This window comes from Cheilinus undulatus, linkage group 11 (assembly GCF_018320785.1).
Source record: "Cheilinus undulatus linkage group 11, ASM1832078v1, whole genome shotgun sequence".
NCBI lineage: Eukaryota > Metazoa > Chordata > Actinopteri > Labriformes > Labridae > Cheilinus > Cheilinus undulatus.
In genome coordinates this window covers 291035-362090 of record NC_054875.1, presented here as the reverse complement: position 1 = coordinate 362090, position 71056 = coordinate 291035, and the positions used below count along the sequence as shown (strand labels likewise).

The window sequence follows — 71056 nt, the reverse complement described above, 5'->3', positions numbered from 1 at the left end:
GCCCCTCAGACCTTTAGGCCCCATCAGACCTTTATGGCCCCTCAGACCTTTAGGCCCCTCAGAGCTTTAGGCCCCTCAGAGCTTTAGGCCCCTCGGACCGTTAAGCCACTCAGACCTTTAGGCCCCTCAGACCTTTAGGCCCCATCAGACCTTTAAGCCCCTCAGACTTTTAGGCCCCTCAGACCTTTTAGCCCCTCAGACCTTTAAGCCCCTCAACTTTTAGGCCCCTCAGACCTTTAGGCCCCTCATACTTTTAGGCCCCTCAGACCTTTTAGCCCTTCAGACCTTTAAGCCCCTCAACTTTTAGGCCCCTCAGACCTTTAGGCCCCTCAGACCTTTAGGCCCCTCAGAGCTTTAAGCCCCTCAGACTTTTAGGCCCCTCAGCCCTTTTAGCCCCTCAGACCTTTAAGACCCTCAGACCTTAGGGCCCCTCAGACCTTTAGGCCCCTCAGAGCTTTAGGCCCCTCGGACCGTTAAGCCCCTCAGACCTTTAGGCCCCTCAGACCTTTAGGCCCCATCAGACCTTTAGGCCACCCAGATCTTTCAGCCCTTCAGACCTTTAGGCCCCTCAGATCTTTCAGCCCCTCAGACTTTTAGGCCCCTCAGACCTTTTAGCCACTCAGACTTTTAAGCCCCTCAGACTTTTAGGCCCCTCAGACCTTAAGGCCCCTCAGACCTTTCAGCCCCTCAGACTTTTTGGCCCCTCAGACATTTAGGCCCTTCAGACCTTTAGGCCCCTCAGACCTTTAGGCCCCATCAGACCTTTAAGCCCCTCAGACTTTAGGGCCCCTCAGACCTTTTAGCCCCTCAGACCTTTAAGCCCCTCAACTTTTAGGCCCCTCAGACCTTTAGGCCCCTCATACTTTTAGGCCCCTCAGACCTTTTAGCCCTTCAGACCTTTAAGCCCCTCAACTTTTAGGCCCCTCAGACCTTTAGGCCCCTAAGAGCTTTAAGCCCCTCAGACTTTTAGGCCCCTCAGCCCTTTTAGCCCCTCAGACCTTTAAGCCCCTCAGACTTTAGGGCCCCTCAGAACTTTAGGCCCCTCAGAGCTTTAGGCCCCTCGGACCGTTAAGCCCCTCAGACCTTTAGGCCCCTCAGAGCGTTAGGCCCCATCAGACCTTTAAGCCCCTCAGACTTTTTGGCCCCTCAGACCTTTAGGCCCTTCAGACCTTTAGGCCCCTCAGACCTTTAGGCCCCATCAGACCTTTAAGCTCCTCAGACTTTTAGGCCCCTCAGACCTTTAAGCCCCTCAACTTTTAGGCCCCTCAGACCTTTAGGCCCCTCATACTTTTAGGCCCCTCAGACCTTTTAGCCCTTCAGACCTTTAAGCCCCTCAACTTTTAGGCCCCTCAGACCTTTAAGACCTTTAGGCCCCTCAGACCTTTAGGCCCCATCAGACCTTTATGGCCCCTCAGACCTTTAGGCCCCTCAGAGCTTTAGGCCCCTCAGAGCTTTAGGCCCCTCGGACCGTTAAGCCCCTCAGACCTTTAGGCCCCTCAGAGCGTTAGGCCCCATCAGACCTTTAAGCCCCTCAGACTTTTTGGCCCCTCAGACCTTTAGGCCCTTCAGACCTTTAGGCCCCTCAGACCTTTAGGCCCCATCAGACCTTTAAGCCCCTCAGACTTTTAGGCCCCTCAGACCTTTTAGCCCCTCAGACCTTTAAGCCCCTCAACTTTTAGGCCCCTCAGACCTTTAGGCCCCTCATACTTTTAGGCCCCTCAGACCTTTTAGCCCTTCAGACCTTTAAGCCCCTCAACTTTTAGGCCCCTCAGACCTTTAGGCCCCTCAGACCTTTAGGCCCCTCAGAGCTTTAAGCCCCTCAGACTTTTAGGCCCCTCAGCCCTTTTAGCCCCTCAGACCTTTAAGACCCTCAGACCTTAGGGCCCCTCAGACCTTTAGGCCCCTCAGAGCTTTAGGCCCCTCGGACCGTTAAGCCCCTCAGACCTTTAGGCCCCTCAGACCTTTAGGCCCCATCAGACCTTTAGGCCACCCAGATCTTTCAGCCCTTCAGACCTTTAGGCCCCTCAGATCTTTCAGCCCCTCAGACTTTTAGGCCCCTCAGACCTTTTAGCCACTCAGACTTTTAAGCCCCTCAGACTTTTAGGCCCCTCAGACCTTAAGGCCCCTCAGACCTTTCAGCCCCTCAGACCTTTAGGCCCTTCAGACCTTTAGGCCCCTCAGAGCTTTAGGCCCCTCAGACCTTTCAGCCCTTTAGACCTTTAGGCCCCTCAGACCTTTAAGCCCCTTCAGATTTTTAAGCCCCTCAGACTTCTAAGCCCCGTCAGACCTTTAGGCCCTCAGATTTTAGGCCCTGTCAGACCTTTAGGCCCCTCGGACCTTTAAGCCCCTCAGACCTTTAGGCCCTGTCAGACCTTTAGGCCCCTCAGACCTTTAAGCCCCTCAGACTTTTAGGCCCCTCAGACCTTTTAGCCCCTCAGACCTTTAGGCCCTGTCAGACCTTTAGGCCCCTCAGACCTTTAAGCCCCTCAGACTTTTAGGCCCCTCAGACCTTTTAGCCCCTCAGACCTTTAGGCCCTGTCAGACCTTTAGGCCCCTCAGACCTTTAAGCCCCTCAGACTTTTAGGCCCCTCAGACCTTTTAGCCCCTCAGACCTTTAAGCCCCTCAGACTTTTAGGCCCCTTTAGAGCTTTAAGCTCCTCCCCCATGCCTGATGGTTAAACCACCTCTGGTGATAAAATTTCATGTTCGTTCCACGAGAGAAGCACTTTTTTAAAACTTTTTTTTACCTTTTTTTTTTACCTTTTTTTTTTTTTTTTTTTGAAGCAGAAGGCCGTTGACCTCCAGGAACCTCAGTGGGATCTTCTGGTCTCCTTCCTCTCCTGGAGACCGGGCCTTCCTCCTCACAGATCTTTGTAGAGAATCTAAGCTGCAGCTGACGACCACACCTCCGTGCAGTCTTTGAGAAAGACGCCTCCTCCTGGTCAAACCCTGACATATGTGAATGGACAGACGTGTTCAGAATGTTCTTGCAGTGTACGAAGATTTGATGATGAATGCTTTCTCCTTAGATAGGAACCCTCTTTCTCATGTCAGGTTTACATTTGTGCGTTTTTGATGAAGTATTAGCTTTTTCCCTTCGGCTCTGCGTCGACCTTTGACCTTTACTTGAGCTAGCGTATTTCAGAGCTGTGGGCGGAGCTCCTCTTAGTGATTAATGAGCAGATTGACTGATTAGGTAGACCGTGTCGTAGCCGCGCTGACCTTCTCTAACGTTTCACCAGCAGCCCAAAGTGACCCTCCAATCACACGAGAGCTCCTCACCTAACACGCCGTCTGTTCATCCTTCGTGGTGCTTCAGACGCCGCCGTCGCCACGGGAAAAACAAAGCCCATAAAAACAGGAAATTGCTGCACATAAAGAGGAAAATCAACCACACCTTGCTGCTCTTAGCTGCGCCGCCACGTCGAGCGTAGACCACTAGAACATTTCAACCGCCGGCCAGATGGCGAGCTGACGTCCATTGCCCCGCCTCCTCTCAGCTGCTTTTGGAGTCAAAGGAAAAGGGTCTGAAAGTTTCCAGTTGATTCCCCGCTCTGACATTCAAAGCTGGGGCGGACTTGTGGACTGACTCGGACTCTGTGTCGCTCCTAGTCGTTTAGTTGTTTGTTTGTTTGTTTGTTTATATGAATTTATTTTCTGTTTGTTGAAAACAGGACCTCGAAAAACAACACAACACATCACCTCATTTGTTTATCTCTTAGCAAAACCTGGGGAGAAGAAACTCGAGACATGAGCTGTCATTGATCGTCTCTGATCGATTGGTGGTTATTGATCACCTCTGATCATCACTGATTATGGATCTTCTCTGATCGATCACCGATTATGGATCGTCTCTGATCGATCACCGATTATCGATCGTCTCTGATCGATCACTGATTATGGATCGTCTCTGATCGATCACCGATTATCGATCGTCTCTGATCGATCACTGATTATGGATCGTCTCTGATCGATCACCGATTATCGATCGTCTCTGATCGATCACTGGTTATCGATCGTCTCTGATCGATCACTGATTATGGATCGTCTGTTATTGATCAGTGATTAGTGATGGATTTAAGGTGAACCTTCAGAACCTCCCAGCAGTCTGACTGCTCAGTTTGCTGTTTTCTAAACTCAGTTCTGAGTGAATCAGAATTGTCGGCTGCTTTCACGCCCAGGTCGTTAGGAGAAGATGTTCTGACACTGGGGGGGCGTGTCCTCTTTTGTCTGTTGGGACAGATGGAGACACGACAATCGAGCAAGCAGAGATCACCTGGGACCGTCAGACAGGTGGTCTCTGCTCACCATCAGTCCAACCTCAGAGCGGTTTAGTGCCAGAACCAATCAGAGTTGACTTATCAGACTGTAGTAGCATTAAAACCTGCAGTAATAATAATAATAATAATAATAATAATAATAATAATAATAATTGCACTGATATCACAACACAAATTTGAAACTGGAAAGCTACCAGCCTCAGTGGGTCAACATGTATTTAATAATCAACAGAATTTTAATGTGACCTAAAAATTTGGAATCAAGGTCCAAGCCACTTACAGTCAATATGAAACTGAGAATAAAAAAATAACCAAAAAAGAATGTTACATCCATAGTTTTTCATTCTTTGATCTGCCTTTTTTGATCAGAATGCAAAAAAAAAAAAAAAAAAAAAAAAAAAGCAATAGGATGAAAAATGAACAGTTTCTCCTTCATACTAAATTAGCACAACTCAAAGTGTTGGAACTGGAAAGAGTGAATTTTACACACTGTCAAGGGTTAAATTCACATTTTAAACAGTGTTAATTCAACACTATAAGAAGTGTTACAGTGCCACCTCCTGGCAGCTCTGAGTCAAACTCTTTCCATCGGTCTAACCTAAACTTCCATGAATCATTCATGGTCTGAATCAGAACAAACGACCTGCAGGTGTGAAAGTATTCTGATTTAAACCTTTTAGCTCCGCCCCCACAAAGGTCATTATAGGATGATGACCTGTAAAAAAAGATCAGAGTTTGATCCTAAATAAATTTGCTCTCAGCACCTTTTCTAAAACTATATATAAAAAAAAAAAAAATCAAAATTCAAATTTGATCTTTATAAACCTTCAAAAAAGGTTGTTTTATAGAAAACTGTTGGCTGAAGCCAAATTTGTAGCAATAAGATTAAGAGTTTGTATTTTTATAGCTGATATTCCTGAATATAGTCCTAAAATTAAAAAAGCTTTTGGCCTGTATGAAGTTTGTCCTCCCTGGGTTTCTGTGAGCTAATCTGAATTCTAGCACTTTCAACCTTTAAAGAGTATTTTTTCTTTTTAATTTCAGCTTCTATATTTGATTTTTGTATTGATCCTGTATCTGTCTGTGCCATTAGATCTACATGTAGACGTTCGCAGAGTTTTTCTCTTCTCCAAAAGAATAACAACAGTATTTTTGATAGATTTCCACTAATATCCCTATGTACCAGCCCCTCCCTTTAAAGACTTTTATTTTGGTAACCCTATGTACCAGCCCCTCCCTTTAAAGACTTTTATTTTGGTAACCCTATGTACCAGCCCCTCCCTTTAAAGACTTTTATTTTGGTAACCCTATGTACCAGCCCCTCCCTTTAAAGACTTTTATTTTGGCAACCCTATGTACCAGCCCCTCCCTTCAAGACTTTTATTTTGGTAACCCTATGTACCAGCCCCTCCCTTTAAAGACTTTTATTTTGGTAACCCTATGTACCAGCCCCTCCCTTTAAAGACTTTTATTTTGGTAACCCTATGTACCAGCCCCTCCCTTTAAAGACTTTTATTTTGGTAACCCTGTGTACCAGCCCCTCCCTTTAAAGACTTTTATTTTGGTAACTCTACGTACCAGCCCCTCCCTTCAAGACTTTTATTTTGGTAACCCCTACGTACCAGCCCCTCCCTTCAAGACTTTTATTTTGGTAACCCTATGTACCAGCCCCTCCCTTTAAAGACTTTTATTTTGGAAACCCCTACGTACCAGCCCCTCCCTTCAAGACTTTTATTTTGGTAACCCTATGTACCAGCCCCTCCCTTTAAAGACTTTTATTTTGGTAACCCTACGTACCAGCCCCTCCCTTTAAAGACTTTTATTTTGGTAACCCCCACGTACCAGCCCCTCCCTTCAAGACTTTTATTTTGGTAACTCTACGTACCAGCCCCTCCCTTCAAGACTTTTATTTTGGTAACTCTACGTACCAGCCCCTCCCTTTAAAGACTTTTATTTTGGTAACCCCTATGTACCAGCCCCTCCCTTTGAAGACTTTTATTTTGGTAACCCTTACGTACCAGCCCCTCCCTTCAAGACTTTTATTTTGGTAACCCTATGTACAGCCCCTCCCTTTAAAGACTTTTATTTTGGTAACCCTTACGTACCAGCCCCTCCCTTTAAAGACTTTTATTTTGGTAACCCTTACGTACCAGCCCCTCCCTTTAAAGACTTTTATTTTGGTAACCCCTACATACAAGCCCCTCCCTTTAAAGACTTTTATTTTGGTAACCCTTACATACCAGCCCCTCCCTTCAAGACTTTTATTTTGTTAACTCTACATACCAGCCCCTCCCATTAAAGTCTTTTATTTTGGTAACCCCTACGTACCAGCCCCTCCCTTTAAAGACTTTTATTTTGGAAACCCCTACGTACCAGCCCCTCCCTTTAAAGACTTTTATTTTGGTAACCCCTATGTACCAGCCCCTCCCTTTAAAGACTTTTATTTTGGTAACCAGCTTTGCTCCTCTCTTTGATTTATCCGATAAAACTGCAGCCGAGCTCAACGCAACGACGACGGCAACAATGGCATCGACAGCAACAACTGCAAATGCAACTACAGCAATGACAGCAAAAGCTGCAACTATGGCAATAAAAGCAACAACTGAAACTACAGCAATAACAGCAACAACTGCAACTACAGCTATGACATCAACTGCAACAACAGCAATGACAGCAACTACTGCAACTAAGGCGATAAAAGCAACTGCAACTACAGCAATGACAGTAACTACTGCAACAACAGCAATGACTGCAACTACTGCAACTACATCAATGACAGCAACAACTGCACCTACACCAATAAAAGCAACAACTTCAACTACAGCAATGATAGCAACTGCAGCTACAGAAATGATAACAACAACTGCAATTACAGCAATAACATCAACTGCAACTACAGCAATGGCAGCAACAACTGCAACTAAGGCAATAAAAGCAACTGCAACTACAGCAATGACAGCAACAACTGCAACTACAGCAATGACAACAACTACAGCAATGAAATCAACAACTGCAGCTACAGCAATGACAGCAACACCTGCAACTACAGCAATGACAACAACTACAGCAATGAAATCAACAACTGCAAGTACAGCAATGACAACAAAAACTGCAACTACAGCAGTGACAGCAACTACAGCTACAGAAATGACAACAACAACTGCAATTACAGCAATGACATGAACTGCAACTACAGCAATGACAGGCACAACTGCAACTACAGCAATGGCAACAACAACTGCAACTACAGCAATGACAGCAACTGCAACAATAGCAAAGACAGCAACTGCAATTACAGCGATGACATCAACTGCAACTACAGCAATGACAGCAAAACTGCAACTACAGCAATGACATTAAAAGCTGCAACTAAGGCAATAAAAGCAACTACTGCAACTACAGCTATGACATCAACTGCAACAATAGCAATGACAGCAACTACTGCAGCTACAGCAATGACAACAACAACTGCAATTACATCAATAAAAGCAACAACTGAAACTACAGCAATGACAGCAACTGCAGCTAAAGAAATGACAACAACTGCAACTATAGCAATGACAGCAACTACTGCAACTAAGGCAATAAAAGCAACTGCAACAACAGCAATGACAGCAACTACTGCAACAACAGCAATGACAGCAACTACTGCAGCTACAGCAATGACAACAACAACTGCAACTACATCAATAAAAGCAACAACTGCAACTACAGCAATGACAGCAACTGCAGCTACAGAAATGACAACAACTGCAACTATAGCAATGACAGTAACTACAGCAACTAAGGCAATAAAAGCAACTACTGCAACTACAGCAATGACAACAACAACTGCAACTACATCAATGACAGCAACAACTGCACCTACACCAATGAAAGCAACAACTTCAACTACAGCAATGATAGCAACTGCAGCTACAGAAATGATAACAACAACTGCAATTACAGCAAAAACATCAACTGCAACTACAGCAATGACAGCAACAACTGCAACTAAGGCAATAAAAGCAACTGCAACTACAGCAATGACAGCAACAACTGCAACTACAGCAATGACAACAACTACAGCAATGAAATCAACAACTGCAGCTACAGCAATGACAGCAATGACAACAACTACAGCAATGAAATCAACAACTGCAAGTACAGCAATGACAACAAAAACTGCAACTACAGCAGTGACAGCAACTACAGCAATGACAGCAACAACTGCAACTACAGCAATGACAGCAACTGCAGCTACAGAAATGACAACAACAACTGCAATTACAGCAATGACATGAACTGCAACTACAGCAATGACAGGCACAACTGCAACTACAGCAATGGCAACAACAACTGCAACTACAGCAATGACAGCAACAACTGCATCTACATCAATAAAAGCAACAACTGCAACTACAGCAATGACAGCAACTGCAACAACAGCAATGACAGCAACTGCAATTACAGCGATGACATCAACTGCAACTACAGCAATGACAGCAAAACTGCAACAACAGCAATGACATTAAAAGCTGCAACTAAGGCAATAAAAGCAACAACTGCAACTACAGCTATGACATCAACTGCAACAATAGCAATGACAGCAACTACTGCAGCTACAGCAATGACAACAACAACTGCAATTACATCAATAAAAGCAACAACTGAAACTACAGCAATGACAGCAACTGCAGCTAAAGAAATGACAACAACTGCAACTATAGCAATGACAGCAACTACTGCAACTAAGGCAATAAAAGCAACTGCAACTACAGCAATGACAGCAACCACTGCAACAACAGCAATGACAACAATACCTGCAACTACATCCATGACAACAATACCTGCAACTACATCCATGACAGCAACAACTGCAACAACAGCAATGACAGTAACTACTGCAACTACAGCAATGACAACAACTGCAACTACATCAATGATAGCAACTGCAGCTACAGAAATGATAACAATAACTGCAATTAGAGCAATAACATCAAATGCAGCTACAGCAATGACAGCAACAACTGCAACTAAGGCAATAAAAGCAACTGCAACTACAGCAACCACAGCAACAACTGCAACTACAGCAATGACAACAACTACAGCAATGAAATCAACAACTGCAGCTACAGCAATGACAGCAACACCTGCAACTACAGCAATGACAACAACTACAGCAATGAAATCAACAACTGCAAGTACAGCAATGACAACAAAAACTGCAACTACAGCAGTGACAGCAACTACAGCAATGACAGCAACAACTGCAACTACAGCAAACAACCACAAAAACAACCTAATATTGAACAACCACATCAACAACCAGAAACTGAACAACCACATCAACAACTTGATACTGAACAACCACATCAACAACCACAATAACAAACTAACATTGAACAACCAATTCAACAACCAGCAACTAAACAACCACATAAACAACCTGATACTGAACAACCACATCAACAACCAGCAACTAAACAACCACATCAACAACCTGATACTGAACAACCACATCAACAACCTAATATTGAACAACCACATCAACAACCAGAAACTGAACAACCACATCAACAACCAGCAACTAAACAGCCAAATCAACAACCAGCAACTGAACAACCACATCAACAACCAGCAACTACACAACCACAAAAACAACCTAATATTGAACAATCACATCAACAACCAGCAACTGAACAACCACATCAACAACTTAATACTGAACGACCACAACAACAACCAGCAACTGAACAACAACATCAACAACCAGCAACTGAACAACCACAACAACAACTAAATATTGAACAACCACATCAACAACCAGCAACTGAACAACCACAACAACAACTAAATATTGAACAACCACATCAACAACCAGCAACTGAACAACCACATCAACAACCAGAAACTGAACAACCACATCAACAACCAGCAAATGAACAACTATATCAACAACTGCAACATGATGTTCAACAGCCAAACTAAAGAGGAATTTCCCATCAGTCTCTGCCTGACGTAGTATTGAGCTCTCTGATTGGACGGTTATGTGTGCTAAATCTCAACATTACATTGAAGACTAACTGGCTGGTAAAGTCTCCTGACATCAGTTCATGCTACGACGTAAGAACGCGTCTGTTTAAGGGTCGATCCTGATCCCAAGAATCGGTGCATCCCTAGGACAAACTCTTCATCCCAACCCTAACGCACTGACGGACAACCTAAACTGGTCTAAACCCAGGTTTCTCAGAACCGGGATCCGTTAATATCCCGGTTACTAGAGACGTTTTCATGCACAAAGAGAAACTGGGATCATCAGGTCCATGTAAACACAGTCGATGACTCGCCAACGTCTCCTCTGAGCAGCAGGATTTAGCCTCAGACAGAGGACCAGGTACGCTATACTGGCCTATGTGGAGGAGAAATGACAATGGTAGAAATGAAGAACCTGGTACCAAACAGGGTCCAGTCGAGCTGATACCGCTGATAGAGGCGCACCGATAGACGTTGAGACAACCCCAAAGGTTAAAGCACTTAAAGGTCCCGGCCTCTAACAGGTAGCCACTGATTTATGCTCAGAAATGTGGCTTTAAAATAATCTCAGCAAACAAGCCAGAAAAAGAAAAACTCTTAGAAGTGAGTCAAAGTAGGGATGCCCTGATCACATTTTTATACAGCAGATGTGAGAGCAGTCAATCACAGCCATGAAACTGATCAGAGTGATAGTTTCTGATTTATCTGCTGGTTTACTTAGCTCTGTAGTGTCCTTAGACCTCCTACAGGGGGCAGTATCACCTGATAAAAGGAGCCCACAGTCACCAACATGCTAAAAATCCAAACAACCTCCCAGTGCAGAGCTGTGGAAGAACACAAGAACGTCCTGTAGGGGAACAGAAACGGGCAATTTGGCTGATAGAAGATCAGTGCTAAAGGTTTCAGTAAAAATACTAGCACTGACGACAAAACATACCTCAGCTCTGTCATGGCTTTATGAACCACTGAAAATCACAAACGTCCATTTTTTCATTCCGGTCATTATTTAAGACTTTTTTTTCCTGTGATGGTACGGGCGACCGTTCAGAGGGGACTGTCCTGATTGTGTGGCTGCTGCCTTCATTGTTGTTGAGTCATCATTGCTGTCGATGTTGCCATCTTTGTTGCTGTCATTGTTGCTGCAATCGCCGTTGCCATGGTCACTGCCATCATAGTTGCTGTGGTTGTTGCTCGCGGCTCGGCTGCAGCTCCGTTACCTCGACCTGCACCCCCTCAGGATGCACCTCTCCTCACCTCCTCATCTCCCGCTGTGGGTGCAGAGCTCTAACTTTGAAGGGAATTGTAGTTTTTTTTTTTGGGATGAATAGTGTCGTTTTAAAGATGCTCTCTCTCTTTTTAGTGAACTTGGGTTCCGTCGTTTGCAGACGACATCCTAGTGTAGTTTGGTATATTTCTAGCTTATTGTAAGTCTTGCATTCCAACCTCTTTGTGTATCTCTTTAGTGACATTTGATCTGGATGGCGTGCTGTTACAGCAGGAAGCTAACAAACAACCTTCAGCTACACCATGTTTCATAAATCTGCAGTTTATCGACTACAGGGAGAAAGAAGACTTTTGTTACATATCTCATATGCAATCAGTTGCTGCCAAGTCAAAGTTACAGATTAGTGTATTGGTTGATCCAAAGAGATGATGAACACAACAACAGAACTATGACTGATTGTACAGTACCGTGTATCTTTGACATGTCATGTGTTATGTGGAAATGATTAAAAGACGAACCAGCGGTTTCATACTCTCCGGCCTCTTTCTTTGGTTTCTCTGTGGCAGGCAGAAATAAAACATCTTAAGAGAGATTATGAGATTTTTTCTTTGATTTTGATAATTTAAAGCTTGATCCTGTTTAAGAAAAATCACTTTAAACCCTCATTTAGATAGGGAGTGAGGCGTAAGGGTTTAGGGAGCTAGGTGTAAGGGTTTAGGGGGCTAGGTTTAAGGGTTTAGGGAGCTAGGTTTAGGGGTTTAGGGAGCTACGTTTAAGGGTTTAGGGAGTTAGGTTTCAGGGTTTAGGGAGTTAGGTTTAAGGGTTTAGGGAATTAGGTGTAAGGGTTTAGGGAGCTAGGTCTAAGGGTTTAGGGAGCTAGGTTTAAGGGTTTAGGGAGATAGGTGTAAGGGTTTAGGGAGCTAGGTGTAAGGGTTTAGGGAGATAGGTGTAAGGGTTTAGGGAGCTAGGTGTAAGGGTTTAGTGGGGTAGGTGTAAGGGTTTAGGGAGTTGGGTATAAGGGTTTAGGAAGTAAGGTGTGAGGGTTTAGGGGGTTAGGTGTAAGGGTTTAGGGAGTTAGCGTTAAGGGTTTAGGGGGTTAGGTGTAAGGGTTTAGGGAGTTAGGTTTAAGGGTTTAGGGAGTTAGGTTTTAGGGTTTAGGGACTTAGGTGTAGGGGTTTAGGGAGTTAGGTGTAAGGGTTTAGGGAGTTAGGTGGTAGGGTTTGGGAGTTAGGTGTAGGGTTTAGGGAGTTAGGCATAAGGGTTTAGGGACTTAGGTGTAAGGGTTTAGGGACTTAGGTGTAGGGGTTTAGGGAGTTAGGTGTAAGGGTTTGGGGGTTAGGTGTAGGGTTTAGGGAGTTAGGTTTAAGGGTTAAGGGAGTTAGGTGTAAGGGTTTAGGGAGGTAGGTTTGAGGGTTTAGGGGGTTAGGTGTAAGGGTTTAGGGAGTTAGGTTTAAGGGTTTGGGGGTAAGGTGTACGGGTTTAGGAACTAGGTGTAAGGGTTTAGGGGGTTAGGTGTACGGGTTTAGGGGGTTAGGTTTAAGGGTTTGGGGGATAGGTGTAAGGGTTTGGGGGTTAGGTGTAAGGGTTTAGGGGGCCAGGTGTAAGGGTTTAGGGAGTTAGGTGTAAGGGTTTAGGGAGTTAGGTTTAAGGGTTTAGGGACTTAGGTGTAAGGGTTTAGGGAGTTAGGTCTAAGGGTTTAGGGGGTTAGGTGTAAGGGTTAAGGGACTTAGGTGTAAGGGTTAAGGGGGTTAGGTGTAAGGGTTTAGGGGGTTAGGTTTAAGGGTTTAGGGGGCCAGGTGTAAGGGTTTAGGGAGTTAGGTGTAAGGGTTTAGGGAGTTAGGTCTAAGGGTTTAGGGACTTAGGTGTACGGGTTTAGGGAGGTAGGTTCAAGGGTTTTGGGGGGTTAGGTGTAAGGGTTTAGGGACTTAGGTTTAAGGGTTTAGGGACTTAGGTGTAAGGGTTTAGGGAGTTAGGTGCAAGGGTTTAGGGGGTTAGGTGTAAGGGTTTAGGGAGTTAGGCATAAGGGTTTAGGGAGTTAGGTTTTAGGGTTTAGGGAGTTAGGTGTAAGGGTTTGGGGAGTTAGGTGTAAGGGTTTAGGGAGTTAGGTGGTAGGGTTTGGGGTTTAGGTGTAGGGTTTAGGGAGTTAGGTTTAAGGGTTAAGGGACTTAGGTGTAAGGGTTTAGGGAGGTAGGTTTAAGGGTTTAGGGGGTTAGGTGTGAGGGTTTAGGGAGTTAGGTGTAAGGGTTTGGGGGTTAGGTGGAAGGGTTTAGGGAGTTAGGTGTAAGGGTTTAGGGGTTAGTGTAAGTGTTTAGGGGGTTAGGTGTAAGGGTTTAGGGAGCTAGGTCTAAGGGTTTAGGGAGTTAGGTTTAAGGGTTTAGGGGGTTAGGCATTAGGGTTTAGGGGGTTATGTGTAAGTGTTTAGGGGGTTAGGTTTAAGGGTTTCAGGGGGTTAGGTTTAAGGGTTTAGGGGGTTAGGTGCAAGGGTTTGGGGAGTTAGGTTTAAGGGTTTAGGGGGTTAGGGGTAAGGGTTTAGGGAGGTAGGTTTAAGGGTGTCGGGGGTTTGCTGTAGGGGTTTAAGAAGTTAGGTGTAAGGGTTTGGGGGTTAGGTGTAAGGGTTTAGGGAGTTAGGTGTAAGGGTTTGGGGGTTAGGTGTAGGGTTTAGGGAGTTAGGTTTAAGGGTTAAGGGACTTAGGTGTAAGGGTTTAGGGAGGTAGGTTTAAGGGTTTAGGGGGTTAGGTGTAAGGGTTTAGGGAGTTAGGTGTAAGGGTTTAGGGGGTTAGGTGTCAGGGTTTAGGGACTTAGGTGTAAGAGTTTAGGGGATTAGGTATACGGGTTTTGGGGGTTAGGTATAAGGGTTTAGGGGGTTAGGATTAAGGGTTTAGGGGTTAGGTGTAAGGGTTTAGGGGGTTAGGTGTAAGGGTTTAGGGAGTTAGGTATAAGGGTTTAGGGAGTTAGGTCTAAGGGTTTAGGGGGTTAGGTGTAAGGGTTTAGGGAGTAAGGTTTAAGGGTTAAGGGGGTTAGGTGTAAGGGTTTAGGGGGTTAGGTTTAAGGGTTTAGGGGGTTAGGTGTAAGGGTTTAGGGGGCCAGGTGTAAGAGTTTAGGGAGTTAGGTGTAAGGGTTTAGGGAGTTACGTTTAAGGGTTTAGGGACTTAGGTGTAAGGGTTTAGGGAGGTAGGTTTAAGGGTTTAGGGGGTTAGGTGTGAGGGTTTAGGGGGTTAGGTGTAAGGGTTTAGGGAGTTAGGTGTAAGGGTTTAGGGAGGTAGGTTTAAGGGTTTAGGGGGTTAGGTGCAAGGGTTTAGGGGGTTAGGTGTAAGGGTTTAGGGAGTTAGGTGTAAGGGTTTAGGGGGTTAGGTGTCAGGGTTTAGGGACTTAGGTGTAAGGGTTTAGGGGATTAGGTGTAAGGGTTTAGGGAGTTAGGTTTATGGGTGTCGGGGGGTAGGAGGATGGGTGTAGGGCGTTAGGTGTAAGGGAGTGGGGGTGAGGTGTAAGGGTATAGGGAGTTAGGTGTAAGGGTTTGGGGGTTAGGTGTAGGGTTTAGGGAGTTAGGTTTAAGGGTTAAGGGACTTAGGTGTAAGGGTTTAGGGAGGTAGGTTTAAGGGTTTAGGGGTTAGGTGTGAGGTTTAGGGAGTTAGGTGTAAGGGTTTAGGGGGTTAGGTGCAAGGGTTTAGGGGGTTAGGTGTAAGGGTTTAGGGAGTTAGGTGTAAGGGTTTAGGGGGTTAGGTGTCAGGGTTTAGGGACTTAGGTGTAAGGGTTTAGGGGATTAGGTATACGGGTTTAGGGGGTTAGGTATAAGGGTTTAGGGGGTTAGGATTAAGGGTTTAGGGGTTAGGTGTAAGGGTTTAGCGGGTTAGGTGTAAGGGTTTAGGGAGTTAGGTGTGAGGGTTTAGGGAGTTAGGTCTAAGGGTTTAGGGGGTTAGGTGTAAGGGTTTAGGGAGTAAGGTTTAAGGGTTAAGGGGGTTAGGTGTAAGGGTTTAGGGGGTTAGGTTTAAGGGTTTAGGGGGTTAGGTGTAAGGGTTTAGGGGGTTAGGTTTAAGGGTTAAGGGACTTAGGTGTAAGGGTTTAGGGAGGTAGGTTTAAGGGTTTAGGGGGTTAGGTGTGAGGGTTTAGGGAGTTAGGTGTAAGGGTTTAGGGGGTTAGGTGCAAGGGTTTAGGGGGTTAGGTATAAGGGTTTAGGGAGTTAGGTGTAAGGGTTTAGGGGGTTAGGTGTCAGGGTTTAGGGACTTAGGTGTAAGGGTTTAGGGGATAAGGTATAAGGTGTTAGGTGGTTAGTTATAAGGGTTTAGGGGGTTAGGATTAAGGGTTTAGGGGTTAGGTGTAAGGGTTTAGGGGGTTAGGTGTAAGGGTTTAGGGAGTTAGGTGTGAGGGTTTAGGGGGTTAGGTCTAAGGGTTTAGGGGGTTAGGTGTAAGGGTTTAGGGGGTTAGGTGTAAGGGTTTAGGGGGCCAGGTGTAAGGGTTTAGGGGGTTAGGTTTAAGGGTTTCAGGGGGTTAGGTTTAAGGGTTTAGGGGGTTAGGTGCAAGGGTTTGGGGAGTTAGGTTTAAGGGTTTAGGGGGTTAGGTGTAAGGGTTTAGGGAGGTAGGTTTAAGGGTGTCGGGGGTTAGGTGTAGGGGTTTAGGGAGTTAGGTGTAAGGGTTTAGGGGGTTAGGTGTCAGGGTTTAGGTACTTAGGTGTAAGGGTTTAGGGGATTAGGCATACGGGTTTAGGGGGTTAGGTATAAGGGTTTAGGGGGTTAGGATTAAGGGTTTAGGGGGCCAGGTGTAAGAGTTTAGGGAGTTAGGTGTAAGGGTTTAGGGAGTTACGTTTAAGGGTTTAGGGACTTAGGTGTAAGGGTTTAGGGAGGTAGGTTTAAGGGTTTAGGGAGTTAGGTTTAAGGGTTAAGGGTGTTAGGTGTAAGGGTTTTGGGAGTTAGGTTTAAGGGTTTAGGGGGTTAGGTGTAAGGGTTTAGGGGGCCAGGTGTAAGGGTTTAGGGTGTTAGGTGTAAGTGTTTAGGGAGTTAGGTTTAAGGGTTTAGGGTGTTAGGTGTAAGGGTTTAGGGAGTTAGGTTTAAGGGTTTAGGGGGTTAGGTGTGAGGGTTTAGGGAGTTAGGTGTAAGGGTTTAGAGGGTTAGGTGCAAGGGTTTAGGGGGTTAGGTTTAAGGGTTTAGGGGCCAGGTGTAAGGGTTTAGGGAGTTAGGTGTAAGGGTTTAGGAGTTAGGTCTAAGGGTTTAGGGACTTAGGTGCGGGTTTAGGAGGTAGGTTAAAGGGTTTAGGGGGTTAGGTGTAAGGGTTTAGGGACTTAGGTTTAAGGGTTTAGGGACTTAGGTGTAAGGGTTTAGGGAGTTAGGTGCAAGGGTTTAGGGGGTTAGGTGTAAGGGTTTAGGGAGTTAGGCATAAGGGTTTAGGGAGTTAGGTTTTAGGGTTTAGGGAGTTAGGTGTAAGGGTTTGGGGAGTTAGGTGTAAGGGTTTAGGGAGTTAGGTGGTAGGGTTTGGGGTTTAGGTGTAGGGTTTAGGGAGTTAGGTTTAAGGGTTAAGGGACTTAGGTGTAAGGGTTTAGGGAGGTAGGTTTAAGGGTTTAGGGGGTTAGGTGTGAGGGTTTAGGGAGTTAGGTGTAAGGGTTTAGGGGGTTAGGTGCAAGGGTTTAGGGAGTTAGGTGTAAGGGTTTAGGGGGTTAGGTGTAAGTGTTTAGGGGGTTAGGTGTAAGGGTTTAGGGAGCTAGGTCTAAGGGTTTAGGGAGTTAGGTTTAAGGGTTTAGGGGGTTAGGCATTAGGGTTTAGGGGGTTAGGTGTAAGTGTTTAGGGGGTTAGGTTTAAGGGTTTCAGGGGGTTAGGTTTAAGGGTTTAGGGGGTTAGGTGCAAGGGTTTGGGGAGTTAGGTTTAAGGGTTTAGGGGGTTAGGGGTAAGGGTTTAGGGAGGTAGGTTTAAGGGTGTCGGGGGTTTGCTGTAGGGGTTTAGGAAGTTAGGTGTAAGGGTTTGGGGGTTAGGTGTAAGGGTTTAGGGAGTTAGGTGTAAGGGTTTGGGGAGTTACGTTTAAGGGTTTAGGGACTTAGGTGTAAGGGTTTAGGGAGGTAGGTTTAAGGGTTTAGGGGGTTAGGTGTGAGGGTTTAGGGGGTTAGGTGTAAGGGTTTAGGGAGTTAGGTGTAAGGGTTTAGGGAGGTAGGTTTAAGGGTTTAGGGGGTTAGGTGCAAGGGTTTAGGGGGTTAGGTGTAAGGGTTTAGGGAGTTAGGTGTAAGGGTTTAGGGGGTTAGGTGTCAGGGTTTAGGGACTTAGGTGTAAGGGTTTAGGGGATTAGGTGTAAGGGTTTAGGGAGGTAGGTTAAAGGGTGTCGGGGGTTAGGTGTAGGGGTTTAGGGAGTTAGGTGTAAGGGTTTGGGGGTTAGGTGTAAGGGTTTAGGGAGTTAGGTGTAAGGGTTTGGGGGTTAGGTGTAGGGTTTAGGGAGTTAGGTTTAAGGGTTAAGGGACTTAGGTGTAAGGGTTTAGGGAGGTAGGTTTAAGGGTTTAGGGGGTTAGGTGTGAGGGTTTAGGGAGTTAGGTGTAAGGGTTTAGGGGGTTAGGTGCAAGGGTTTAGGGGGTTAGGTGTAAGGGTTTAGGGAGTTAGGTGTAAGGGTTTAGGGGGTTAGGTGTCAGGGTTTAGGGAGTTAGGTGTAAGGGTTTAGGGATTAGGTATACGGGTTTAGGGGTTAGGTATAAGGGTTTAGGGGTTAGGATTAAGGGTTTGGGGGTTAGGTGTTAGGGTTTAGGGTGTTAGGTGTAAGGGTTTAGGGGGTTAGGTGTTAGTGTTTAGGGTTTTAGGTTTAATGGTTTAGGGTGTTAGGTGTAAGGGTTTAGGGAGTAAGGTTTAAGGGTTAAGGGGGTTAGGTGTAAGGGTTTAGGGGGTTAGGTTTAAGGGTTTAGGGGGTTAGGTGTAAGGGTTTAGGGGGTTAGGTTTAAGGGTTAAGGGACTTAGGTGTAAGGGTTTAGGGAGGTAGGTTTAAGGGTTTAGGGGGTTAGGTGTGAGGGTTTAGGGAGTTAGGTGTAAGGGTTTAGGGGGTTAGGTGCAAGGGTTTAGGGGGTTAGGTATAAGGGTTTAGGGAGTTAGGTGTAAGGGTTTAGGGGGTTAGGTGTCAGGGTTTAGGGACTTAGGTGTAAGGGTTTAGGGGATTAGGTATACGGGTTTAGGGGGTTAGGTATAAGGGTTTAGGGGGTTAGGATTAAGGGTTTAGGGGTTAGGTGTAAGGGTTTAGGGGGTTAGGTGTAAGGGTTTAGGGAGTTAGGTGTGAGGGTTTAGGGGGTTAGGTCTAAGGGTTTAGGGGGTTAGGTGTAAGGGTTTAGGGGGTTAGGTGTAAGGGTTTAGGGGGAAAGGAGTAAGGGTTTAGGGGGTTAGGTTGAAGGGTTACTGGGGTGTAGTGTTAAGGGTTTAGCGGGCTAGGTGCAAGGGTTGTGGGTGTTAGGTTTAAGGGTTTAGGGGCCTAGGTGTAAGGGTTTAGGGAGGTAGGTTTAAGGGTGTCGGGGGTTAGGTGTAGGGGTTTAGGGAGTTAGGTGTAAGGGTTTAGGGGGTTAGGTGTCAGGGTTTAGGTACTTAGGTGTAAGGGTTTAGGGGATTAGGCATACGGGTTTAGGGGGTTAGGTATAAGGGTTTAGGGGGTTAGGATTAAGGGTTTAGGGGGCCAGGTGTAAGAGTTTAGGGAGTTAGGTGTAAGGGTTTAGGGTGTTACGGTTAAGGGTTTAGGGACTTAGGTGTAAGGGTTTAGGGAGGTAGGTTTAAGGGTTTAGGGAGTAAGGTTTAAGGGTTAAGGGGGTTAGGTGTAAGGGTTTAGGGGGTTAGGTTTAAGGGTTTAGGGGGTTAGGTTTAAGGGTTTAGGGGGTTAGGTGCAAGGGTTTGGGGAGTTAGGTTTAAGGGTTTAGGGGGTTAGGTGTAAGGGTTTAGGGAGGTAGGTTTAAGGGTGTCGGGGGTTAGGTGTAGGGGTTTAGGGAGTTAGGTGTAAGGGTTTAGGGGGTTAGGTGTCAGGGTTTAGGTACTTAGGTGTAAGGGTTTAGGGGATTAGGCATACGGGTTTAGGGGGTTAGGTATAAGGGTTTAGGGGGTTAGGATTAAGGGTTTAGGGGGCCAGGTGTAAGAGTTTAGGGAGTTAGGTGTAAGGGTTTAGGGAGTTACGTTTAAGGGTTTAGGGACTTAGGTGTAAGGGTTTAGGGAGGTAGGTTTAAGGGTTTAGGGAGTAAGGTTTAAGGGTTAAGGGGGTTAGGTGTAAGGGTTTAGGGGGTTAGGTTTAAGGGTTTAGGGGGTTAGGTGTAAGGGTTTAGGGGGCCAGGTGTAAGGGTTTAGGGAGTTAGGTGTAAGTGTTTAGGGAGTTAGGTTTAAGGGTTTAGGGACTTAGGTGTAAGGGTTTAGGGAGGTAGGTTTAAGGGTTTAGGGGGTTAGGTGTGAGGGTTTAGGGAGGTAGGTGTAAGGGTTTAGAGGGTTAGGTGCAAGGGTTTAGGGGGTTAGGTTTAAGGGTTTAGGGGGCCAGGTGTAAGGGTTTAGGGAGTTAGGTGTAAGGGTTTAGGGAGTTAGGTCTAAGGGTTTAGGGACTTAGGTGTACGGGTTTAGGGAGGTAGGTTCAAGGGTTTAGGGGGTTAGGTGTAAGGGTTTAGGGACTTAGGTTTAAGGGTTTAGGGACTTAGGTGTAAGGGTTTAGGGAGTTAGGTGCAAGGGTTTAGGGGGTTAGGTGTAAGGGTTTAGGGAGTTAGGCATAAGGGTTTAGGGAGTTAGGTTTTAGGGTTTAGGGAGTTAGGTGTAAGGGTTTGGGGAGTTAGGTGTAAGGGTTTAGGGAGTTAGGTGGTAGGGTTTGGGGTTTAGGTGTAGGGTTTAGGGAGTTAGGTTTAAGGGTTAAGGGACTTAGGTGTAAGGGTTTAGGGAGGTAGGTTTAAGGGTTTAGGGGGTTAGGTGTGAGGGTTTAGGGAGTTAGGTTTAAGGGTTAAGGGACTTAGGTGTAAGGGTTTAGGGAGGTAGGTTTAAGGGTTTAGGGGGTTAGGTGTGAGGGTTTAGGGAGTTAGGTGTAAGGGTTTAGGGGGTTAGGTGCAAGGGTTTAGGGAGTTAGGTGTAAGGGTTTAGGGGGTTAGGTGTAAGTGTTTAGGGGGTTAGGTGTAAGGGTTTAGGGAGCTAGGTCTAAGGGTTTAGGGAGTTAGGTTTAAGGGTTTAGGGGGTTAGGCATTAGGGTTTAGGGGGTTAGGTGTAAGTGTTTAGGGGGTTAGGTTTAAGGGTTTCAGGGGTTAGGTTTAAGGGTTTAGGGGTTAGGTGCAAGGGTTTGGGGAGTGAGGTTTAAGGGTTTAGGGCGTTAGGGGTAAGGGTTTAGGGAGGTAGGTTTAAGGGTGTCGGGGGTTTGCTGTAGGGGTTTAGGAAGTTAGGTGTAAGGGTTTGGGGGTTAGGTGTAAGGGTTTAGGGAGTTAGGTGTAAGGGTTTTGGGTGTTAGGTTTTAGGGTTTAGGGTGTTAGGGGTAAGGGTTTAGGGAGGTAGGTGTGAGGGTTTAGGGTGTTAGGTCTAAGGGTTTAGGGGGTTAGGTGTAAGGGTTTAGGGAGTTAGGTGTAAGGGTTTAGGGAGGTAGGTTTAAGGGTTTAGGGGGTTAGGTGCAAGGGTTTAGGGGGTTAGGTGTAAGGGTTTAGGGAGTTAGGTGTAAGGGTTTAGGGGGTTAGGTGTCAGGGTTTAGGGACTTAGGTGTAAGGGTTTAGGGGATTAGGTGTAAGGGTTTAGGGAGGTAGGTTAAAGGGTGTCGGGGGTTAGGTGTAGGGGTTTAGGGAGTTAGGTGTAAGGGTTTGGGGGTTAGGTGTAAGGGTTTAGGGAGTTAGGTGTAAGGGTTTGGGGGTTAGGTGTAGGGTTTAGGGAGTTAGGTTTAAGGGTTAAGGGACTTAGGTGTAAGGGTTTAGGGAGGTAGGTTTAAGGGTTTAGGGGGTTAGGTGTGAGGGTTTAGGGAGTTAGGTGTAAGGGTTTAGGGGGTTAGGTGCAAGGGTTTAGGGGGTTAGGTGTAAGGGTTTAGGGAGTTAGGTGTAAGGGTTTAGGGGGTTAGGTGTCAGGGTTTAGGGACTTAGGTGTAAGGGTTTAGGGGATTAGGTATACGGGTTTAGGGGGTTAGGTATAAGGGTTTAGGGGGTTAGGATTAAGGGTTTAGGGGTTAGGTGTAAGGGTTTAGCGGGTTAGGTGTAAGGGTTTAGGGAGTTAGGTGTGAGGGTTTAGGGAGTTAGGTCTAAGGGTTTAGGGGGTTAGGTGTAAGGGTTTAGGGAGTAAGGTTTAAGGGTTAAGGGGGTTAGGTGTAAGGGTTTAGGGGGTTAGGTTTAAGGGTTTAGGGGTTCGGTGTAAGGGTTTAGGGGGTTAGGTTTAAGGGTTAAGGGACTTAGGTGTAAGGGTTTAGGGAGGTAGGTTTAAGGGTTTAGGGGGTTAGGTGTGAGGGTTTAGGGAGTTAGGTGTAAGGGTTTAGGGGGTTAGGTGCAAGGGTTTAGGGGGTTAGGTATAAGGGTTTAGGGAGTTAGGTGTAAGGGTTTAGGGGGGTAGGTTTAAGGGTTTAGGGTTTTAGGTGTTAGGGTTTAGGGATTTAGGTGTAAGGGTTTAGGGGGTTTGGTATAAGGGTTTAGGGGGTTAGGATTAAGGGTTTAGGGGTTAGGTGTAAGGGTTTAGGGGGTTAGGTGTAAGGGTTTAGGGAGTTAGGTGTGAGGGTTTAGGGGGTTAGGTCTAAGGGTTTAGGGGGTTAGGTGTAAGGGTTTAGGGGGTTAGGTGTAAGGGTTTAGGGGGCAAGGTGTAAGGGTTTAGGGGGTTAGGTTTAAGGGTTTCAGGGGGTTAGGTTTAAGGGTTTAGGGGGTTAGGTGCAAGGGTTTGGGGAGTTAGGTTTAAGGGTTTAGGGGGTTAGGTGTAAGGGTTTAGGGAGGTAGGTTTAAGGGTGTCGGGGGTTAGGTGTAGGGGTTTAGGGAGTTAGGTGTAAGGGTTTAGGGGGTTAGGTGTCAGGGTTTAGGGACTTAGGTGTAAGGGTTTAGGGGATTAGGCACACGGGTTTAGGGGGTTAGGTATAAGGGTTTAGGGGGTTAGGATTAAGGGTTTAGGGGGCCAGGTGTAAGAGTTTAGGGAGTTAGGTGTAAGGGTTTAGGGAGTTACGTTTAAGGGTTTAGGGACTTAGGTGTAAGGGTTTAGGGAGGTAGGTTTAAGGGTTTAGGGAGTAAGGTTTAAGGGTTAAGGGGGTTAGGTGTAAGGGTTTAGGGGGTTAGGTTTAAGGGTTTAGGGGGTTAGGTGTAAGGGTTTAGGGGGCCAGGTGTAAGGGTTTAGGGAGTTAGGTGTAAGTGTTTAGGGAGTTAGGTTTAAGGGTTTAGGGACTTAGGTGTAAGGGTTTAGGGGGCCAGGTGTAAGGGTTTAGGGAGTTAGGTGTAAGGGTTTAGGGAGTTAGGTGTAAGGGTTTGGGGGTTAGGTGTAAGGGTTTAGGGAGTTAGGTGTAAGGGTTTGGGGGTTAGGTGTAGGGTTTAGGGAGTTAGGTGTAAGGGTTTAGGGGGTTAGGTGCAAGGGTTTGGGGGTTAGGTGTAAGGGTTTAGGGAGTTAGGTGTAAGGGTTTAGGGGGTTAGGTGTCAGGGTTTAGGGACTTAGGTGTAAGGGTTTAGGGGATTAGGTATACGGGTTTAGGGGGTTAGGTATAAGGGTTTAGGGGGTTAGGTGTAAGGGTTTAGGGGTTAGGTGTAAGGGTTTAGGGGGTTAGGTGTAAGGGTTTAGGGAGTTAGGTGTAAGGGTTTAGGGAGTTAGGTCTAAGGGTTCAGGGGGTTAGGTGTAAGGGTTTAGGGAGTAAGGTTTAAGGGTTAAGGGGGTTAGGTGTAAGGGTTTAGGGGGTTAGGTTTAAGGGTTTAGGGGGTTAGGTGTAAGGGTTTAGGGGGCCAGGTGTAAGGGTTTAGGGAGTTAGGTGTCAGGGTTTAGGGAGTTAGGTTTAAGGGTTTAGGGACTTAGGTGTACGGGTTTAGGGACTTAGGTGTAGGGGTTTAGGGAGTTAGGTGTAAGGGTTTGGGGGTTAGGTGTAAGGGTTTAGGGAGTTAGGTGTAAGGGTTTGGGGGTTAGGTGTAGGGCTAAGGGAGTTAGGTTCAAGGGTTTAGGGACTTAGGAGTAAGGGTTTAGGGAGATAGGTGTAAGGGTTTAGGGGGTTAGGTGTAAGGCTTTAGGGAGGTAGGTTTAAGGGTTTCAGGGGGTTAGGTGTAAGGGTTTAGGGGGTTAGGTGTAAGGGTTTAGGAACTAGGTGTAAGGGTGTAGGGGGTTAGGTGTAAGGGTTTAGGGAGTTAGGTGCAAGGGTTTGGGGAGTTAGGTTTAAGGGTTTAGGGGGTTAGGTGTAAGGGTTTAGGGAGGTAGGTTTAAGGGTGTCAGGGGTTAGGTGTAGGGGTTTAGGGAGTTAGGTGTAAGGGTTTGGGGGTTAGGTGTAAGGGTTTAGGGAGTTAGGTGTAAGGGTTTGGGGGTTAGGTGTAGGGTTTAGGGAGTTAGGTTTAAGGGTTTAGGGACTTAGGTGTAAGGGTTTAGGGAGGTAGGTTTAAGGGTTTAGGGGGTTAGGTGTGAGGGTTTAGGAAGTTAGGTGTAAGGGTTTAGGGGGTTAGGTGCAAGGGTTTAGGGGGTTAGGTGTAAGGGTTTAGGGAGTTAGGTGTAAGGGTTTAGAGGTTAGGTGTCAGGGTTTAGGGACTTAGGTGTAAGGCTTTAGGGAGGTAGGTTTAAGGGTTTCAGGGGGTTAGGTGTGAGGGTTTAGGGGGTTAGGTGTAAGGGTTTAGCAACTACGTGTAAGGGTGTAGGGGGTTAGGTGCAAGGGTTTGGGGAGTTAGGTTTAAGGGTTTAGGGGGTTAGGTGTAAGGGTTTAGGGAGGTAGGTTTAAGGGTGTCGGGGGTTAGGTGTAAGGGTTTAGGGAGTTAGGTGGTAGGGTTTAGGGACTTAGGTGTAAGGGTTTAGCGAGGTAGGTTTAATGGTGTAGGGGGTTAGGTGTAAGGGTTTAGGGAGTTAGGATTAAGGGTTTAGGGGGTTAGGTGTAAGGGTTTAGGGAGTTAGGTGTAAGGGTTTGGGGGTTAGGCGTAGGGTTTAGGGGGTTAGGTATAAGGGTTTAGGGAGTTAGGTTTAAGGCTTTAGGGGCCTAGGTGTAAGGGTTTAGGGAGTTAGGTTTAAGGATTTAGGTGGCTAAGTTTAAGGGCTTAGGGAGTTAGGTTTAAGGGTTTAGGGGGCTAGGTGCAAGGGTTTAGGGAGTTAGGTGTACAGTGTGAGTTGACATTCTGCCACAACCGTCGTGTGGTGGACTTGTAATGGTACAGTGTCCACCCCACTTTAGGAACCACAGGTTTAGAACATGTCAGTGTTACCTCTGATAAAAACACCTTTTCAGCCAATCAAGGGGTTTACCCGGAGTAGATGTTGGTTTAATCTGTTCCAGTAGTTTTAACCCTTTATTTTGTCAGTGTGTTTTCTAAATGAGGCATCCGTGGTGTTTGGTCTCCTCTTTATGAGCTCTGCAGGTTTCTATTCCTGACCAGTGGTCCTGTTGGCCCCACTGGTCCCTCTGAGTCTCTCTGTGTCCACAGTAAGTATAGGCTAGCAGCAGGCTGCTACACTCAGCAGAGACAGACGGCCATCACTGCTCTTTAACAGGTTTTATCCCTGGTTTAACGGGAGCAGGACTTAAAGGTTGATTGGTCAGATCTAAGGACATATTCTAAACCAACCAGGGAAGGAACCTTCAGGAACACCAGGAATGTTCAAATCCAAGTCATCACTTTATTATTTTATCTTTGTACATTTTATAATCCACATTCTGAAAAAGAAACCAAAGAGAAAAGTAACAGAAATCATCATCTTTCATGAGCGTCATGCTTTTGGCTAAAAACGATGGCAGAATCATTACAGAGAGCGCCACGGACAGCAACAAATACACAGCTGATGATCTCTTTATTTACAACAAAAACACGCCATCACGCCCACGCACACGCTCACAATCACACGTATGACCCTGACCTTTCAGAAAAATCCTCTCTGTACAGTGGGAGAAGAGAACAAACCAGAAGAAGCAGAAGAACAGGTGGAGGATATTCAACCATCCAATCAGGAGAAACCTCAGGTCAATCAGCATCAGAGGGCGGAGTAGAAACCAGCAGATCTGTTTGAATTGCACCAATACGTTGGCAACTATCATAGAACACAGATATATCAACAACCTTTTCCCTGGAACAGAGAGTTTCTCTCACTCCTCAGAGAGTTTCTCTCACCCACTCCTCAAAGTTGCCAACTATGCCATACAACAGGCAAAAAACAGGGGAAAAGCCCCCAACATCCTCAGCTTCACAAACATTTCATCCTCTGCCTTTGATGATGTCATCCTCTAAAGTTTATTACTATTCTATTCTTGATTCCAATGATGTCAGAGCTGTTGAAACATTCCATCCTTTCCTTAAATACTGAAGACAATAAATTGCTCAACATTCAGTGTCAAAATTTGGCCAGCCCTTACTTCTCTTTAGTTCCAACCACTGATCTTTAAGTTGCCAACGTATTTGTGCAATTTCTACCATCCTCAGGAGTTCGCTTTATTTACAAGGAAATAAAGACCACCACTGGTGGGGAAGGACTTCTGGTTCTGTGGCATTGAGCTGGTTTAAGTTTTTTGATGCAGGTTTAGAATCAGGATCTGGTGGAGACCCTAAACCCTCCTGCCGCCATATGATTAATAAAAACCCTTGCATTCGATGATTATTTTAAACCTGCAGATTATTTTACCAACAGTTAACTGGAAAATAAACGGAAAAATAAAGTCAGGATAAATCCTCAGAATCCAGTCAGTCCTCTATCTCTGCTCAGTGGTTACCACATCCTGATAACAAGTATTTCATCAGATATTCATCAATCACTGCAGCTGTAGATCTTTGATTGTGCAGCGTTAAAAGACCAAAAGACTTTCAAACTTTAGGCTAGCTGAGACTCCTGGGGTTTCTCCTAATGCTGGTAAGACATTGGTACGTCATCCTCCCATACATCATCATTACAGCGTGGTTCAAATCACAGTAACTGCATGTTGATCATTCAGTCCCAGTATGATGGATCAATGAGCCCTGCTCTCTCAGATTAGTGGGCCCTGGTTTACCAGGATCAGTAGGCCCTGATCAATCAGGATCAGTGGGCCACTATCAATCAGGATCTGGGGGCCCTAATTGATCAGGATCAGTCTGTGATTTGAAGAGAAACGTTCAAAATTTCAACAGAAAAATCAAATCAAAAACCACATGAATCTTACCCCACACCTTTTCATGGAAAACACAGAAGCAGTAACAGAAGACTGGACTAGGGATGGGATCTTTCATATGGGTTCTGATCTCCATCCCTAGTCAGCACCAAGAGCGTGTGTACAGATGAGATTAAACACTGATATACATTTCACTGCTCCGCCTCCACACCAGCATCATCACCATCGTCTTCCTGCAGACTGGTGGCTGCTCCGTCCCTCAGAAACCATTTTCATTAAAAATCAGACAGGAAGCAGACGTCTCAGAGACATGGTCCTTTAAAACAACCAGTTTGCATCAGTGCAGAGTCACAGCTCTGCTAAGGCTACACCACGCCGAGTTAAAGAGCAAAAACAGACGAGTTCATGAGGAAAAGATTCTAATGTGTCAATGTTCCAGATGCCCTCCTGGAGTCATGAAGCTCCTCCATGTCTCAGTGTCTTCTTCTGCAGAGCTTCATCACAGTCCATCAGGTTTCCTTGGCACAGACGGAGCTGTGGCCATAAAATGATTTATGGGTCTGACTAACAGCACGCCAGCGTGTCCTAACAGCACGCCAGCATCACATCGTTTCACACCAGCAGTGTCCAACGCTCAGACGTACCTAGGGCTCACACTGAGCCCTAGGTACGTCTGATTATCTATGCTGAGAACTTCGTCCCTCCTTAAACTGGTATCTTGGGCTTTTATGTTGAAAGAGGAGAAACAGAAGTGTGGAGCTTTGTATTGGCGAGTCTCTGCCAGCGTTCAGCTGAACAGTTTCACCCCTGTGTTGAGTCAGAGTAGAACTTTTCTAAGTCTGATGTAGATATCATCTACATTATTATATCGATCTCCACGGTGAGGAACGAGCCAATGAGCTCGTAAAATCAGGAAATACTCTTGCTGGACACCCAGCACCTTGTAGATCTGCACTGACCTTTGTTCATCTCATCGTCCGTCACAGAGAGAACATAATCGGGTCAACCAGGTAAAAACGGCGCTTTGGCTTTGAGCTGTTAGGACACTTCAACAAGCAGTGGTTCTCAACTAGTGGGTCAGGGCCCAAAAGTGGGCCATGAATGTTTGAATGAGTAAAGAAGTTGGTGATGTCTGACAGCCATTAGCTGAACCTAATCCACAACCCTGACATGTCAGCCTTTCTCAGGAAAGAAAGCAGGTTTTCATAAAATCCAAAAAATCAACCAAAATAAATGTGAGGGGTTTAAAACTTCATTAAATTCGGGTCATGGTTCCTGGTAAGAAGGTGGTGGGGGGTCCAGTTCAGGACCACTGCGCCAGAAAACAGCTGTAAGACGATTTTATCCCACTGTCAGGATTTCATGGGACGTTCAGGCTCCGTGGTTTTTACAGCCAACAGATTTAAGACATAAAAAACAAGAAACAAGCTGTTTCACAATAAATTTTCAGAGGAAAACAAGCTTCCCTTTGCCTGTCAAAGCAGTGCTGATTTACTGAGAATGGTCTTTTTGATTGTTTTTGTGTTGTGATCAAGACGAAAGATCCAAGAACAGAATGTAATGCTGTAACATTCTTTTTCCACAACACCTGTAACAGGTCCGACATGTAGGACAGATCAAAAACTGAACGCTGGTGATGAAAAAAAGAATGAAAAAAGAATGTTACATCACCAGTCTTCTGTTCTTTAGGTTTTTATTCTGTTTAATCTGAAGTGCCTGAATGGACCATGGGCAGCTTTCTCGTGATTTAAAAACAAACTGTGAAACTTTCCTGATTCTGAATTTCTCATTCTGATTAAAAACCTGTTGGCCATAAAAAAGATGAAGACCTGACCGCCCTGCAGCTCCACAGGAGCTGATCAGGTATGAATATATCCTTTAAACCTCTGCCTGGACAGTCCGCCTCCTTTTGCATCAAGGGTGAAGGGTGAAGGGTGAGCCTGCGGGTCATGTTGTGTTCAGGAAGAACTTTCTGCTGCCGTTGCGTGCTGTTAGGACGCGCTGTGATAATCATGGTAACACCAGGACATGGAAGCTGGAGTAAAAATAACATTTAATTTATCGGTTTCCTTGATACAATAAAGAATATCCCAACATGATTCAGCATCAGTTCAACCCAACATGAAGACCAGAGTGAGACCCCCGTCTGCCCACAGAGACCCCGTTTACACCTCACTGTAACCACGCAGTTAGGTCATTGAGATAGTCTGAGGGTCCTTACAACACCAGGACAACTCTGGTCCAAACAGCACAGCGTGGTGTATTTATGTCCGTCCAGGCTCACTGGTCACCTGCCGAAAAACTTCTCTCTCTATCGTTACTACAACACTGATCCACCAACAGGAAAGTGGGTGGAGACCCTCGCTTCTCGCAAGCTCCACCCACTTTTACAAAAGTTGCCAAGTATGGTCTACCATTTAGCAAAAATGGAGGGAAAACGGCCCGAACATCCTCAGCTTCATGAACATCCACTACCTGCCGTTGATGGAATCATCCTATAGATTTAGATGCCATAAAAGCCTGTAAAACATTCCATCCTTGCCTTTAAAGATGATGTTATCAGAGCTTCTAAAACATTCCATCCTCACCATTGAAGATGATGTTAACAAGGCTTCTAAAACATTCCATCCTTGCCTTTGAAGATGATGTTATCAGAGCTTCTAAAACATTCCATCCTCGCCTTTGAAGATGATGTTATCAGAGCTTCTAAAACATTCCATCCTTGCCCTTGAAGATGATGTTAACAAGGCTTCTAAAACATTCCATCCTCACCATTGAAGATGATGTTATCAGAGCTTCTAAAACATTCCACCCTCACCATTGAAGATGATGTTAACAAGGCTTCTAAAACATTCCATCCTTGCCCTTGAAGATGACGTTAACAAGGCTTCTAAAACATTCCATCCTTGTCTTTGAAGATAATGTTAACAAGGCTTCTAAAACATCCCATCCTTGCCCTTGAAGATGATGTTAACAAGGCTTTTAAAACATTCCATCCTTGCCCTTGAAGATGATGTTAACAAGGCTTCTAAAACATTCCATCCTTGCCCTTGAAGATGATGTTAACAAGGCTTCTAAAACATTCCATCTTTGCCATTGAAAATTATGTTAAAAGAGCTTCTAAAACATTCCATCCTTGTCTTTGAAGATGATTTTAACAGAGCTTCTAAAACATTCCATCCTTGTCTTTGAAGATGATGTTAACAGAGCTTCTAAAACATTCCATCCTTGTCTTTGAAGATGATGTTAACAGAGCTTCTAAAACATTCCATCCTTGTCTTTGAAGATGATGCTAACAAGGCTTCTAAAACATTCTATCCTCACCTTTGAAGATGATGTAATCAGAGCTTCTAAAACATTCCATCCTTGCCTTTTGCTAGCCAGTTTAGGCCCTCAGTTGTGGCTTCTTTCTCACCAGTACCCAACAAGATTTTCCATCTCAACAGTTATCTGTCCCTCAAAAACAGGTTGATGACAACATGAGGGGGAAAAGCTGTTAAAGAGAACTTGCTAGCCTCTTAGCTTGTGGCTAGGTCTCCCACAAGTGTTGTTGTTTCAAAGACTTTTAAAGTCAGTGGTTCTAATTGAAGAGCTGTTGGAGCACAAAGACGGACCCTCACTGAGCTGAGACTAGTAATCCAGATCTCAGTCCCATCTTTCTGAGCCAGGCTGGACAGACATAAATAAAGCCATGGTTTTAGTTCACTGGCAGCAGATCAGGTCAGCTGACAGGATGGTCTTTCATGTCCAGTCCAGATCAGGACATCCCAGACCACCTCTGCATCGGTCTGAGCTCTCAGATACCAGACGGTCTTCAACAGAAGGCTTTAGGACTACCGGCTGATGTTAATGAGAGGTGTAAACGGGGTCAGAGCCGTTTGAAGTAAGGACAGGTAAAGAGAGAATAAAGAGCTCATAACTTAAAGAGACATGTGCTGAAAAGGTTGACAAGCTTTGGCCCACTGTGCTGTGTGCAGCAGACACAGTCCAATCAGAGGATGGCGCTCCTCTAGGTCTCTGTCCTGGGGGCAGAAGTGATGGGGGAGGATGGGGGACACAAACAGCTGCCGTACCCCTGCCATCCTGCCGTTCTCCCCCACGAGGCCAGTAGGGGGGCTGTAGCGCGTAAAGAGCAGGCGCGCCCGTTCCCTCCACAGTCAGTGCTCGTAGACACGGAGAATAAAAAATATGTACATTAAAAAACTCAAAGTGACAAAAACCAAAGAAGAAGAGGACAACGGCGGCCGTGGCACCATCAGTCGATCTTAACGGCGGCGTAGATCTTCCTGATGAACATGTAGGCGGCGTAGAAGCCGATCGTCCCCGTCAGCAGCCAGAAGGACAGGACCATGAGGGCGGTGTAGCCGAAGTACAGGAGGGAGGGGATGAACTCCACGATGTCCAGCTGAGGACCACAACAGGCAGAGAACACTTAGAGCTCTGACCCCAGAGACCTGACCCTGACCTGGTCTTCTTAGAGACCTGAACCCCAGAGACCTGAACTCAGAGACCTGACCCTAAAACCTGACCCTGACCTGGTCTTCTTAGAGACCTGAACCCAGAGACCTGACCCTAAAACCTGACCCTGACCTGGTCTTCTTAGAGACCTGAACCCAGAGACCTGACCCTAAAAGCTGACCCTAACCCGGTCTTCTTAGAGAACTGAACCCTAAAACCTGACCCTAGCCCGGTCTTCTTAGAGAACTCAACCCTAAAACAGTGAATGTCAATGTGACAGTCAGCTGAACAGAGAAGCTGAGAAAATAAACATTTAACAGGCGATACAGTATTTAAAAACACATTTTAGGAAAGAAGTGGGCCTCTGCAGTGCTTCATCTAATCCTTTATCAAAATGCTGGAGTCTAGAATAAAAGGAGGCGTTTACAGGAGCAGAAGTGAATTATTTAAGCTAAACAGGCTGAGCTCCGTCCTGCTGAGTGTTAACTTTATGATGATCTTATTAAAAGTTACAGAATACTTTAGCGCATAAAGCAGTGGATAATCTCATCTATATTTCACATTAAATGGGTAAAGACAAGTTTAAGCGTTTTTACAAACCCTCAGTGGTTTATGTTGTACCTGTCATGTCTGCAGCAGGACGTGTGCAGCACTTGTGGGTGTGCGTAATCATTTCTAATCACTGATCTACACCTAGGTAGAAGAGTTAGAGCCTTTTTAAACTCACGTTGTCTAAGGTCACATTGGAGCCAGCGGAGCATGTCTAACAGTTTGACTTTAGAGAAGACCGCCGTGCCAGAACTGTCACCGTGCCGTGCCTGCGCCATGGCGCGTGAGTATCTGTGCGTCCGTATATATGTGCAAAACTGTCCCGACATATTTACAGGAGTTCAGTCAGAGGGTAACCCTAACCCAGGGTCTTGTGAATCAAATACCATAAAGTCATCATAAACTTAGAGCAGACCACATTTAAACACCTGATGGTATGAGCTGGTCTAAGGCAGAGGAAACATGACTACAACAAAACTAAGACCTGACTTCTGAATAAACTAAGCCACCTCTCTGAAGTGTCCTTCAGTCTTTTTAAGTCTGTGAATCAACGCAACCAAGCAAAGTTCATAATCCACAGGTTAGCGAAGGAAAAAACACAACAACTCCCCAGAAATAAAGATATACTCTGGTAAACCAGCAAAAAGCTAGAAAACAGAGGCGATCTGACCCAGATCCACCAGGAGCTTCATCCAACAGGGAACGTTCTCTCTGGAAGACCAGACGGATGCTCCTCTATCTAGTCCGCTGAGCGGGTTATTACTTCAGTCATGTTTACTTATTTAACCTGACAGCCCGCTACTCTGTGGCACCGTCAACCCTAACTCATCGGTGCGTCCCTTCAGACAGTAATACACAAAGAATCCTTCATCCTGAATGACCAGAGAAAACCTGCTGTTTTTTTAGTGATATACTTTCAACACTTATAGATAAACTTTATTTTTAGGTGAGGTATGATTGGGTATAAGGTAGAACTGCCCATCTGAGGATATCTGTAATACCCTTCAATTCTGATTTCAGAGCAGTTTAAAGCCTTTAACCTCAGATCAGTCTGAAAGCTAAAGGAACACACAGTCTTGTACTGAGGAGGCTGTAAAAGCCTTGGGTTTCACTAAAGTGATTTTAATACCTTTAAGACCCTGCAGACATTCTGATTTATTATCATAATCACATTTAGGTTTTGAGGTTAATCTTAAGTCACACTCACAGTCTCTCTTTCCCAGAATGCAATCTGATATTTTAGTTTAACTGTCCAGTTATTAGCTGATCTTTTCTTTAAGACGAGTGAGAACTGAAACGTTTTAAACGTGTCCCACCTCTGCTGAACCTCAGGAACTAACAGGCCGTAACGGAGGATGAAAACCCTCTGAATGTAAAATTCTAACTTTACCTTGTTGATGAAGTAGAAAACTGCATAAATGAGGACGTAGAAGGCCGAGCCTCCAGAGACCAGGAACGTCCTCCACCACCACCGATAATCCTGACAGAGCAGAGAGAAACCAAGGGTTAATAATCTTTATTTCTGAGGTTAACCACGCCTCACAGAGTTGAAATAATCCAGAGGCTTTATCTTTCTCTCTTTAACACCACTGGTGTACTGCAGACGGAGGTCAGGGTCAGCGTGGATGCTGATGTCATGATCCAGACTCTAACATTTTACTGGACTGCTTCATAAATCTACACCTTTGCACACCTGAAGCATTTTCATGTGAGAGGTCTACACCTGTATCTGAGAGGTCTACACCTGTATCTGAGAGGTCTGCACCTGTATCTGAGAGGTCTACACCTGTATCTGAGAGGTCTGCACCTGTATCTGAGAGGTCTGCACCTGTATCTGAGAGGTCTGCACCTGTATCTGAGAGGTCTGTACTTGTACCTAAGAGGTCTGCACCTGTATCTGAGAGGTCTGCACCTGTATCTGAGAGGTCTGCACCTGTATCTGAGAGGTCTACACCTGTATCTGAGAGGTCTGCACCTGTATCTGAGAGGTCTGTACTTGTACCTAAGAGGTCTGCACCTGTATCTGAGAGGTCTGCACCTGTATCTGAGAGGTCTACACCTGTATCTGAGAGGTCTGCACCTGTATCTGAGAGGTCTGCACCTGTATCTGAGAGGTCTGCACCTGTATCTGAGAGGTCTGCACCTGTATCTGAGAGGTCTGCACCTGTATCTGAGAGGTCTGCACCTGTATCTGAGAGGTCTGCACCTGTATCTGAGAGGTCTGCACCTGTATCTGAGAGGTCTGCACCTGTATCTGAGAGGTCTGCACCTGTATCTGAGAGGTCTACACCTGTATCTGAGAGGTCTGCACCTGTATCTGAGAGGTCTGCACCTGTATCTGAGAGGTCTGCACCTGTATCTGAGAGGTCTGCACCTTTATCTGAGAGGTCTGCACCTGTACCTGAGAGGTCTACACCTGTATCTGAGAGGTCTGTACTTGTACCTAAGAGGTCTGCACCTGTACCTGAGAGGTCTGTACCTGATCCCAGAGGAGTTCAGCCTCAGGTAGGGTCAGCTTAAGTTCTAGTCTTTCTCTGTATAAAGATCCATCCATCAGATCTGAAAATGTGCCTGACCTGGATCAGTGATACACATAAAGACCAGACTCAGACTCAAACCCAGACTAAAGCCCAGACTAAAGCCCAGACAAAAGCCCAGACTCAAACCCAGACTTAAGCCCAGACTCAAGCCCAGACTAAAGCCCAGACTAAAGCCCAGACTCAAACCCAGACTCAAACCCAGAATAAAGACCAGACTAAAGCCCAGACTCAAACCCAGAATAAAGGCCAGACTAAAGCCCAGACTCAAACCCAGACTCAAACCCAGACTAAAGCCCAGACTAAAGCCCAGACTCAAACCCAGACTCAAACCCAGAATAAAGACCAGACTAAAGCCCAGACTCAAACCCAGACTTAAGCCCAGACTCAAACCCAGAATAAAGCCCAGACTCAAACCCAGAATCAAACCCAGACTAAAGCCCAGACTCAAACCCAGAATAAAGGCCAGACTAAAGCCCAGACTCAAACCCAGACTCAAACCCAGACTAAAGCCCAGACTAAAGCCCAGACTCAAACGCAGACTAAAGCCCAGCCTCAAACCCAGACTAAAGCCCAGACTCAAACCCAGACTAAAGCCCAGACTAAAGCCCAGACTCAAACCCAGACTAAAGCCCAGACTAAAGCCCAGACTCAAACCCAGACTCAAACCCAGACTAAAGCCCAGACTAAAGCCCAGACTAAAGCCCAAAACCAAACCCAGACTAAAGCCCAGACTAAAGCCCAGACTCAAACCCAGACTCAAATCCAGACTCAAACCCAGACTAAAGACCAGACTAAAGCCCAGACTCAAACCCAGACTAAAGCCCAGACCCAAACCCAGACTCAAATCCAGACTCAAACCCAGACTCAAACCCAGACTAAAGCCCAGAGTAAAGCCCAGACTAAAACCCAGACTAAAGCCCAGACTCAAACCCAGACTAAAGCCCAGACTCAAACCCAGACTAAAGCCCAGACTCAAACCCAGACTAAAGCCCAGACTCAAACCCAGACTAAAACCCAGACTAAAGCCCAGACTAAAGCCCAGACTCAAACCCAGACTAAAGCCCAGACTCAAACCCAGACTAAAGCCCAGACTCAAACCCAGACTAAAGCCCAGACTCAAACCCAGACTAAAGCCCAGACTAAAGCCCAGAATAAAGACCAGACTAAAGCTCAGACTCAAACCCAGAATAAAGGCCAGACTAAAGCCCAGACTCAAACCCAGACTAAAGCCCAGACTAAAGCCCAGACTAAAACCCAGACTAAAGCCCAGACTCAAACCCAGACTTAAGCCCAGACTCAAACCCAGACTAAAGCCCAGACTCAAACCCAGACTAAAGCCCAGACTAAAGCCCAGAATAAAGACCAGACTAAAGCCCAGACTCAAACCTAGAATAAAGGCCAGACTCAAACCCAGACTCAAACCCAGACTAAAGCCCAGACTAAAGCCCAGACTCAAACCCAGACTAAAGCCCAGACTCAAACCCAGACTCAAACGCAGACTAAAGCCCAGACTCAAACCCAGACTCAAACCCAGACTAAAGCCCAGACTCAAACCCAGACTAAATCCCAGACTCAAACCCAGACTCAAACCCAGACTAAAGCCCAGACTCAAACCCAGACTCAAACCCAGACTCAAACCCAGACTAAAGCCCAGACTAAAGCCCAGAATAAAGACCAGACTAAAGCCCAGACTCAAACCCAGAATAAAGGCCAGACTAAAGCCCAGACTCAAACCCAGACTCAAACCCAGACTCAAACCCAGACTAAAGCCCAGACTAAAGCCCAGACTAAAGCCCAGACTCAAACCCAGACACACCTCTGCACAGAGCTGGAAATAAACCATGACGATGCTGATCTGAGAACACGACACCACCAGGATGATGAACACCAGGAACAGGAAGCCAAACAGGTAGTAGAACTGATTCTCCCAGATGGCCTGTTGGGGGGCGACACAGACCAACAGTATGTCAGTATGATCGACACTTTTCTATCCTCATCTAATGATGAGACCTGATATTTTCTTTTAATCAGCGTATCTGAATTAGTTTACAAACTTAAGCCACATTCATACGTCTTTTCTGTACAAAACATAACCACCAACTCTCATCCCACTTTCCCTGTTACACCATTTATAATGACCAGCATGAACAAAAAAAGCAGATGAGCCAAAACCAAAAACAATAATAATAACACTAATAATAACAGTAAAAAATGAAAAATAAATATATATAAAAAATTTAGAATAAAAAGGGCAGGAGGGATCCTATACATTTATACATTTGAAACATCTAAGGGGTTCATCTTTTCCACCTGGTTAGAAACTGGTTTCCAGATTCTATAAAAGTTACCAGCACATCCTCTTGTAGTGTACCTCGTTTTCTCTAAGGTCGGATGGTTCATGAGGTCTCTGATCCATGTGTTGAAGGTTGGAGGAAATCTATCCTTCCACTTTAGCAGTATAATTCTCCTTGCCAGTGTAGAAAATGCTTTCATTTTTGTTGTGTGAATTGATTTTGAGATCTTGCAGCACTGTTCCAAATATTGCTATTATGGCAAAAGTTTCTATGGATAATCCTACAAAATCAGAAAAGAAAACAAAATATTTAACTAAGAACCTCTCAATTTTGAACAAAGCCAAAACGTGTGTGATACGGTGGCTGGTGCTGCAGTTAGGGTTAATACCTGATGTAAAGTTTGCCAGCCTGGCTTTAGACCAGTGCAGTCTGTGAACAACCTTAAATTGTATAATTTTATGTTTTAGACAAACTGAAGATGATTGTATCCTTTCTATTACTGACTGCCATATGTCTCCAGGGAAATGTGCCTTTAATTCTTCTTCCCACTGTCTCTTTAATTGGACCAGAGGTTCTTGGTTATAGGAAACGAGAAGAGTATAGACTTTCCAAAAAAACCCTTTTGAGCAGGATCTAAGTTCAAAAAGAGAAGAAGAGATTACTACGGATTTGAAGATACTTAAAGAAATGGGAGTTAGGAATTTTATATTTTGACCTAAGTTGCTCAAATGAGGCAAAATTTTTGTCAAGATACAAGTCCTTCAACTTGGCCAAAGCATTACTGGTCCAGGTACTGAAAGATCCATTTATAATAGAGGGATTAAACATATTATTCCTTACTATAGGGGCATTTATCCATAAATCATGAAGAGAAAAAGTTTGTCTGAATTGTGCCCATATCTTCAAGGTATTTTTCCCCGCTGGGTCCACTAACTATGTGATAATGGGTTCAGGTACTGGAAATACAGAACAAAGAGCATGTAATGAGGCAGGTCCACAAGACGAGGTCTCCAATTGTAGCCATTTAGGGCCCGTATCGTTTGTTGATTCAACCAGTATAATAATAAAACTGAAAATTAGGCATGGACAGTTCTCCATGTTCTCGATGTCTCTGCAAAATACTTTTTCGAATTTGTGGGTTTTTCTTGTTCCAAATGAATGCAATGAATGGTAAGAATTTAAAAGAACTTTTGTGTGGTGTAGAAAGGGAGCTGGGAAATCTCAAAACTTGGTTTGATGTCAATAAATTATCTTTAAATATTAAGAAAACAAAATTTATGGTTTTTGGGAATCTAAAGGAAAGTGATGGTAATATTAAACTAAAAATCTGTAATGATGACATTGAAAGAGTTTTTGAGACCAAATTCCTTGGGGTTGTGATCGACCAAAAGTTAACATGGAAACAACATATTGAATACATTAAAGGGAAAATTTCAAAGTCAGTTGCAATTCTATATAAATCTAGAAATGTATTAAATTCTAAGGCCTTGCATTTAATCTATCACTCATTAATTGTTCCCTATATATCTTATTGTGTGGAATTGTGGGGATCCACCTTTAAAACGACCATAAATTCTATAATAAAACTACAAAAAAGAGCCATACGCATCATCAATAAGGCTGATTACTATGCTCATACGGATCCACTTTTTCTAAATTCTCATGTTATGAAATTTTATGATTTGTTATTTGGTTTATTATAAAATAATGCAAATGATGTTCAGAGCAAAGTCAAAAATGCTCCCTGACTCAGTACAGAGGTTCTTTTCAATTCAGGAGAGTCCGTATAATCTCAGAGGTGTTTGTAAATTTATTGTGCAAAAAGCTAAAAAAGGTATGAAAAAGAGATGTGCTTCCATTGTTGGAGTTAAATTCTGGAATGATGCCAGTATAAATGTAAAAACATGTAATTCTCTTTTGGTTTTCAAGAAAATGGTTTGTAAAGCTATCTTTGAAGCGTATAAGTGTGACTGATTATCTGTTGTTGTTTCTTTGCATTGCTGGAAGTTAGTAGCTTAAAAAGTTAAAAATGTAGGATAGGCTTTTATAAGCAGTATGCTTCTGCCTATGCCTTTTCATTCATTATTCAACACATGACTATTGATTTTGTTTGAAATGTCTATACTGTGCAAAATGTTTGGTGTTGTGTTATGATTGAATAAAATAAACTAACTAACTAACTAATGAGGATATTAACTTATCTAAAACCACAAAAATGATTTTGTCAAGAATAGAGGTTTACACTGAAATAGATATAAAAATCTAGGTAGTACATTCATTTAAATGGTGTTGATTCTACCTCCTAATGACAATGGTAATAGGTTCCAGAGCTCAAAATCTTGTTACACAGACTCTATGAGAGAGGGGAAATTCGCTTTGTAGAGGTGTTATGTGTGACCCATATACCCAGATATTTAAAGATGACCTGATATTTAACGATCAGTTTTACCAGAACATGCTGAGGAGATGTAAACATCAGTTTGAAACCTGACCATCACAAAAAAAACAAAAAAAAACAAAAAACAAACGAAGTCTGGAATAATAATGATGGTTGTTTGTTACGTGAACATAGAGATTAAAAACAAACGTTTTGTAGGTGAGCGTAGAGATTAAAAACGTGTTTCATAAGTAAACATAGAGATTAAAAACAAAATGTGAGTTTCATATGTGAACATAGAGATTTAAAAAAAAAAAAAACGTTTGGTACATGAACGTAGGGATTAAAAAACAATCGGTGTTTCATACGTGAACGTAAACATTAAAAACAAACATTTGTTAGGTACGTGAACATAAACATTAAAAACAAACATTTGTTTGGTACGTGAACGTAAACATTAAAAACAAACATTTGTTTGGTACGTGAACATAAACATTAAAAACAAACATTTGTTTGGTACGTGAACATAAACATTAAAAACAAACATTTGTTTGGTACGTGAACATAAACATTAAAAACAAACATTTGTTAGGTACGTGAACATAAACATTAAAAACAAACATTTGTTTGGTACGTGAACATAAACATTAAAAACAAACATTTGTTTGGTACGTGAACATAAACATTAAAAACAAACATTTGTTTGGTACGTGAACTTAAACATTAAAAACAAACATTTGTTTGGTACGTGAACGTAAACATTAAAAACAAACATTTGTTAGGTACGTGAACATAAACATTAAAAACAAACATTTGTTTGGTACGTGAACGTAAACATTAAAAACAAACATTTGTTTGGTACGTGAACATAAACATTAAAAACAAACATTTGTTTGGTAGGTGAACATAAACATTAAAAACAAACATTTGTTTGGTACGTGAACTTAAACATTAAAAACAAACATTTGTTTGGTACGTGAACTTAAACATTAAAAACAAACATTTGTTTGGTACGTGAACTTAAACATTAAAAACAAACATTTGTTTGGTACGTGAACTTAAACATTAAAAACAAACATTTGTTTGGTACGTGAACGTAAACATTAAAAACAAACATTTGTTTGGTACGTGAACTTAAACATTAAAAACAAACATTTGTTTGGTACGTGAACGTAAACATTAAAAACAAACATTTGTTTACGTGAACTTAAACATTAAAAACAAACATTTGTTTGGTACGTGAACTTAAACATTAAAAACAAACATTTGTTTGGTACGTGAACTTAAACATTAAAAACAAACATTTGTTTGGTACGTGAACTTAAACATTAAAAACAAACATTTGTTTGGTACGTGAACTTAAACATTAAAAACAAACATTTGTTTGGTACATGAACTTAAACATTAAAAACAAACATTTGTTTGGTACGTGAACTTAAACATTAAAAACAAACATTTGTTTGGTACGTGAACTTAAACATTAAAAACAAACATTTGGTACATGAATCTGGGAGCAGCAGATTCCAGAGAAGACTGAGCTACATATGGTGTCCTCTCTAAATGGGTGTTTATGTTGCCATATAATAATCAAACAGAGGCTCTGATCAGATCTATGTTCATACTCACGCTGAAGATGAAGAAGAGCTCAATGAACATGGCTCCAAACGGGAGGATCCCTGCCATCAGGATCCTACAGGATGGTAGAGAAACCATCAAACAACCTCCAAACTCTGACCATCAAAAGTCTAAAATTATAAATATAAAGAAGACTCACCCTACAAACTTGTTCATGTACCAGCGCTGCTCCGGGACCTGTCGGGGGATCTGATTGGTGCGGACTGGGTTATCATATGGCTGCTTACGGAAACCAAAGTAATAACCCAGGTAGACCAGGGGCATTGAGATCCCGAACCACATACAGAGCAGGGCCAGCATGGTGGTGAATGGGACCTGAAGGAACCAGAAGAGATGATGCTGGTCTAGAGGAGTCTTTAGAATTGCAGTTTTCTATTTTAACTTTACTAAGTTAATCTACACAAAGCTAATACAGCCATTTAGCTTTAAGCTTTTGTCCTTATTGGCTGGTAGCTGTTGAATGAACTCATTAAAGCTGATGCAGACATTTAAATCGTGATACTCACAGCTCCAGACGAGTGCTCTCCCCAGATGAAACAGTTGAGGATGAAGCAGATCCCGAAAACCACAGCAGGATAAAGAGTGGCCGTCTGCAGAGACACAGACACTAAAAACATGAGTTTACCTGCTCTTACTTCATGTAGGGAGGACAACCCCAGATTTACTGACAGCTCTGATCTAACAGAGGGTATGTTCAGCCAACATCTGCCCTGTTTCTCACTAATGACTCCTCTATAAATCTGTACAGTGATCTCCATGCTGATAGATGAACATGTGTTCCTGTTTTAGAATGAAATCACAGCATAGAAGAGTAAACAGCCCGGGTCTGACTTACACAGAAGGCTCCTTTCTTCCACCGGTGGCCTTTCAGTGTGCGGTACAATCTGCCAGCAAAATACCCACCGAAGACGCTGGAGGGACAAAACAGAATCATTAAAGCAGCTCGCCAAGGCTGATGGACACGTCTTTAGGCAAAGGTGTGTAAGGTGGTGGTTAAAGTCAGCTCCCACTGCAGACGATGTAGACAACCAGCAGACGTGATTTATGTGCTCACGCCGTACTGATCCATGGTTAGTTCACCATTATACCGCACAACAAATAACGCCAGATTAGGCTGAGACTCAGTCTGACATTAAAACTGGCCTTAGGACTCATTCATGAGGTCAGGATCTGCTTAAAAACCTCAGCATGTGCCCAGCCCCAGCAAGCAAGGCTAAAGTCTGGGTTCACTGTGGTATCAGAGACGAAATAAATGTTGATCAGAGAGGGTAAAGAGGGTCTGGTAGTTATTAGAGAGGGTAAAGAGGGTCTGGTAGTTATTAGAGAGGGTAAAGAGGGTCTGGTAGTTATCAGAGAGGGTAAAGAGGGTCTGGTAGTTATCAGAGAGGGTAAAGAGGGTCTGGTAGTTATCAGAGAGGGTAAAGAGGGTCTGGTAGTTATCAGAGAGGGTAAAGAGGGTCTGGTAGTTATTAGAGAGGGTAAAGAGGGTCTGGTAGTTATTAGAGAGGGTAAAGAGGGTCTGGTAGTTATTAGAGAGGGTAAAGAGGGTCTGGTAGTTATTAGAGAGGGTAAAGAGGGTCTGGTAGTTATCAGAGAGGGTAAAGAGGGTCTGGTAGTTATTAGAGAGGGTAAAGAGGGTCTGGTAGTTATTAGAGAGGGTAAAGAGGGTCTGGTAGTTATTAGAGAGGGTAAAGAGGGTCTGGTAGTTATTAGAGAGGGTAAAGAGGGTCTGGTAGTTATCACAGAGGGTAAAGAGGGTCTGGTAGTTATCACAGAGGGTAAAGAGGGTCTGGTAGTTATTAGAGAGGGTAAAGAGGGTCTGGTAGTTATTAGAGAGGGTAAAGAGGGTCTGGTAGTTATCACAGAGGGTAAAGAGGGTCTGGTAGTTATTAGAGAGGGTAAAGAGGGTCTGGTAGTTATTAGAGAGGGTAAAGAGGGTCTGGTAGTTATCACAGAGGGTAAAGAGGGTCTGGTAGTTATTAGAGAGGGTAAAGAGGGTCTGGTAGTTATTAGAGAGGGTAAAGAGGGTCTGGTAGTTATCAGAGAGGGTAAAGAGGGTCTGGTAGTTATCAGAGAGGGTAAAGAGGGTCTGGTAGTTATTAGAGAGGGTAAAGAGGGTCTGGTAGTTATTAGAGAGGGTAAAGAGGGTCTGGTAGTTATCACAGAGGGTAAAGAGGGTCTGGTAGTTATTAGAGAGGGTAAAGAGGGTCTGGTAGTTATTAGAGAGGGTAAAGAGGGTCTGGTAGTTATTAGAGAGGGTAAAGAGGGTCTGGTAGTTATTAGAGAGGGTAAAGAGGGTCTGGTAGTTATCACAGAGGGTAAAGAGGGTCTGGTAGTTATCACAGAGGGTAAAGAGGGTCTGGTAGTTATTAGAGAGGGTAAAGAGGGTCTGGTAGTTATTAGAGAGGGTAAAGAGGGTCTGGTAGTTATTAGAGAGGGTAAAGAGGGTCTGGTAGTTATTAGAGAGGGTAAAGAGGGTCTGGTAGTTATTAGAGAGGGTAAAGAGGGTCTGGTAGTTATCACAGAGGGTAAAGAGGGTCTGGTAGTTATTAGAGAGGGTAAAGAGGGTCTGGTAGTTATTAGAGAGGGTAAAGAGGGTCTGGTAGTTATTAGAGAGGGTAAAGAGGGTCTGGTAGTTATCACAGAGGGTAAAGAGGGTCTGGTAGTTATCACAGAGGGTAAAGAGGGTCTGGTAGTTATTAGAGAGGGTAAAGAGGGTCTGGTAGTTATCACAGAGGGTAAAGAGGGTCTGGTAGTTATTAGAGAGGGTAAAGAGGGTCTGGTAGTTATCACAGAGGGTAAAGAGGGTCTGGTAGTTATTAGAGAGGGTAAAGAGGGTCTGGTAGTTATTAGAGAGGGTAAAGAGGGTCTGGTAGTTATTAGAGAGGGTAAAGAGGGTCTGGTAGTTATCACAGAGGGTAAAGAGGGTCTGGTAGTTATCACAGAGGGTAAAGAGGGTCTGGTAGTTACCCCATGAACATGAAAAGAAAGCAGGCCGTGGTCATCAGAGCTCCTCTGCTTGATGGAGACAACATTCCCAGCATGGCTACGACTGTAAAACACAAACAACACGCTGTCAGATGCCGCCATCACACTGCTAATCACGCTCTATGAGCCACCATCCATCCACCGTTAGCTTGGTTAAAACCGTCTGAAGTATTAGTAAAAGTACCGTTAGCTTGGTTAAAACCGTCTGAAGTATTAGTAAAGGTACCGTTAGCTTGGTTAAAACCGTCTGAAGTATTAGTAAAAGTACCGTTAGCTTGGTTAAAACCGTCTGAAGTATTAGTAAAAGTACCGTTAGCTTGGTTAAAACCGTCTGAAGTATTAGTAAAAGTACCGTTAGCTTGGTTAAAACCGTCTGAAGTATTAGTAAAAGTACCGTTAGCTTGGTTAAAACCGTCTGAAGGAGTAAATTACAGTCATATGTTTGGATGTAATCAGTTACAGTCCTGCTTGTTAGCCACATGCTAAGACTAGTGGTGTCTCTTTAACAGCTTTTCTCCCTCATGTTGTCATAAACATTATTTTAAAGGCTGGGCTGATATCCACTGCCTGGCCAAAAAAAAGTGGCCACCAAAAAAAGGTCACACAGTCTAACGTGTGGTTGGACCGCCTTCAGCTGTGATTACAGCAGCATTCGCTGTGGCGTTGTTTAGATTAGCTTCTGCAGTGTCACAGGTTTATCTCCATCCAGTGTTGCGTTAGTTTTAATATTGATGATGGGAGAGTCTGACCACTGCACAAAGCCTTCTCCAGCACATCCCAAAGATTCTCAGTGGGGTTAAGGTCTGGACTCTGTGGTGGCCAATCCATGAGTGAAAATGATGTCTCATGCTCCCTGAACCGCTCTCTCACAGTCTGAGCCCGATGAATCCTGGCGTTGTCATCTTGGAATATGCCCGTGCCATTAGGGAAGAAAAAATCCATTGATGGAATAACCTGGTCATTCAGTATATCCAGGTAGTCAGCTGACCTCATTCTCTGGGCACATAATGTTGCTGAACCTAGACCTGACCAACTGCAGCAACCCCAGATCTTAGCCCCGCCCCCACAGGCTTGTACAGTAGGCACTAGGCATGATGGGAGCATCACTTCACCTGCCTCTCTTCTTACCCTGATGCTCCATCACTCTGGAACAGGGTCAGTCTGGACTCATCAGACCACATGACCTTCTTTCGTTCCTCCAGAGTCCAGTCTTTATGCTCCCTAGCAAACTGAAGCCTTTTTTTCAGGTTAGCCTTACTGATCAGTGGATTTGACCCTTCTTAAACAGACTAACATCTTTTCCACGACCACAGGATGTGTCTTTCCACATGGTTGTTTAAGAAATGAGAAGTTACTCATTGCATCAGCTGGGGTTAAATAACTTGTAAGATAATCGCCCATGAAGTAATTATCCAATAGGAGGCTCCTACCTATTTGCTTAGTTAAATCCAGGTGGCTACTTTTTTTTGGCCAGGCAGTGTATTATCAACCTCAGACTCATTTCTGCTGCTTCATGATGAAAGTTTGAATGTTTGGTATGAAGGACAGGGTGAGGAGACCCCGCCTCCTCACTGGTCTGACCACATTTTTCAGCCATGGTAGTGATTCCTGACGGAGAAAGGAGACTCACAGATGACGATGAGGACCATGCAGAAGAGCTGGATCCCAGAGCCCAGCAGAGAGCTGAGGATCATGGGATACTGAGGTGGCCTGAAGACGTCACCATGGACGTTCTTCCACCCTGACTCCTCCATGGTGTCCTCCTGTTAGAGACAAGAGACTGATTTAAAGATCTCAGGATGAAATGAGCTAAATAATCATTCTTTCTGCTAACATCTGGGGAAAACAGTGTCTCCTTACAATGTCATCCTCTCTGTTGTAGTTGGCGATGTCCTTTCTCAGAGTCCGGATGATGATCATACTCAGAATTCCTGGGACATTAAAATATGTTAAAGCATCTCCTGGCGTCTGTAGCTAACATCTAACACTGACTATTTAAACTTTAGCGCAGACTGACTGACCCTCAGAGCTCCTCAGACCTGACTGTAACGTACCGGACAGGAAAAAGACCACGACCACAGAGTTGACGATGGAGAACCAGTGGATCTGGACGTCACTCATGGTCAGGTAGGTGTCCCACCGAGACGCCCACTTCACTTCACTCTCCTGCACAGAGAACAGAGGAGATCTGACGGTCAGCGGTCTGAACTGACCCCACATATCCCCATTGGGTTTCTGTCATACCAGAACTTTAAACATCAGTTTCACTTCAGATCCTCCAGTCTGTTCCCGTTTGTCCCCTCTGGTGTCCCCATGTGAACAGTCATAACCCAAACACATGTGGATGACCCCCCATCAGTGGTAAATGCGACTCTCTGTGTGAATTAACGTCAGTCTGACGGCTGTTTCTGAGTCAGAGAAATCCCTACAGCACTCACTGACCTCCCAGTGCACCGAGTAGGTGAAGAGGACCTCGTTCTCTTTGGTGGGGTCAATCTCCTGGGGGGCCGAGCCGCTGGCCTCAGGCAGCGTGCACGTCTTCTCTTTCTCCACAGCCTTCAGATCTGAGAACGAACGGTTGAAACAGCAGGAAATAGACGGAAACAGTGGTCAGAGTTTTACTGTACAGGGTGGAGAGGGGATTCACTGGTGGGCATTACAGCGATTTCATCACTGCGGTCAAACCCAAACAGAGGAGTACACAGCTTTATTCATGGCCCCATCTTTATTAGAACACAGATATACCGTCAGTCTTTACTTCTTTAACCCTCTTTTGTTGGCAAAGTTTGGAAAAGCGGGAAATACTGGTCGGGCAACTTTCCAAAAGGGGCCACCTATGTCTACTGCTGGAAGGAAATAGACTGCAGAAGCCCAGCTTCAGCCAGATTTCCTCTCTGTCTTTAATGATGTCAGCCTTTAATGTTGCAGGTTTTTTTGCACTATTTGTCCAAGTAGCATTTATAAACAGACCTGTCAAATGAATGAAACAATACTTCTATGTAGTTCTATCTAAAATAGTGTTTGAACTGAGTATATCAAATAGTTTTTATTTTTATTAACTTAAATTCAGCCATGTATTCTCGTTCTGGAGGGTAATCTCCATGGACTCCACCATTTCTGGATTATCTCATGTTTCTGTGGCATCACAGAAGGGTCAAATAACAGATGTTTCTAATTCCACCATCAGACCCAGAAGCTGTTTAATGTCGCTGATATTCACAGTGTTAAACACTGCACCTTTCACATTTATGGTTCTAATTTCAGTGGAACATTTTCATGTAAATATGGCCAAAGACATTATACAACTCTGACCTTACAAGAGCGTGCCCACACCCACCGTCTACTTTTACGCTCTGAGGAACGACCTCAAATCGAACCACCCGGTAGTTGTGAACGTCGCCCTCCTCTAGCTTTTCTCTGTGGAAGTACAGGATGAAGGACAGGTGGTTGTGCAGGTAAAACTGGGAGAGAGAAAAGAGAGGACAGGTAAAAATATCTGTGATTTCTATCAGACCTGCTTCTTTGACAACAGAAATGTTTGATTCGATCCTTAGCACAAACTCCTCAGGATAAACGTGGTCTAGTGTGAGCATACAGAGGATCACAAAGTTAAAATCAGCTGTCCCGGCGTCTGTGGTAAGATGTTGAAATGCTGTCATAGAAGCCAGCCTTAGCCTGCTCTCCTTTAGGCTCAGCATCAAGACGGTTTTTTCTTCATGAATGTACCTTGTTGTTGTCGAAGAAGCCCAGTCTGTACCCGTGCTCAAACTGGACATCTTTGACTACGTCCTTCTTCTGCTCCTCCTCTCCTCCTGCCTCTCTGTTTGGATAAAACTCCAACCTGGTGGCTACCGGAAGGTTGTCTGCGATGCTGGAACGCAGAGAGGTTTCAGATAGAGCAGGTTTCAGCACTAGCTTCTGAATATTTTTATGAATGAATACTCACAGATGGACATAATACTCCTCCTGGATCCTCTCAGCCACCAGCCTGCTCTCCTCTACACTCAGCTTCTTCTTATCACACACCAGCTCACATTTCCTGTCCTTGTTCATCTCCACGCTGTAGAGCGTGTTTACGATGCGGTCGCCCCGTAACACCTCACCTACACGGGGAAATAACCCACACATGAAGCTTCACTAAGACAGTCAGAGAGGAGCCAAGAGAAGCAGCTCAGCAGACACCCACTCACCCAGGTTCTCTCCTTTATAGAAGACAGTTGGAGGCTTACAGAAAGGGAGAGAGTAGTACTCATAAGGGAGCTGTGTACGGGAGCTGGTCAGCTTCACTGCCTGAAACAGACAATAAAGAAGGGAAAAAGCAGGCTCAGCATCATCAGGACAGCTCCAACAAGTCACAGTAAGGGCTGAAACATGCTCAGAGGGTCTGCACCTTAATATCTACTGTGTCCCCTTCATGAAAGTCCCGCGGAGCCACACCAGGAACGTAGAAAGGCCGCACTACAGGCAACAGGGACAGCAGCAGCAGGGCCCACCACGTCTCCTGAAACAGACAGAAAAGATCCAGCTGTCATTAAGAGTTCAACAGTGATCCCAGGGCAAACAAAGACAGTTGACTGTGTGTTAGTGACAGAGCTGAGGAGGAGAAGGAGCATTAGATCCGCCTGAAGACTCTCTCTGACCAGAAAAAAACCTGAATATCTGCTGTTGAATGACACAAAGACACAAGCTAAACATGTCAGAACAAAACCAGTCTACTAAATATCAGTCTATATCAGCTGTAAATATCAGTCTATATCAGCTGTAAATATCAGTCTATATCGGCTGTAAATATCAGTCTATATCAGCTGTAAATATCAGTCTATATCAGCTGTAAATATCAGTCTATATCAGCTGTAAATATCAGTCTATATCAGCTGTAAATATCAGTCTGTATCAGCTGTAAATATCAGTCTGTATCAGCTGTAAATATCAGTCTGTATCAGCTGTAAATATCAGTCTATATCAGCTGTAAATATCAGTCTATATCAGCTGTAAATATCAGTCTGTATCAGCTGTAAATATCAGTCTATATCAGCTGTAAATATCAGTCTATATCAGCTGTAAATATCAGTCTGTATCAGCTGTAAATATCAGTCTATATCAGCTGTAAATATCAGTCTATATCAGCTGTAAATATCAGTCTATATCAGCTGTAAACATCAGTCTATTTCAGCTGTAAATATCAGTCTATATCGGCTGTAAACATCAGTCTATTTCAGCTGTAAATATCAGTCTATATCAGCTGTAAATATCAGTCTATATCAGCTGTAAATATCAGTCTATATCAGCTGTAAATATCAGTCTGTATCAGCTGTAAATATCAGTCTATATCAGCTGTAAATATCAGTCTATATCAGCTGTAAATATCAGTCTGTATCAGCTGTAAATATCAGTCTATATCAGCTGTAAATATCAGTCTATATCAGCTGTAAATATCAGTCTATATCAGCTGTAAATATCAGTCTATATCAGCTGTAAATATCAGTCTATATCGGCTGTAAATATCAGTCTATATCGGCTGTAAATATCAGTCTATATCGGCTGTAAATATCAGTCTATATCAGCTGTAAATATCAGTCTGTATCAGCTGTAAATATCAGTCTATATCAGCTGTAAATATCAGTCTATATCAGCTGTAAATATCAGTCTGTATCAGCTGTAAATATCAGTCTATATCAGCTGTAAATATCAGTCTATATCAGCTGTAAATATCAGTCTGTATCAGCTGTAAATATCAGTCTATATCAGCTGTAAACATCAGTCTATATCAGCTGTAAACATCAGTCTATATCGGCTGTAAACATCAGTCTATATCAGCTGTAAATATCAGTCTATATCGGCTGTAAACATCAGTCTATTTCAGCTGTAAACATCAGTCTATATCAGCTGTAAATATCAGTCTATATCAGCTGTAAATATCAGTCTATATCAGCTGTAAATATCAGTCTGTATCAGCTGTAAATATCAGTCTATATCAGCTGTAAATATCAGTCTATATCAGCTGTAAATATCAGTCTATATCAGCTGTAAATATCAGTCTATATCGGCTGTAAACATCAGTCTATTTCAGCTGTAAATATCAGTCTATATCGGCTGTAAACATCAGTCTATTTCAGCTGTAAACATCAGTCTATATCAGCTGTAAATATCAGTCTGTATCAGCTGTAAATATCAGTCTATATCAGCTGTAAGTATAAGTCTGTATCGGCTGTAAATATCAGTCTATATCGGCTGTAAATATCAGTCTATATCAGCTGTAAATATCAGTCTATATCAGCTGTAAATATAAGTCTGTATCGGCTGTAAATGTCAGTCTATATCGGCTGTAAATATCAGTCTATATCAGCTGTAAGTATAAGTCTGTATCGGCTGTAAATATCAGTCTATATCGGCTGTAAATATCAGTCTATATCGGCTGTAAATATCAGTCTATATCAGCTGTAAGTATAAGTCTGTATCGGCTGTAAATATCAGTCTATATCGGCTGTAAATATCAGTCTATATCAGCTGTAAATATCAGTCTATATCAGCTGTAAATATCAGTCTGTATCAGCTGTAAATATCAGTCTGTATCAGCTGTAAATATCAGTCTGTATCAGCTGTAAATATCAGTCTATATCAGCTGTAAATATCAGTCTATATCAGCTGTAAATATCAGTCTGTATCAGCTGTAAATATCAGTCTGTATCAGCTGTAAATATCAGTCTATATCAGCTGTAAATATCAGTCTATATCAGCTGTAAATATCAGTCTATATCAGCTGTAAACATCAGTCTATATCAGCTGTAAATATCAGTCTATATCAGCTGTAAATATCAGTCTATATCGGCTGTGAATATCAGTCTATATCAGCTGTAAATATCAGTCTATATCAGCTGTAAATATCAGTCTATATCAGCTGTAAATATCAGTCTATATCAGCTGTAAATATCAGTCTATATCAGCTGTAAATATCAGTCTATATCAGCTGTGAATATCAGTCTATATCAGCTGTAAATATCAGTCTGTATCAGCTGTAAATATCAGTCTGTATCAGCTGTAAACATCAGTCTATATCAGCTGTAAATATCAGTCTATATCGGCTGTAAATATCAGTCTATATCAGCTGTGAATATCAGTCTATATCAGCTGTAAATATCAGTCTATATCAGCTGTAAATATCAGTCTATATCAGCTGTAAATATCAGTCTATATCAGCTGTAAATATCAGTCTGTATCAGCTGTAAATATCAGTCTGTATCAGCTGTAAACATCAGTCTATATCAGCTGTAAACATCAGTCTATATCGGCTGTAAATATCAGTCTATATCAGCTGTGAATATCAGTCTATATCAGCTGTAAATATCAGTCTATATCAGCTGTAAATATCAGTCTATATCAGCTGTAAATATCAGTCTATATCAGCTGTAAATATCAGTCTATATCAGCTGTAAATATCAGTCTATATCAGCTGTAAATATCAGTCTATATCAGCTGTAAATATCAGTCTGTATCAGCTGTAAATATCAGTCTGTATCAGCTGTAAATATCAGTCTGCATCAGCTGTAAACATCAGTCTATTTCAGCTGTAAATATCAGTCTATATCAGCTGTAAATATCAGTCTATATCAGCTGTAAATATCAGTCTATATCAGCTGTAAATATCAGTCTGTATCAGCTGTAAATATCAGTCTATATCAGCTGTAAATATCAGTCTATATCAGCTGTAAATATCAGTCTATATCAGCTGTAAATATCAGTCTGCATCAGCTGTAAACATCAGTCTATTTCAGCTGTAAATATCAGTCTGTATCAGCTGTAAATATCAGTCTATATCAGCTGTAAATATCAGTCTATATCAGCTGTAAATATCAGTCTGTATCAGCTGTAAATATCAGTCTATATCAGCTGTAAATATCAGTCTATATCAGCTGTAAATATCAGTCTATATCAGCTGTAAATATCAGTCTGTATCAGCTGTAAATATCAGTCTATAGAGTTCCAGGCACTTCTCCTGCTGAATGAAAACTGGACTTGTACCAATACTGTATTGTATTACAGTTCTTCTGTGTGTCAGTATCTGAATATCAAGAGCTAATAGCAACAGCAGAATCAGCTGTTTGGCATTTGTAGAGAAGATCTGGCTAATTTTTCATGGTCACAACCCACATACTCAGCTCTGCTGCTCATCCCACAAATGCATGTTCCTTACAAATTTGGCTCCATATAAAAGGGTAAAAAACAGGCCTTCCAACGGTTTAAGATTTATTGCCAAGAAGCATTGTTACAACAAAGAAATAATCTACTAAACACACATTTCATTATGTTTTGTGCTAAGTTTATGAAGGGGTGTGTGTGTGTGGGTGTAAGTGTATGTGTTTGACCAAAGTGCTTTACAAAAAAATCAAATAGCATTAAAAACACAGCACAAGACAAACCCAAACAAATAAAGCAATAGTACAGACGGACTTTAAGGACACTACTGGGTATTACATCCATCCTGAATAAATCAGTGTGAAGTTTTCATCTGAGATAATCTAGGAGAGAATATTCCAGAGCCTGAAAAGGCTGGGTCACTGCAGTGTTTATATTTTGACCTGGACATCTCCAAGCCCTGCCACGCTCCCCGACAGTTCCAGTCTCAATTAATGGGAACGGCCATTCAGAGCTTTAAATACAAACATCAAACGTTTAACAGCTGTTCAGGTTCTTCAAGTTAAAGGTGTGCAGCTGCATGTGGACCAGGCTAAAGATATCTGACTGAGGACTGGGAGAAGCCAACATGAAGAGCACCGCAGCAATCCAGACTAAGGCCTTGTTTATACGGCTCCAGCTGCCACGGCTGGGTTCAGCGTGCTGGGACAATCGCGCTTGACAGCTGACTGCAGCCGTAGTGCGCATGCGCGTTTTCATTAAGTGTCATTTTCCCTGTTTACACGGAGACGGAGACCTTTTTAAAAACTTCCACCCTGGAGCCCGTTTCCAAATTGTTCTGTTTTCAGGCACCAAAACGGCGTTCTCATGTAAACAGGGCGTAGGACTCATTAAGGTGTGGAGAGCTGTCTCCAGGTCCTGATGGATCCAGACTAGGACTCATTAAGGTGTGGAGAGCTGTCTCCAGGTCCTGATGGATCCAGACTAGGACTCATTAAGGTGTGGAGAGCTGTCTCTAGGTCCTGATGGATCCAGACTAGGACTCATTAAGGTGTGGAGAGCTGTCTCTAGGTCCTGATGGATCCAGACTAGGACTCATTAAGGTGTGGAGAGCTGTCTCCAGGTCCTGATGGATCCAGACTAGGACTCATTAAGGTGTGGAGAGCTGTCTCTAGGTCCTGATGGATCCAGACTAGGACTCATTAAGGTGTGGAGAGCTGTCTCCAGGTCCTGATGGATCCAGACTAGGACTCATTAAGGTGTGGAGAGCTGTCTCCAGGTCCTGATGGATCCAGACTAGGACTAGTTAAGGTCTTTGAGGGTTGTTTGAGTTCAGTTTTACGTTCCACCAGTAAAAACAACAGAAATAGTTTTAAAGACCGTCTCTCTCTGGTGCGTTTACAGACCGTCTCTCTCTGGTGCGTTTACAGACCGTCTCTCTCTGGTGCGTTTACAGACCATCTCGCTCTGGTGCGTTTACAGACCGTCCCTCTCTGGTGCGTTTACAGACCGTCTCTCTCTGGTGCGTTTACAGACCATCTCGCTCTGGTGCGTTTACAGACCGTCTCTCTCTGGTGCGTTTACAGACCGTCTCTCTCTGGTACGTTTACTGACCGTCTCTCTCTGGTGCGTTTACAGACCATCTCTCTCTGGTGCGTTTACAGACCGTCCCTCTCTGGTGCGTTTACAGACCGTCCCTCTCTGGTGCGTTTACAGACCGTCTCTCTCTGGTGCGTTTACAGACCGTCCCTCTCTGGTGCGTTTACAGACCGTCTCTCTCTGGTGCGTTTACAGACCGTCTCTCTCTGGTGCGTTTACAGACCGTCTCTCTGGTGCGTTTACAGACCGTCTCTCTCTGGTGCGTTTACAGACCGTCTCTCTCTGGTGCGTTTACAGACCGTCCCTCTCTGGTGCGTTTACAGACCGTCTCTCTCTGGTGCGTTTACAGACCGTCTCTCTCTGGTGCGTTTACAGACCGTCTCTCTCTGGTGCGTTTACAGACCGTCCCTCTCTGGTGCGTTTACAGACCGTCTCTCTCTGGTGCGTTTACAGACCGTCCCTCTCTGGTGCGTTTACAGACCGTCTCTCTCTGGTGCGTTTACAGACCGTCTCTCTCTGGTGCGTTTACAGACCGTCTCTCTCTGGTGCGTTTACAGACCGTCTCTCTCTGGTGCGTTTACTGACCGTCCCTCTCTGGTGCGTTTACAGACCGTCTCTCTCTGGTGCGTTTACTGACCGTCTCTCTCTGGTGCGTTTACTGACCGTCTCTCTCTGGTGCGTTTACTGACCAGGCTGGCACAGCTATGGTCTTCTCTGAAGGTGTATCACTGACAAGGTGAGTTTAAACACTCTGATTCTTCCGTCTGGCTGTAGATCAGTGATGGGGGGTGATGAAGTTCATCAGTAATCCTACGTGCTCCACGCCAGACACCGTTAAAACCATCCACGGTTTTGAAAGGTTTAAATGTTTTCAAACAGGCAGGGATCAGGAGACCGTCGGACTGATCTGGTCTTTATTAGCTCGGCCCTCTGGCTCTGACAAACTGTCTGCAGTTTCCAGTATCTGCTGAATCAGCACTCTGCCTGGTATTGGCCGTTGGCTTGGTCCTAACGCTGGCGGCTAACGCTAGCAGCTCCCGTCGCTCCGTTTTGACGTCCAGAGGACGCTGACCGTTAGTGGCTCACAGATCTGTTGTGTTGTTAGCATAGGTCATTAGCCTCTTAGCACTGAGGCTTCTCACTCTTCTTTGGTGATTAACGGCGGATCGTGTTCCCCGGCGCCACCTGCTGTTTCAGAATGTGTAGACTTGTGAGAAAGAAAACTAACGCCTTTATTATCGGTGGATTTCATGGGTTAATATTTTATTATCAGGATGATAAAAATATATAAAATGCACTATGGCCTGGTAATGTATGGACCCTGATGACTACCCTGCATCCCTAAAGACAGGTTTCTTTTATTGGACTCAGTTCTGCTGATTCTCTGACTCCTCACCAGCGCCGGTCAGATCCTAATAAACCAGTAAATACAGCTACTGCTCTGAAACCCCAGAATCAGCCCGTATGGGTGAAGACCAATAAATCCTGATGGTGATATGAACCTGTGGAGGAATCAGAGAGCTAACCAGAGTTTGAGCTAAACTTATCCTGATTAAATCTATCAGGCAGTTTCATAAAAACCTCACAGACCGTCTGTGTTACCAGTCCTGCTGTCTTCATCTGATATTACCTGATTTTCTGTCTTTATTTGAATATTTCTGCTCATTTGTGACTCAGAGACCAACACAGGAGCTAACCGCTAAAGCTAACACACCAAACTTCGGCTAGCTGGGTTCTGAGCTCTAAAACCCGGATGACAGTTTAAAAATTAAGATTAATTAATGACAGTCTGATAACAGAACATAGAGGTGCTTCGGATTAATCGCAGACATCCTCATAATCCAGATTAAAGACATTAACTACCTCTATCTCCCTGAACCTTTCTGACAGCGAACACAAGGAGCCACAGCAAGCTAACATCGGTCTGGCACGGTTGTGGTTTAAACAGCTACCGAGTTATCTGGTGACGATGATGACAGACGCCGTCCTCACTAGCGCCTCTGTGGTTGGTTTTTAATCACAGATTCACGTTTTAACAGGTTTTAAGATTGTAATTAATAATCAATAAATAAACATTATTTACCTGCGACCACACGAACACATTCGGCGAAAGGTCACCAGGTAACACGGTCACTGTCTGAACCATAACACCGGCAGTTAGCCGAACCGTCAGATTCAAACAGCAGCTAACTGAGCTAAATCTGACCCGGGTTAACTCTGATACTGAGTCCACAGACTGAGGTAGACCTCTACCCTGTCCCGAGTTAATCTCTGCGGGTTAGTCTGATAAAAGATTCGGGATAAAAACAGCAGAGTTTGGAGAAAAAGAGTTCGCTTTCACTCACCATATCCGCGGCCGCCATTTTGAATACGTGTCATTAGTGACGTTCCGGAAGTATGTCGGTTTTTGGATCAGCGATAATAATTAAATATTTAATCAGACACTCCTGCAGATGTGGGCCGGATACAGCTGTCTGCTAAAGCCAGCAGAGTTTAGATGTGCTAATATAAGAAATGAGAGCGCTGTTTGAAACAGCAGTGGTTCTCAACGTGGGGCTCAGCACCCCTACGGGGGCGCCAAAGATCCCAGGTAGGGCCGGGACCCTGTCTGCTCTGACACGGTCCAAATTAGACGCACACATATATTTAAGGGGGTATTCTGCCTTTTTTCAAGGCTTTCCACCATCTCTCTGATAGTAGCTTCACGCGTTTACTCCTGTTTCTCACGCTGGCGTCCTGAAAGCCCTGAGTTTAACCTCCGTCTGAAACGCTTCGTTTTCGCTGCTGTCCCTTTAACCCCCCCCCCACGGACTTGTTTTCCTCCGATTGGCTGATTTTCCGGGGGATGGCCAGCGACAGGACTCAATGTTTTGTGTCCGCCCCCCCCCCCGATGTGGCTATATTGCTAGGCTAGTACTCGTAAACTTTGAATGAACCGGTCCGACTGAGTAAATGATGGCGAATTTTGATACGTGTTAGACCCAGAGTCTGACCCTGATAGTTTGGAGAGAGAGGGAATAAAACCAGCAGCAGAGCAGGACGGATCTGTTTGGTAAGTGTTGCTTAATGCTAAATGCTAAAAGGCCTTGCGGGGGCGGTCTGTTCCTCTTTGGCGGCGGCCCGGATACGCGAACCAGTCAGGAGATCCTGTTGTGATGACCTCATCAGTTTGCTCCATCGAAATCTCGTCTCGGGAGAATCTCAGAGAGATTTTCAACAAACCGTTTTCATCAGTTCACACGCTAATTCCAAGATTACCGCCGCGTACGTTTATCTTGCGGTTTGAAAATTTGCATACGTGAAGTATGGACACCCGACATTGTGACTTTATGTTTATGTTTTAAAAACAAGAAAAGTATAAACGTGTTAGGGCCAAACTGAAAGATTTAAAAATTTAGACCGTTTAAAAAAAACAACAAAACAGGTTCAAGATTATAAAGTAAAAAAAAATAAACTCAGAATTCACAAGTTTTACAAGTCTTACGTTTCGACATAAAAAAACAAAAAATTCCAAGCGTTTAACATCATAAATGAACAACTGTGACAAAAAAAATATTTATTTAAAGAAACCAAACTGAAAACTGCGGCTCAGTTTCCTCAAGATTTCAAAGAAGCCCCTCAATGCAGTGTGCAATGGGGGCGGAGCCCAATGTGGGCGGAGCCCAACGTGCCCTTCATTAACCCTTTATTAACCCTTCATTAACCCTTCATTAACCCTTTATCAACCCTTTATCAACCCTTCATTAACCCTTTATTAACCCTTTATTAACCCTTTAATAACCCTTTATTAACCCTTTAATAACCCTTCATTAACCCTTTATTAACCCTTCATTAACCCTTTATTAACCCTTCATTAACCCTTCATTAACCCTTTATTAACCCTTTATCAACCCTTCATTAACCCTTTATTAACCCTTTATTAACCCTTTAATAACCCTTTATTAACCCTTTAATAACCCTTCATTAACCCTTTATTAACCCTTTAATAACCCTTCATTAACCCTTTATTAACCCTTTAATAACCCTTCATTAACCCTTTATTAACCCTTTAATAACCCTTCATTAACCCTTTATTAACCCTTCATTAACCCTTCATTAACCCTTTATTAACCCTTTATCAACCCTTCATTAACCCTTTATTAACCCTTCATTAACCCTTCATTAACCCTTTATTAACCCTTTATTAACCCTTTATTAACCCTTCATTAACCCTTTATCAACCCTTCATTAACCCTTTATTAACCCTTTATTAACCCTTCATGAACCCTTCATTAACCCTTTATCAACCCTTCATTGACCCTTTATTAACCCTTCATTAACCCTTTATTAACCCTCTATTAACCCTTCATTAACCCTTCATTAACCCTTTATTAACCCTTCATTAACCCTTTATTAACCCTTCATTAACCCTTTAATAACCCTTCATTAACCCTTTATTAACCCTTTAATAACCCTTCATTAACCCTTTATTAACCCTTCATTAACCCTTCATTAACCCTTTATTAACCCTTTAATAACCCTTCATTAACCCTTTATTAACCCTTCATTAACCCTTCATTAACCCTTTATTAACCCTTCATTAACCCTTCATTAACCCTTTATTAACCCTTTATTAACCCTTCATTAACCCTTTATCAACCCTTCATTAACCCTTTATTAACCCTTTATTAACCCTTCATGAACCCTTCATTAACCCTTTATCAACCCTTCATTGACCCTTTATTAACCCTTTATTAACCCTCTATTAACCCTTCATTAACCCTTTATTAACCCTTCATTAACCCTTTATTAACCCTTCATTAACCCTTTATTAACCCTTCATTAACCCTTTATTAACCCTTTATCAACCCTTCATTAACCCTTTATCAACCCTTTATTAACCCTTCATTAACCCTTTATCAACCCTTCATTAACCCTTTATCAACCCTTCATTAACCCTTCATTAACCCTTTATTAACCCTTTATCAACCCTTCATTAACCCTTTATCAACCCTTTATTAACCCTTCATTAACCCTTCATTAACCCTTTATCAACCCTTCATTAACCCTTTATCAACCCTTTATCAACCCTTCATTAACCCTTTATCAACCCTTTATTAACCCTTCATTAACCCTTCATTAACCCTTTATCAACCCTTCATTAACCCTTTATCAACCCTTTATTAACCCTTCATTAACCCTTTATCAACCCTTTATTAACCCTTTATCAACCCTTTATCAACCCTTTATTAACCCTTCATTAACCCTTTATTAACCCTTCATTAACCCTTTATCAACCCTTCATTAACCCTTCATTAACCCTTTATCAACCCTTCATTAACCCTTTATTAACCCTTTATTAACCCTTCATTAACCCTTTATCAACCCTTTATTAACCCTTCATTAACCCTTCATTAACCCTTTATCAACCCTTCATTAACCCTTTATCAACCCTTTATTAACCCTTCATTAACCCTTCATTAACCCTTTATCAACCCTTCATTAACCCTTTATCAACCCTTTATTAACCCTTCATTAACCCTTCATTAACCCTTCATTAACCCTTTATCAACCCTTTATTAACCCTTTATTAACCCTTCATTAACCCTTCATTAACCCTTTATCAACCCTTCATTAACCCTTTATTAACCCTTCATTAACCCTTTATTAACCCTTTATCAACCCTTCATTAACCCTTTATCAACCCTTTATTAACCCTTCATTAACCCTTTATTAACCCTTTATTAACCCTTCATTAACCCTTTATTAACCCTTTATTAACCCTTCATTAACCTGTCATTAACCCTTTATTAACCCTTCATTAACCCTTTATTAACCCTTTATTAACCCTTCATTAACCCTTTATTAACCCTTCATTAACCCTTTATTAACCCTTTATTAACCCTTCATTAACCCTTCATTAACCCTTCATTAACCCTTCATTAACCCTTTATTAACCCTTCATTAACCCTTCATTAACCCTTCATTAACCCTTCATTAACCCTTTATTAACCCTTCATTAACCCTTTATTAACCCTTCATTAACCCTTCATTAACCCTTTATTAACCCTTCATTAACCCTTTATTAACCCTTTATTAACCCTTCATTAACCCTTCATTAACCCTTCATTAACCCTTTATTAACCCTTCATTAACCCTTTATTAACCCTTTATTAACCCTTCATTAACCCTTCATTAACCCTTCATTAACCCTTCATTAACCCTTTATTAACCCTTCATTAACCCTTTATTAACCCTTTATTAACCCTTCATTAACCCTTTATTAACCCTTCATTAACCCTTCATTAACCCTTCATTAACCCTTCATTAACCCTTTATTAACCCTTCATTAACCCTTCATTAACCCTTCATTAACCCTTTATTAACCCTTCATTAACCCTTCATTAACCCTTTATTAACCGAGTCCTTTCGCTAGTTTTTGTCTGTTTAACCCTTTATTGTTCAGTTGTTCCCAGTTTGTCTGAGACAGCTGTCCCAGTTTGACTTTATTTTGTGTTCTGAACAGACGGACGTCTTCACTGTTCCTTCCTCATAGTTAATAATAATAATAAAATGAGTATTGATGGTTTTGTTTTAACTACATTCTAAGAAAGGCTCCAGTTCTACAGCATAAAAATACAATTCATGTTTTATAATAACTATAATTACACAGCCTAGCCTTAGAATGGAGCAGGCTTTTACTGACCACCATGGGCCCCAGTCTAGCTGACCCCCCTTAACCCCCCCAACTTTCCTGCAGCAGAGCTCAGAGGACGGCCTAGCCCTGATTCTTCTGGTCCTGTAAAACGACAGGATTCTGGTTTTAGAACATGTATTTAATAAAACAGACAGATGAAGTCAATGAGGAGCCGACAGCCTGAAATAAGAAGTGATTTTTACTAGAAAGAGTCTGGCATACATGAACCCTGACAGAATGATCTCATAATAAATTATTTATTTCCACACAGACACCTGAAGGAAGCTAGATTCACATTAACGGCTGTAATAATGGCTGTGCAGCTACAGCAGGCATGAAGGTAAGAGAGCAGAAGGCACAGAGTCATACATACAGAGAAAACCAGGACCAGCCATGTGCAGGAGTTTACCTTTGGATTTTACATTTCACATGAAAAACAGCAGAAACAAGCCCACCATATAACTAATGGCGTACAGATTTATGGATTTGGTCTCTTTTTAGAGCTTTTAGTCACTGAAACGACCAAAAACGAACAAACAAAAAATCCAAAATGAATGAAAGATTTACTTCTTTGAATAAACTGCCCTTTCTTATTGAATTAATCTTAGTCTTAAATCTAAATGACTTTTCTCTGATGATACTTGGTTGCCTGATCTCCATGGATTCTGAAATCTTTGGGACATTTCTGCTGAAAACAAACGTTTGTGGGGGTTTACAGAGTTAGCAGCAGCTCTGTGTGGCTGTGTCATCACGGTCCTTTATTTTATTTATTTTAACATTTTAAATCTCTGTCCCATATCGTCTTCTCCAACTAGAGGGGTCACCACATTACACAGGAGCAGATTTCACCACTACACCTGTAACTCTGTTTCACTGGGAATGAAAGGGTTAAAGTTAGAACTGATGCTGAAAGTCTGAACTGTTGTAGTCCACTGATGTGTTTCTGAGAATTGTTCAACCTTTACTTTTCAGTGTCTGAGGAAAAACCCCACACTGACCAGCATCAGACGAAAAACAGGAAATGAAGTGAGGTTTCTCCTCAGACAGTGAGGAACCAGAACGTTCTTCTCTCCTCCTCAGCTCCCTCCACTGGTCCAGACCCTGGTTTCTCTGCTTCAGTGGTCTCACACACGCAGAAAAACCTGAACCCTGGATCTACTCTTACTGCTGCTGCTGAAACCAGTCTCTGATGGTACGGTTCTATTCTCACCAGTACAGCTCTGAGAACCAGTCTGAGCTGGAGGGATCTCGATCAAACTGCTGGTGAGTTAAGGTGAACATGGTTGCAGCTGGTACTGGTTCTGATGGTTGCTGGTACTGGTTCTGATGGTTGCTGGTACTGGTTTTGATGGTTGCTGGTACTGGTTCTGATGGTTGCTGGAACTGATTCCCCTCTTTACTGGTACTGGTTCTGATGGTTGCTGGTACTGGTTCTGATGGTTGCTGGTACTGGTTTTGATGGTTGTTGGTACTGGTTCTGATGGTTGCTAGTACTCATTCCCCTGGTTACTGGTACTGGTTTTGATGGTTGCAGGTACTGGTTCTGATGGTTGCTGGTAATGGTTCCCCTGGTTACTGGTACTGGTTCTGATGGTTGCTGGTACTCATTCCCCTGGTTACTGGTACTGGTTTTGATGGTTGCTGGTACTGGTTCTGGTGGTTGCTGGTAATGGTTCCCCTGGAACTGATTCCCCTGTTTACTGACACTGGTTCTCATGGTTGCTGTCACTGGTTCTGCGAGTTGCTGGTACTGGTTCCCCTGGTTGCTGGTAATGGTTCCCCTGGTTGCTTTTACTGGTTCTCATGGTTGCTGCTGGTACTGGCTCTCTGTGGCTGTGTAGAAATCCTCCAGCACACTCTGCAGGTAGTCAAAGGTGGGTCGGTCCTCCGGTTTGTTCTTCCAGCACTCCAGCATGATTTCATAGAGTTCAGTGGGACAGCTGTCCAGACGCTGCATCCTGTAACCTTTCTCCAGGGAACGGATCACTTCAGGGTTCGTCATCCCTGAAAAACCAAAGATAGCCTGGTTAAGAAACCAAAGATAGCCTGGTTAAGAAACCAAAGATAGCCTGGTTAAGAAACCAAAGATAGCCTGGTGAGATAACCAAAGATAACCTGGTTAGATAGACAAAGACAACCTGGTTAGATAGACAAAGATAACCTGGTTAGATAACCAAAGATAACCTGGTAAGATAACCAAAGATAACCTGGTAAGATAACCAAAGATAACCTGGTTAGATAGACAAAGATAACCTGGTTAGATAACGAAAGATAACCTGGTAAGATAACCAAAGATAACCTGGTAAGATAACCAAAGATAACCTGGTTAGACAGACAAAGATAACCTGGTTAGATAACCAAAGATAACCTGGTAAGATAACCAAAGATAACCTGGTAAGATAACCACAGATAACCTGGTGAGATAACCAAAGATAACCTGGTTAGATAACGAAAGATAACCTGGTAAGATAACCAAAGATAACCTGGTTAGATAACCAAAGATAACCTGGTAAGATAACCAAAGATAACCTGTTAAGATAACCAAAGATAACCTGGTTAGATAACCAAAGATAACCTGGTAAGATAACCAAAGATAACCTGGTAAGATAACCAAAGATAACCTGGTTAGATAACCAAAGATAACCTGGTTAGATAACCAAAGATAACCTGGTTAGATAACCAAAGATAACCTGGTTAGATAACCAAAGATAACCTGGTGAGATAACCAAAGATAACCTGGTTAGATAACCAAAGATAACCTGGTTAGATAGACAAAGATAACCTGGTTAGATAACCAAAGATAACCTGGTTAGATAGACAAAGATAACCTGGTTAGATAGACAAAGATAACCTGGTTAGATAGACAAAGATAACCTGGTTAGATAACCAAAGATAACCTGGTTAGATAACCAAAGATAACCTGGTAAGATAACCAAAGATAACCTGGTTAGATAACCAAAGATAACCTGGTTAGATAACCAAAGATAACCTGGTAAGATAGACAAAGATAACCTGGTTAGATAGACAAAGATAACCTGGTTAGATAACGAAAGATAACCTGGTAAGATAACCAAAGATAACCTGGTAAGATAACCAAAGATAACCTGGTTAGATAGACAAAGATAACCTGGTTAGATAACCAAAGATAACCTGGTAAGATAACCAAAGATAACCTGGTGAGATAACCAAAGATAACCTGGTAAGATAACCAAAGATAACCTGGTAAGATAACCAAAGATAACCTGGTTAGATAACCAAAGATAACCTGGTAAGATAACCAAAGATAACCTGGTGAGATAACCAAAGATAACCTGGTAAGATAACCAAAGATAACCTGGTAAGATAACCAAAGATAACCTGGTAAGATAACCAAAGATAACCTGGTGAGATAACCAAAGATAACCTGGTAAGATAACCAAAGATAACCTGGTAAGATAACCAAAGATAACCTGGTAAGATAACCAAAGATAACCTGGTAAGATAACCAGAGATAACCTGGTGAGATAACCAAAGATAACCTGGTTAGATAACCAAAGATAACCTGGTAAGATAACCAAAGATAACCTGGTGAGATAACCAAAGATAACCTGGTAAGATAACCAAAGATAACCTGGTAAGATAACCAAAGATAACCTGGTTAGATAACCAAAGATAACCTGGTAAGATAACCAAAGATAACCTGGTAAGATAACCAAAGATAACCTGGTTAGATAACCAAAGATAACCTGGTAAGATAACCAAAGATAACCTGGTTAGATAACCAAAGATAGCCTGGTTAGATAACCAAAGATAACCTGGTAAGATAACCAAAGATAACCTGGTTAGATAACCAAAGATAACCTGGTGAGATAACCAAAGATAACCTGGTAAGATAACCAAAGATAACCTGGTTAGATAACCAAAGATAACCAGGATAGATAGCCAAAGATAACCTGGTTAGATAACCAAAGATAACCTGGTTAGATAACCAAAGATAACCTGGTTAGATAACCAAAGATAACCTGGTTAGATAACCAAAGATAACCTGGTTAGATAACCAAAGATAACCTGGTAAGATAACCAAAGATAACCTGGTTAAGAAACCAAAGATAGCCTGGTTAAGAAACCAAAGATAGCCTGGTTAAGAAACCAAAGATAGCCTGGTTAAGAAACCAAAGATAGCCTGGTGAGATAACCAAAGATAACCTGGTTAGATAGACAAAGATAACCTGGTTAGATAGACAAAGATAACCTGGTTAGATAACGAAAGATAACCTGGTAAGATAACCAAAGATAACCTGGTAAGATAACCAAAGATAACCTGGTTAGATAGACAAAGATAACCTGGTTAGATAACGAAAGATAACCTGGTAAGATAACCAAAGATAACCTGGTAAGATAACCAAAGATAACCTGGTTAGATAGACAAAGATAACCTGGTTAGATAACCAAAGATAACCTGGTAAGATAACCAAAGATAACCTGGTAAGATAACCAAAGATAACCTGGTAAGATAACCACAGATAACCTGGTGAGATAACCAAAGATAACCTGGTTAGATAACGAAAGATAACCTGGTAAGATAACCAAAGATAACCTGGTTAGATAACCAAAGATAACCTGGTTAGATAACCAAAGATAACCTGTTAAGATAACCAAAGATAACCTGGTTAGATAACCAAAGATAACCTGGTAAGATAACCAAAGATAACCTGGTAAGATAACCAAAGATAACCTGGTTAGATAACCAAAGATAACCTGGTTAGATAACCAAAGATAACCTGGTTAGATAACCAAAGATAACCTAATTAGATAACCAAAGATAACCTGGTGAGATAACCAAAGATAACCTGGTTAGATAACCAAAGATAACCAGGATAGATAGACAAAGATAACCTGGTTAGATAACCAAAGATAACCTGGTTAGATAGACAAAGATAACCTGGTTAGATAGACAAAGATAACCTGGTTAGATAGACAAAGATAACCTGGTTAGATAACCAAAGATAACCTGGTTAGATAACCAAAGATAACCTGGTAAGATAACCAAAGATAACCTGGTTAGATAACCAAAGATAACCTGGTTAGATAACCAAAGATAACCTGGTTAGATAGACAAAGATAACCTGGTTAGATAACGAAAGATAACCTGGTAAGATAACCAAAGATAACCTGGTAAGATAACCAAAGATAACCTGGTTAGATAGACAAAGATAACCTGGTTAGATAACCAAAGATAACCTGGTAAGATAACCACAGATAACCTGGTGAGATAACCAAAGATAACCTGGTAAGATAACCAAAGATAACCTGGTAAGATAACCAAAGATAACCTGGTAAGATAACCAAAGATAACCTGGTTAGATAACCAAAGATAACCTGGTAAGATAACCAAAGATAACCTGGTGAGATAACCAAAGATAACCTGGTAAGATAACCAAAGATAACCTGGTAAGATAACCAAAGATAACCTGGTGAGATAACCAAAGATAACCTGGTGAGATAACCAAAGATAACCTGGTAAGATAACCAAAGATAACCTGGTAAGATAACCAAAGATAACCTGGTAAGATAACCAAAGATAACCTGGTAAGATAACCAGAGATAACCTGGTGAGATAACCAAAGATAACCTGGTTAGATAACCAAAGATAACCTGGTAAGATAACCAAAGATAACCTGGTTAGATAACCAAAGATAACCTGGTAAGATAACCAAAGATAACCTGGTAAGATAACCAAAGATAACCTGGTTAGATAACCAAAGATAACCTGGTAAGATAACCAAAGATAACCTGGTAAGATAACCAAAGATAACCTGGTTAGATAACCAAAGATAACCTGGTTAGATAACCAAAGATAACCTGGTTAGATAACCAAAGATAACCTGGTTAGATAACCAAAGATAACCTGGTAAGATAACCAAAGATAACCTGGTAAGATAACCAAAGATAACCTGGTAAGATAACCAAAGATAACCTGGTTAGATAACCAAAGATAACCAGGATAGATAGCCAAAGATAACCTGGTTAGATAACCAAAGATAACCTGGTGAGATAACCAAAGATAACCTGGTTAGATAACCAAAGATAACCCATCACTATTTGGTTTATTACTGATCAGTTCTGGGTTATTGATCAGTGATGGGTTATTGATCAGTCATGGGTTATTGATCAGTGATGGGTTATTGATCAGTGGTGGGTTTTTGGTCAGTGATGGGTTATTGATCAGTCATGGGTTACTGATCAGTTCTGGGTTATTGATCAGTGATGGGTTATTGATCAGTCATGGGTTATTGATCAGTCATGGGTTATTGATCAGTGATGGGTTATTGATCAGTGATGGGTTATTGATCAGTGGTGGGTTTTTGGTCAGTGATGGGTTATTGATCAGTCATGGGTTATTGATCAGTGATGGGTTATTGATCAGTGGTGGGTTGTTGGTCAGTGATGGGTTATTGATCAGTCATGGGTTATTGGTCAGTGATGGGTTATTGATAAGTGCTGGGTTATGGGTCAGTGATGGGTTATTGATCAGTCATGGGTTATTGATCAGTCATGAGTTATTGATCAGTTCTGGGTTATTGATCAGTTCTGGGTTATTGATCAGTGATGGGTTATTGATCAGTGGTGGGTTGTTGGTCAGTGATGGGTTATTGATCAGTCATGGGTTATTGATCAGTGATGGGTTATTGATCAGTCATGGGTTATTGATCAGTGATGGGTTATTGATCAGTTCTGGGTTTTTGATCAGTGGTGGGTTATTGATCAGTTCTGGGTTATTGATCAGTGATGGGTTATTGATCAGTTCTGGGTTATTGGTCAGTGATGGGTTATTGATCAGTGATGGGTTATTGATCAGTGGTGGGTTATTGGTCAGTGATGGGTTATTGATCAGTGGTGGGTTATTGGTCAGTGATGGGTTATTGATCAGTCATGGGTTATTGATCAGTGATGGGTTATTGATCAGTGATGGGTTATTGATCAGTGGTGGGTTATTGGTCAGTGATGGGTTATTGATCAGTGATGGGTTATTGATCAGTCATGGGTTATTGATCAGTGATGGGTTATTGATCAGTTCTGGGTAATTGATCAGTTCTGGCTTATTGATCAGTGGTTGGTCATTAAACAGTCATTGATTTTCATATGTCTTTACCCGGGTACGGTGTGCGTCCATAGCTGATGATTTCAGTTAGCAGGATACCAAAAGACCAGACGTCAGATTTGATGGTGAAGGAGCCGTAGTTTATGGCTTCTGGAGCCGTCCATTTGATGGGAAACTTGGCTCCTGGTTAAATGAGAATAAGGACTTGTCAGAATGTGGAGCAGTGAGGACAGGGTTGTTAACAACAGACAAGATATGGAGTCCATCCTCTACCTCTGATGATGTCATACTTTAATATTTATAAAACATTCCATCCTCTACCTCTGATGATGTCATACTTTAATATTTATAACTCATTCCATCCTCTACCTCTGATGATGTCATACTTTAATATTTATAAAACATTCCATCCTCTACCTCGGATGATCATGTCATACTTTAATATTTATAAATCATTCCATCCTCTACCTCTGATGATGATGTCATACTTTAATATTTATAAAACATTCCATCCTCCACCTGTGATGATGTCATACTTTAATATTTATAACTCATTCCATCCTCTACCTCTGATGAAGATGTCATACTTTAATATTTTTTAAAACATTCCATCCTCTACCTCTGATGATCATGTCATACTTTAATATTTATAAAACATTCCATCCTCCACCTGTGATGATGTCATACTTTAATATTTATAAAACATTCCATCCTCCACCTGTGATGATGTCATACTTTAATATTTATAACTCATTCCATCCTCTACCTCTGATGATGTCATACTTTAATATTTATAAAACATTCCATCCTCTACCTCTGATGATGTCATACTTTAATATTTATAAAACATTCCATCCTCTACCTCTGATGATTATGATGTCATACTTTAATATTTATAAATCATTCCATCCTCTACCTCTGATGATGATGTCATACTTTAATATTTAGAAAACATTCCATCCTCCACCTCTGATGAAGATGTCATACTTTAATATTTATAAAACATTCCATCCTCTACCTCTGATGATGTCATACTTTAATATTTATAACTCATTCCATCCTCTACCTCTGATGATGTCATACTTTAATATTTAGAAAACATTCCATCCTCCACCTATGATGATGTCATACTTTAATATTTATAAAACATTCCATCCTCCACCTGTGATGATGATGATGTCATACTTTAATATTTATAAAACATTCCATCCTCCACCTGTGATGATGTCATACTTTAATATTTATAAAACATTCCATCCTCCACCTGTGATGATGATGATGTCATACTTTAATATTTATAAAACATTCCATCCTCCACCTGTGATGATGTCATACTTTAATATTTATAAAACATTCCATCCTCCACCTGTGATGATGTCATACTTTAACATCGTTATAGCATTCCCTGTCAGTGTACCTGGTCTTACCTTCTCTGGCCGTGTACTCGTTGTCCTCGATGATCCTTGCCAGTCCGAAGTCTGCGATCTTACAGACCAGAGCCTTGTTGACCAGGATGTTTGCAGCTCTCAGGTCTCTGTGGATGTAGTTTCTCTGCTCGATGTACGCCATCCCCTCAGCAATCTGACCACAGAGAGAGTCAATGCTGAGGTTACCGTGCAAAAACATATTTAAATGTATTTACTGTCTGAACCTAGCTCCATCAATCAGTCAACATCTGGTTGTTTTCTGAAGATCTTTAACAAAATGGAGTGACATGGAGGAATGCCCACTTCAAGTTTTTGTACTCTACTACCCATCTCTGGGTCATGTTCGGACTCATGCAGCTGGTCGGCATAAACAGCAAGCTAAGGAACAGGACTGTGAGAACGGAGGAACTGAATTATCACTGTCTACATCTATGCTGATTGTTGATAGAAGGCTGTTACTGTGCAGGTTAGACCTGATCTACTAGTCTTCATAGCTGATCACAGTGATCATTGAGGTGTGGGCAAGCTCTGCTGCTGAATCCCAAACGTTAGGTAAAGGTGGCTGAATGGGTCTCACCTGTGCAGAGAAATCGATGAGCTTTGGCAGCTGGACTTTGTTTCCTTCATCACTCTTTAAGAAGTCCAATAAGCTACCTGATTGATGAAACAGGAAGAAGGAACACTTAGTTCTACTACAGCTACAACCACAGTTCCAAAAATCTAAATCAGCTCATATTTTTCATGAAATGGTCAAATGTCTTAGTGTCAACATCTGATATGTTGTTTGTGTTCTATTGTGAATCAAATATGGGTTTATGAGATTCAGAAATCACTGACTTCTGTTTTTATTTACATTCCAAACAGCGACCCGACTTTTTTGGAACTGGTGGCTGTGTGTCAGAGAACATTCTGATCCTGAACATACAGCTGTTCCTCTTAGATCTAACAAAAATCCAGTTAACGTTATGGCATCGATGGCCCTGCCCCCTGACCTTTCTCCATGAACTCCGTGATGATATAGATGGGCTCCTCCTTGGTGACCACGGCGTTCAAACGGACCAGCTTATCGTGCTGCAAAGTCTTCATCAGGTTAGCCTCAGCCATGAATGCCTCTACCGACATGCTGCCCGGCTTCATGGTCTTAACCGCCACCTTGGTGTGTTTGTTATAGGTGGCTTCACAGGAAACAGGAAGTTAGACTGACTGATCAATCACCGACAAATCAAGAACTGACTGATCAATTACTGACTGATCAATAACTGACTGAACAATTACTGACTGATCAATAACTGACTGATCAATAACTGACTGATCAATAACTGACTGATCAATAACTGACAGATCCATTACTGACTGATCATTAACTGACTGATCAATAACTGACTGATCAATAACTGACTGATCAATAACTGACTGATCAATCACTGACAAATCAATAACTGACTGATCAATTACTGACTGATCAATAATTGACTGATCAATCACTGACAAATCAATCACTGACTGATCAATAACTGACTGATCAATAACTGACTGATCAATTACTGACTAATAAATAACTGACTGATCAATAACTGACAAATCAATAACTGACTGATCAATAACTTACTGATCAATAACTGACTGATCAATCACTGACAAATCAATAACTGACTGATCAATCACTGACTGATCAATTAATGACAGATCCATAACTGACTGATCAATAACTGACTGATCAATAACTGACTGATTAATCACTGACTGATCAATAACTGACTGATCAATAACTCACTGATCAATCACTGACAGATCAAAAACCGACTGATCAATAACTGACTGATCAATAACTCACTGATCAATAACTGACTGATCAATCACTGACTGATCAATTACTGACTGATCAATAACTGACTGATCAATAACTGACTGATTAATCACTGACTGATCAATAACTGACTGATCAATAACTCACTGATCAATCACTGACAGATCAAAAACTGACTGATCAATAACTGACTGATCAATAACTGACTGATCAATAACTGACTGATCAATCACTGACTAATCAATAACTGACTGATCAATCACTGACAGGTCAAAAACCGACTGATCAATCACTGACAAATCAATAACTGACTGATCAATAACTGACTGATCAATAACTGACTGATCAATCACTGACAAATCAATAACTGACTGATCAATAACTGACTGATCAATAACTGACTGATCAATAACTGACTGATCAATCACTGACTAATCAATAACTGACTGATCAATCACTGACAGATCAAAAACCGACTGATCAATCACTGACAAATCAATAACTGACTGATCAATTACTGACTGATCAATAACTGACTGATCAATCACTGACTAAACAATAACTGACTGATCAATCACTGACAGATCAATAACTGACTGATCAATAACTGACTGATCAATAACCAACTGATCAATCACTGACAAATCAATAACTGACAAATCAATAACTGACTGATCCATAACTGACTGATCAATCACTGACTAATCAATAACTGACTGATCAATCACTGAATGATCAATAACTGACTGATCAATAACTGACTAATCCATTACTGACTGATCAATAACTGACTGATCAATAACTGACTGATTAATAACTGACTGATCA

General features: G+C 42.7%; 4 protein-coding genes across 7 annotated transcripts in view; 2 read left to right on the top strand and 2 right to left on the bottom strand.

Moving 5' to 3' along the window:
* The window catches only part of plagl2 (pleiomorphic adenoma gene-like 2), a 99490-nt gene extending 98141 nt beyond the window's left edge, over window positions 1-1349 (top strand). For all 3 annotated transcript variants that reach the window (XM_041799095.1, XM_041799093.1, XM_041799094.1), the window contains one exon: window positions 1-1349. This exon is cut by the window's left edge and continues 3390 nt beyond it. The gene's annotated coding sequence lies outside the window, so the exon portion shown is untranslated.
* A 5857-nt stretch (window positions 1350-7206) lies between these two features.
* Window positions 7207-12071, top strand: LOC121517390 (GATA zinc finger domain-containing protein 14-like). Its single transcript, XM_041799102.1, has 2 exons — window positions 7207-7354; window positions 8410-12071. Exon 2 carries the CDS (start codon window positions 8560-8562, stop codon window positions 10060-10062), a length of 1503 nt encoding a protein of 500 aa, XP_041655036.1. The 5' UTR covers window positions 7207-7354; window positions 8410-8559; the 3' UTR covers window positions 10063-12071.
* An 18623-nt stretch (window positions 12072-30694) lies between these two features.
* Window positions 30695-55674, bottom strand: tm9sf4 (transmembrane 9 superfamily protein member 4). The gene is made up of 18 exons (XM_041799092.1): window positions 55583-55674; window positions 47896-48006; window positions 47696-47795; window positions 47452-47608; window positions 47232-47376; window positions 46843-46966; window positions 45948-46069; window positions 45560-45671; window positions 45366-45436; window positions 45136-45268; window positions 43488-43569; window positions 41353-41428; window positions 41024-41107; window positions 40657-40832; window positions 40509-40572; window positions 36028-36147; window positions 33062-33151; window positions 30695-31069 (listed from the first exon to the last, which is right to left on the bottom strand). Exons 1-18 carry the CDS (start codon window positions 55598-55600, stop codon window positions 30920-30922), a joined length of 1935 nt encoding a protein of 644 aa, XP_041655026.1. The 5' UTR covers window positions 55601-55674; the 3' UTR covers window positions 30695-30919.
* A 4420-nt stretch (window positions 55675-60094) lies between these two features.
* hck (HCK proto-oncogene, Src family tyrosine kinase) overlaps window positions 60095-71056 on the bottom strand; it is a 54554-nt gene continuing 43592 nt past the window's right edge. For both annotated transcript variants that reach the window (XM_041799099.1, XM_041799100.1), the window contains exons 9-13: window positions 69414-69596; window positions 68999-69075; window positions 68422-68575; window positions 67046-67177; window positions 60095-61917 (exon numbers count right to left, since the gene is read on the bottom strand). In XM_041799099.1, the coding sequence (XP_041655033.1) occupies window positions 61715-61917; window positions 67046-67177; window positions 68422-68575; window positions 68999-69075; window positions 69414-69596 (749 nt within the window). In that variant the 3' untranslated portion in view covers window positions 60095-61714. The remainder of the gene's footprint in view (window positions 61918-67045; window positions 67178-68421; window positions 68576-68998; window positions 69076-69413; window positions 69597-71056) is intronic.

Excerpts from the sequence above, each read along its gene's own strand:
- LOC121517390 (XM_041799102.1), top strand. The coding sequence starts at position 8,560 with ATGAACTGCAACTACAGCAATGACAGGCACAACTGCAACTACAGCAAT.
- tm9sf4 (XM_041799092.1), bottom strand. Across the intron at positions 45,437-45,559 it reads CGTGGTCTTTTTCCTGTCCG|GAATTCTGAGTATGATCATC; the intron begins GTACGTTACAGT and ends TTAATGTCCCAG. Across the intron at positions 45,269-45,365 it reads ACAACAGAGAGGATGACATT|GAGGACACCATGGAGGAGTC; the intron begins GTAAGGAGACAC and ends TGTCTCTAACAG.